This window comes from Dromiciops gliroides, chromosome 1, assembly GCF_019393635.1.
Source record: "Dromiciops gliroides isolate mDroGli1 chromosome 1, mDroGli1.pri, whole genome shotgun sequence".
NCBI lineage: Eukaryota > Metazoa > Chordata > Mammalia > Microbiotheria > Microbiotheriidae > Dromiciops > Dromiciops gliroides.
Genome location: NC_057861.1, coordinates 110,840,549 through 110,912,637, shown reverse-complemented (window position 1 = coordinate 110,912,637; position 72,089 = coordinate 110,840,549). Strand labels below are relative to the sequence as shown.

General features: G+C 40.4%; 1 protein-coding gene across 2 annotated transcripts; it reads right to left on the bottom strand.

Annotated features, from left to right (window-relative positions):
- Positions 1-21,348: 21,348 nt before the first annotated feature.
- Positions 21,349-56,547, bottom strand: DERL1 (derlin 1). 2 transcript variants are annotated; one of them, XM_043973703.1, is made up of 8 exons: positions 56,164-56,547; positions 37,791-37,902; positions 33,803-33,867; positions 32,646-32,672; positions 31,417-31,512; positions 30,259-30,311; positions 29,130-29,240; positions 21,349-23,084 (listed from the first exon to the last, which is right to left on the bottom strand). In XM_043973703.1, the coding sequence occupies exons 1-8, from the start codon at positions 56,314-56,316 to the stop codon at positions 22,943-22,945; spliced, it is 759 nt and encodes a 252-aa protein (XP_043829638.1). In that variant the 5' UTR covers positions 56,317-56,547; the 3' UTR covers positions 21,349-22,942. The 2 variants fall into 2 exon arrangements, with proteins under 2 accessions (XP_043829638.1, XP_043829647.1); XM_043973712.1 differs by lacking the exon at positions 56,164-56,547 and adding an exon at positions 55,878-55,897.
- Positions 56,548-72,089: the final 15,542 nt, after the last annotated feature.

Sequence of the window (72,089 nt, the reverse complement as noted above, 5' to 3'; positions counted from 1 at the left end):
TCAGATTTGAACTCGGGTCTTCCTAAATCCAGGGTCAGTGCTCTATCCACTATACTACCTGGCTGCCCCTAGTACCCATTTTACAGATGAGGATACTGAAGCTAAAAGAAGTTAAGTGACTTGACCAGGGTAAGCAGGGTATAAGCATGCAAATCAGGTTTTTTGTTTGTTTGGGTTTTTTTAGTGAGGCAATTGGGGTTAAGTGACTTGCCCAGGGTCACACAGCTAGTAAGTGTTAAGTATCTGAGGTCATATTTGAACTCAGGTACTCCTGACTCCAGGGCCTGTGCTCTATCCACTGCGCCACCTAGCTGCCCCCAAATCAGGTTTTTTAACTCAGAACTTCCTGACTCCAAGATCAGTATTCTATCCCCTATACCACCTAGTTGCCTACTATTATCCACATGTCTTTTTCTTTTTCTTTTTCCCTTGGTGGGGAGGGGGTTGGTTGGGCAATGAGGGTTAAGTGACTTGCCCAAGGTCACACAGCTAGTAAGTGTCAAGTGTCTGAGGCCAGATTTGAACTCAGGTCCTCCTGACTCCAGGGCTAGCACTCTATCCACTGTGCCACCTAGCTGCCCCCACATCTGTCTTTTTCAACAACTCCCTCTTTTCCTCTTCACAAAAGTTATTTCTCTTTGCATATTTGGAGTTTCATTCTTCATAGCTCCCATCCTCCTTTGGTTGACTTCCCCATGGGATTTCCTTCCATGGGATTTTATATACATATATAATAATATTATGATATATAATATCATGTATTATATATTGATTATAAATAATATAGAATAATTAATGTATGTGTATATTTGTGTGTATGTGTGTCCCCTCACTGAACACTCTAAAGTCTAATTTCCTCAGATCTAGGAAACAAGTAGACTGTGCCTGGTTTTCCTTGACCTGGGGGACTTAGCCCTCTGTGCTCTCATATTCCTACGCTGGTGCATGATCAGGCTGCCCTGAATGGTGTCACATGAATGTGTCACATGGTCCTCTCCATTTAGCCAGCCCCAAACACGCTTCCACATTCCACTGTGAGAAAATAATTCTTAGTGGTGGATTTCTAGGAGAAACCCAGAAGCTGCTCTCTCCCCTTCCGGGAAAACCAAACTTCGAAGAATGCAGATTGACCTTTCTGATTAGCTAGGGGAGGAAACACACCTTGACCACCCCCCAAGTCATGTCAATCAATGGAGCTGAATAATGATAACCAATTTGCTTAGATCCATGTGTGGTGACCCGCCTCTACCTAAAAGAAGATAAAAATCCCTGGGGACACGAGGGTCTCTCTCTCTTGCTCTCTTACACTCTTACCCTGGGCTAGCTCTCCCCCGCCCCCTTCCTGGGACTCTTCATGCTGGGTATGTAACTGTTCAGACTTGTAAGGCCTATAACTAGAGGGGAAGTCAGTCAGACACGCGGTCAATACTTTAGTAATATGTGATCTTAATTAATAATAAATGTTTACTGCCAAAACGGGTGCAGTAGCCTTTGATTTATAAGGAGCAATATTTTTAGAAACCCCAGCTAGTCCCACAATATTTTACATAACACACCACCCTGCCCATCTTCTTCCCTTTGATGCTGTCTGCCATTGTACCATCCAGATCACGGAATCTCCCCAGGCCTTGTCCTAGAGCACTTAACCCTCTCAGCTCTGGAACACATGCCCTGGGGCTCACAATACCTTAATGGGTAACTGTGTGATACGGCATGCTATCTTTATCCAGTCTCTCAGACTCTCTCTTCCCTTCCTCCTACTGTTTTTCAAACCAAAACACCAGAATTGGAAACTTTCTGAGGCTAAAGAGTACCTATTTCACTTTTATATATGGTATCCCCAGAATCTGGCCTGGTTCTTGGCCCAGAGTTATTATTTAATGTATTTTTTACTCACCCATTCAATTCTAAGAGGGAATGGTCACTACTCCTCCCCACAAATTCCCATTATTTTCACTCCTGCAACCAGCTCATCCTTGTGAGAATCCTATCCACAATGGAATTTTTCTCTTGTTGCTTTTTCCACCTTTAGAATAATGAAATTATCATTAAGGCAACTCAAGACATGTGTAGCTGTTCTGCTTTTGGCTGAGATAGAGCAAACTACATCAGATGTAGAAATCATCAAAGTCCCCCATCATTACTCTACTATCACTCTATCACAGCATTATGACCTACTTCCTGAACTCCTTTCTTTTTTTTCTAGGTGGTCTAACATGTTTGTGTTTCTAACTTCACTGAACTTCACCCAAATGTTTTTTTTGTTTTTGTTTTTGTTTTTCACCCAAATGTTTTTTACCCTGCCTTCCTACTCTAGTGCCTAAATTTCCTCTCATAAGTATATTTTCTTAATATACAATATGCTATTTTCTTTTTGTTTGTTTGTTTGGTTTTTTTTTGGGGGGGGGGTTGTAGGGCAATGAGGGTTAAGTGACTTGCCCACGGTCATACAGCTAGTAAGTGTCAAGTATCTGAGGTTGGATTTGAATCCAGGTCCTCCTGAATCCAGGGCCAGTGCTTTATCCACTCTGCCACCTCACTGCAACATACAATATGCTATTTTCTTCCCCTTCCCCTATTTTTTAAAGCTATACTTTTAAATAAAATGTATTTTTCCAAGACAAATTTCGGTCATGATTTCGTGTAAAGTCTGTTCCAGCTCTGAATCTATGATCATATGATCATAAGTCTCTGTGAAATCTGTGAGATTTACATCTTCCTTCTCTAATTCATGTTGCTTATTGTCTAAATAGTATGTATTTCTATATAGATATATAAAGCCTGGGGCTTTATTACTGGCACCTGTCTTGCAGTTCATATCCTGTGAATTTCTAGGTGTCTCTACTTCTGTTCTTCTTTCCTATGGGGTATCTAGCTTAGTGGATAGACACAGGCAGTTTTCTCTCTTCACCTTCCTTTCCAATTTCAAACCTTTTTATAAAATCAGATTTGCAAAATTTCAGATATATTCTTACCAGCCTTTGTTAGGAACACTCCATCCCTGACCAAGAGCCTGTCATCCATTCCTACATTTTAAGCCATGGCTAAGAAAGCTAAATCCCATTCTCAGGTACCATCTTCTTAACTGGATGTTAACTTTCCAAATCTACCTTTCTCTTCTGAATTCCTGACCTTCAGTCAGTAGGGATGAAAACACTACCTATGAGCCTAAGGTCTTCAATTTCTTAACAAAGACTTTATAATTTTGAGGTTCCTTTTGGCAATAGCATTTATGTTCGCATGAATCATCAGAACTGAGTAATAGTTATAGGGTTTGACAAATCTTGAGAGGTTTTCTTGTCACATCTTAGATATATGGGAAGATAGAAGACCTCTTAATTATTCCTATTAGCTTAACAAATAGCTGTCCTTGTACCCCATGGCAATGAATTATTATCATCAATTCTCTCTCTCTCTCTCTCTCTCTCTCTCTCTCTCTCTCTCTCTCTCTCTCTCTCTCTCTCTCTCTCTCTCCCCCCTATCCCCACCCTCCACCCCTCTCAGATCATGATTCCTTCAGTGTAGCTCCTAGCAAGGAAACCCCTTCTATCTGTGTAAATGAGCACCTTCTCAGCAAGTCATAGTTTTAACCAGTTGCCTGGGAGACAATGAAAAGTTAAGTGACCTACCCAGAGTTCCAGAGCCTCTGTATTTCAGAGACGGGACTTGAACCCACGTCTTTCCTATTTCACTGTTTCTCTAACCATTATGCCATGCTTCACTACTTAGTCCTTTTCCCCTTTAAACTTAAGAAATGATCTCTCACCTGACAGTCCTTTTGGATCCCACCACAGTATTTCTTGGAATATAATCAACTATTTCCTCTTCCAGACCCAGTTCCCTGCTCTTCACAAAGAGCAGCCGATCTATATCTCAGCGTTCAATTGTTCTTCCCCTTCTCCTTTGGCTGACATTCTTTTACTCGCCAACCATCTAAAATAGGTCAGTTTTCCCTTCTGCCACTTCAGACCCCTTTTTTCCTCCTTTGTTTTCATATGAAGATTTTCTTCTGTTATTTCAAGGAATACTTCATTCTCTTTGGAACCAAGAATAAAGAGGCGTTCCCTGAATCCCCTTACATTCCCTCTTCTAAGACCATCCCGTATCATGAACAAAGAAGTCCAACCACCAAGGGGAGTGCTGAATGAGCCCACGAGCTCTGTTGCCCTAGGCACTGACATCTTTTCAGCTAGACCTCACTAAAGCTGGACATGAGTGAGTGAAACCCTCTAATTCTGAGCAATAGTATACGTGTGAATTGTCACTCCCCAGTGGGAGAGGCTTTTCAGCAAAAGAGTCATACAGGAAGCCTGAACTACTTTATAATGTGTGTGTATGTGTATATGTACATGGGTGTGTATGTGTGTGTTCTTGGCTTGGGTTCATACCAAAAGAAAATAAAATAAGTTTGGGGTCTGAATTGGGACTGAAAGGCATTCTGGAAGGCTACGAAAACAACAGACATTCTCTCTTTCTTCAGTATTGGCCCCCTACACCACAGTTTTCTTGGAGGGGAAAAGCCTTCTATCCCTTTAAAAAATGGGATCCTATGGGCAGCTAGGTGGTGCAGTAGATAAAGCACCGGCCCTGGATTTAGGAAGACCTGAGTTCAAATTTGACCTTAGACACTTGATACTTACTAGCTGTGTGACTCTGATCAAGTCACTTAACCCTCATTGACCTGCAAAAAAAAAGAAATGGGATCCTGTAATGTGTGTGTGTGTGTGTGTGTGTGTGTGTGTGTGTGTGTGTGTGTGTGGTTGAACGTTTAGTAACCAGTCATTAGGAATGATGACCATCAAATTTTTATAATAATAGTTTAGAAAACACAAACAAGGGGCAGCTAGGTGGTGCAGTGGATAGAGCACAGGCCCTGGAGTCAGGAGTACCTGAGTTCAAATCCGGCCTCAGACACTTAACACTTACTAGCTGTGTGACCCTGGGCAAGTCACTTAACCCCAATTGCCTCACTGAAAAAAAAGAAAAAAAGAAAACACAAACATAAAAATGAATTAGGAAACCAAAACTCTAAAGAAAGAAAAGCAGAAGGAATGGAATTTATTAACAAATTGGGAAAACAGGACCTAGAAGTTACCATCTTGTTTCTCCTGGCTCATGCCTGGTCAGCAACTCAGGGCCAGACTCATCTTTAGCTCTTTATCCTGTTGCCTCCATTGTTCTGTTCCCAGCCATCATCACCATAGACGTCATGACTCTTTTTCGTGCTCAAGCAGCACGGAATGGAGTCCTGTGGTCACCCCACCCTGGCCCTTCATCAGCTCTACTCAGTATCTCCCCACAACACCTGCCCCATTGGCTTCTTCCCAGAAGTCTATTCAAGACCAAGAACAAAATGACAGGAACTTCAGGACCTCGGAGCAGTGTGCCTGCTCACCTGGATCACTGAGTTTCCATGGCAATGACTCTTTGGGTAAGACAAGCCTGTGTTATATAGAAAGAAAGAGGGAAGGAGTGAGGTAGGAGAGGAGCCAGGAGGAAATGAGGGAGGGAAGGAAGGAGGCTTCTGAATTAGTCTTTTAAAAATACATTTTATTGATGTTTTTGTCTTTACATCACCATCACTCCCCACCTAGCACCTTACCTCTTGATAAAAAAAACAATTAAGCAAAAATATCTGAGCGATGACCACAAATAACAAGGTAAAACAACATTCTGTGCTAGTAGTTCCCCACCTGTTAGACATAAGGAAGTAGATAAGTTTCATTATCTCTTCTCTAGACTTTCATTAGTTTCCTCAATGCTTCCTTTTAGAGTTCTGTTTATATACATTGTTGTTTTCATTATATATATTATTGTTTTCTTAGTTCTTCTGTTCATTTCACCCAATAGCATGCAAATCTTCCCATATCCCCCTGATTTCTAATCTCCTTTTCCATTTGGCTTTTCAAGCTGTTGACTGTTTTTCTCATGACTGCTGCATCTCTCTCATTTCTCTTTCCATTCTTTCCTCCCTCTCTCTACATCTTCCTTCTATCTCTCCTACCTTCTCTTCAAAGTCCCTTTTGAGAGCTTCCATGGCCTGAGACCAGTTCATATTTTTCTTGGAAGCTTTGGAAGTAGGGGCCCTTGGTTGATTTCCTCATCTGATGGTGCTCCTTGATCTTCCTTGTCGTTGAAGAGACTTTCTATAATTCTGAACTTTCTTTGCTTGCTCATCTTTTACTTGACTTTAAACTTTCCACTGGGGGGCCCTGTTTTTCGGTTCCACTACTGTTCCCAGCTTCAGAGGGTCCCAGGTGTTTTGGTTTGAGGGAGGGCAGGTTTTACTCTTGCCTGGCCTGTTCTCTGGTCCAAAGATAACCTCCATACCCCCCTGATTTCTTCATATTTGTCACTTCTTACTGCACAATAATATCTCATTATAAACATAGGCCACAGGTTTTATTTTTTTCAACCATTCCCCAATCTCTCAACACCCACTCTGTTTCTAATTCTTTGCTCCCCAAAGAATGCTGCTGTGAATTTTTTGGCATATATGGGACCTTTGTTGCTATCTTTGACTTCCTTAGCATATGTGCCCAGTAGCAAGATTGCTAGATCAAAGTCAGTTTAGACACCCTTCTTACATAATTCCAAACTGAAATCCAGAACCAATTCACAGCTCTACCAACAGAACATCTGTGTGCCTGTTTTCCTATAACCCCATACAATATTAACTATTCTCACTCTTTTGCATCTTTGTCAATTTGCATAGGGTTCAAGTGAAATTCCAGAGTTGTTTTAATTGGCATTTCTGTTAGATTTCTCTGTATTTGAAACAAGTTCTTACATGGTCATCTACAGTTTGCAATTCTTTTGAACACTACTTGTTTGTATTATTTTATCACTTATTTGTCAGGGAAGGCTCTAGGTATTTATGTATTGTATGTATATGAATACTTATCATATTATTACATTTATATTTTATATTCCTGTATGCTTTAGACATGACTTTTATTAATGATATTTGGTGTAAATATTTCTCTGCCTCTACCATATATCTCTTCTAATCTGGTTTCATAATTTGTTGGTCACACAACATGGTCATTGACTTAAAACTTAGAAAAGGTAGATGCAATATTATGCACCACTCCATTGGTGATTGCTTTATTTGGCCTCTCAGTTCTGGTTAAAGCAAATACCTTGGTTTGGGATTTCTAAAAAAAAAAAAACGGTACTCAGGAAATAAAATAATCTCGAGCTTGATTGTCATGCAAACAAAATATATTCATACACTATGGCAATATAAACAGACAAAGGTTTATCCCCACATGCAAGGAACTCACCCCAGTGTGAGGGTGAAGGAGACATGTTGGGAAGGGAACATAACTCAAAGTTGGGATTCAGATGGCAAGATTATATGTCCTAAAAATGGGCTTGGTTAAGAACAGGTAATCAGTGATGGATATAAAAGGGGGCATTAGGGGCAGCTAGGTGGCACAGTGGATAAAGCACTGGCTCTGGAGTCAGGAGGACCTGAGTTCAAATTTGGCCTCAGACACTTGACACTTACTAGCTGTGTGACCCTAGGCAAGTCACTTAACCCTCATTGCCCCTCTCAAAAAACAAACTATAAGAGGGGGCATTCACGTCAGCCTCAAATGTGGTAGAAAAGTCCTCAGGGTCTCTTATTGACATTGGCTTGAGTGAAGCTCAGGATAGGAGGAGTTTCCTTATTGGAACCAAAAACTGATGGGAAGGTCTAATGTTAACTAAGTCAGAATGACTCAAGGCCTCTTCAGTAGGTCAAGAATTTGTCACATTAAAAACTGCCCGTGTTATCCATTTGACACAGAGTTAACAGTGGAAAAGTACAACTTTCTGTTTTGCGTATGTTTCTATAGATTTTAGGATCACTTAGTCTAAGTGATTCCATATTGAAGTCCTATCATTATGACTATAATATCAAACAACAACAAACAATATAAAGTTTGCAATTATCCCAGTGACACAGTTTTCAGGTAATCATCTCTCTACCTCCAAATCTTTCTGGCTTTCTTTAAGTCCCGGCTAAAATCCTACCTTCTGAAAACAGAAAGCTGGGAAACAATTTTTACAGGCAGTATCTCTGATAAGGGTCTCATTTCTAAAAAATGTAGAGAACTAACCAAATTTATAAGAAAACAAATCATTCCCCAATTGAGAAATGGTCAAAGGATATGAGCAGAGTTTTCAGATGAATTCATAAGAAAAAATGCTGTAAATCACTATTGATTGGGGGCAGCTAGGTGGCACAGTGGATAATGCACTGGCCCTGAATTCAGGAGGACCTGAGTTCATATATCTGGCCTCAGACACTCGACACTTGCTAGCTGTGTGACCCTGGGCAAGTCACTTAACCCTCATTGCCCAGCAAAATAAAAAACAAAAACAAACAAACAAAAAATCACTGTTGATTAGAGAAATGCAAATTAAAACAACTCTGAGGTACCACCTCACACTTATCATATTGGCTAATATGACATAAAATTAAAATAATAAATGTTGGAGAAGATGTGGGAAAACTGGAACACTAATGCATTGTTGGTGGAGTTGTGAACTGATACAACCATTCTGGAGAGCAATCTGTAACTATGCCCAAAGGACTGTAAAACTGTGCATACCCTTTGACCCAGCAATATCACTACTAGGTCTGTATCCCAATGATATCATTAAAAAAAAGGGAAAAGGACCCACATGTACAAAAATATTTATAGCTGCTCTTTTTGTGGTGGCAAGGAACTGGAAATTGAGGGGATGCCCATCAATTGGAGAATGGCTGAACAAGTTGTGGTATATTAATGTAATGGAATACTAGTGTGCTGTAAGAAACGATGAGCAGGCAGATTTCAGAGAAACCTGGAAGGACTTGCATGAACTGATGCTGAGTGAGATGAGCAGAACCAGGAGAACATTGTACACAGTATCAACAACATTGTATGTTGATCAACTATGATAGACTTGACTCTTCTCAGCAATACAATGGTCTAAGATAGTTCCAAAGGACTCATGATGGAAAATGCTCTCCAAATCCAGAAAAAAAAAAAAGAACTATGGAATCTAGATGCAGGTTGAACCATACTATTTCTATTTTTGTTTTTGTTTTTTAAGGTTTTTCCTTTTTGCTCTGATTCTTCTTTCACAGCATGACTAATGCAGAAATATGTTTAATGTGATTGTACATATATAACCTATATCAGATTGCTTGCTATCTTGGGGAGGGGGGAGGGAGGGGAAGGAGGGAGAAAAATTTAAAACTAGAAATCTTATAAAAACAAATGTTGAAAACTATTTCTACATGTAGCTGGAAATAATAAAATACTTTTATGAAAAATAAATGTGTAAAAAATTTTTTTTATAAAAGAAATGATGAGCAGGCGGATCTTGGAAAATCCTGGAAAGACTTACATGAACATATATCTGCTTGCCATCTTGGGGAGGGGGGAGGGAAGGGAAGGAGGGGAAAAAAAATCTGGAACTCAAAATCTTACAGAAATGTATGTTGAAAACAATCTTTACATGTAATTGGAAAATAAAATAAAATGCTACCAAGATTCAAAAAATAATAAAATAAAATCGTACCTCCTAGAAGAAACCTTTCCTGATTCCCCTTAATGCTAGTGCCTTCCCTCTGCCGATCAGCTCCAATGTCCTGCATCTATCTTATTTGGACATAGCTGCTTATATACTCTATCCCCCATTCATTAGGCTCTGTATGCATTTTGGTTTTTGCCTGTCTTTATATCCCCTACGTAATCCAGTGTAGGCATTCTAATAGACCAAATGGCTAATATCCAGTTCAACGTCATCTACTTGGAGGGCTCCCTGATTCTGGGATCAATAATAGCTTTCCGGGGCAGCTAGGTGGCTCAGTGGATAGAGCACCAGCCCTGGATTCAGGAGTACCTGAGTTAAAATCCGGCCTCAGACACTTAACACTTAACCCAATTGCCTCCCTAAAAATTTTTTTTAAAAAATAGCTTTCCCTTAGAATCTCAGAGGTAGAAAGGACTTCAAAGTCCAACCTGTCTGAAGAAGAATCTCCTTTAAAATACCAGTAAGGACTATCTCCCAACATAGCCTATTCCACTTTGGGACAGCTCTAACTGTTAGGGTGCTTCTCCTGATACCAAGGCTAAATCAGCCTTTCCAGGAGGAACTGCATCCTGAAACTGAAATGATAGGAACCATGGAGGGAAATGAATGTTCCGATAAAGTATGTGAGGAAAGTCAGGGATCTGTTGCCTGGCATGCAATCTATATTTTTGGATTTCAAGGGGTTCAGAGAAAGGAGAGGTAGAATTTGAGAATCATACCTGGCCACCCTCTCTAGTATTTGACATTCCTCCTTCATTCATGCCACCCATCCCCACCATAAGGGGACAACAGAAGAAGTTGTTGGGCTTCTTGCTTCTTACTACCTCTTTCAGACTCTTACAATTACTCACTGACTTCTCCTTTGAGGTTCACACCATCTAGCTGTATCATCGTAACAGGGGATTGGGACTGGCCAATGATCTCAGTCCTTATCAATATATACAATGTTCTCTGCTAACTCAATTTACATATAGAGTTTGTTGGGCCACTGAGGAATACCTTCCCATTGGGAAATGGATGAGCATGGGGAGGTAAGCCTTTTGGTTGGCTGATGAACCAGAAATGAGTTCTTGCTTGCTTGGCTGCACTGAAGTAAAGAGTTAAGGACTTTGGAAGCCTTCCAAAGGGGAGAAAGGCCACTGTTATGTTGCTTGGCCCTGCTGTTGTTTCTGTCTCTGTTGTGTCTATTCTTTCCTACTCTTATGTGAAGGAGTATTAGTCTAGACAGTGACTTCATGAGCTTTAAAAGATCAAGAAAGCAAGCCACCAAGGGTCTGGAAGCCAGAGTTCAGGCCAGACTTTATGCTTTTTCCCCAAGGAACAATTGGGACACAGTCTAGTAGTAGAATGACCCTGCAGTCAAGATGTTAGTTTCTTTTGATAAACATTTTTATTTAAAGTTTTGAGTTCCACCTCCAAAGAAAGAACTGATATTGATTGAACAGACTGAAACATGCTATTTTTCACTTTCTTTCTTGTGTTTTCCCCCTTTTTATTCGAGTCTTCACTGGCATTTAACACTGGGCAGAAGACACGAGAATCATCAAGTGGATGGAATTAAAGAAGAATCACCCTTCAAGGGTTCCTTTAGCCTTGTTCTGAGCCATTTGATTCATCAATGTGTGAGTTGGGATAAGGATCCTGAGAGATTGCAAAGGCAATATCATCCTAGTCAGATTGTGGCGTCGCACTATCTGACCATAACCTCTTACCCATCTCTCCCTGCACCTCAGCTCCTCTTCCCCTTCATCAAATCTGTTCTCCATCATCTCCACAACCCCCAGTCACTCTACCCTTCCCTACTTTCCTAGTCCATTACCCTTGCTCTGGCCTTGTTCTAATCCCTTTAAAATCTTAACCCTATAGTTATCCAGCTCAAATTTACACTGTCCTCTACCCTTAAGTCCCTTGCCCCCTAACCCTTTCACATACATACCTCGCTAAACTTCCACCACCCAACTCCTTTGCTTCTACAGACTTGATGTTGAACTTTCACATACGAAATCATGCAACTGTGCTGAATAGGTCCACTGCAAATTTATCTGATCTCAACTGGGGTCTAGTTGCATATCAATCCTTTTTTTTTGTTTGTTTGCTTTTTGGTGAGGCAATTGGGGTTAAGTGACTTTCCCAGGGTCACACAGCTAGTCAGTGTCAAGTGTCTGAGGCTGTATTGGAACTCAGGTCCTCCTGACTCCAGGGTCAGTGCTCTATCCACTGTGTCACCTAGCTGCTCCAAGCATATCAATCCTTTTACTCTTCCCTAATAGGCATTCTATCCCACTCCCCTCAATTTCTATGGTGAAGTAAAAGTCAAGGTCTTCAGCTCAGAGGGGGAGCTGTGAGAACCTTGAGGAGAAACAAGATTTAGAATAACCACCATGGAGAATGAAATAATGCATAAATCAGAGAGGAAGAGAATAGGAGATAGTAGGTGATCAGTAAATGCTTATTTAATTATTGAATTGAAGTGAATTAAATCAGCTAAGCTTTGTGTCTTGCCTAGCACCTAGCAAAGTAATCTACACACAGTAGGCGCTTAAAATTTATTCAGTTGAACTGATACAAAAGTACCTTTCTCCTTCCTTATTTCTGCCTCCTGGCTTCAAGTCTCAGCTAAAATTCTACCTCCTACAGGAAGCCTTTCCTGATTCCCCCTTAATTCTAGTGCCTTCCCTCTGTTGGTCACCTCCAATTTAGGCTGAATATAGAGTGTTTGTATATAGGTGTTTGTACATTATCTCCCTCACTACACTATGAACTTCTTGACAGCACGGACTGTCTGTTGCCTTTCTCTGTATCCACAGAGCTTAGTGCAGTGCCTGGCATATACATAGTAGGGGCTTCATAAATGTGTATTGTCTAACTGAGAATTACAACCAGTTATGGATATTCTGTGTTTCAAGCAGATGGTCCCTCCCTGCACTCTTACCTGTTGGGAAATGCAGAATAGCACTTAATCTTGCATGCTGTCTCTCCCTTTCTAATTATTTCCTAAAGTAAGAATGTTAACCCATGAGCAAAAACTTTCCATGTGTCTTGAAAAAATAATTATCCAGCAACACAACCCAGTAGTACTGGTTTCTGAGGAAATCACCATGATAGAAAGTCACTGGCCTACTGAGCACAGGTGGATCATACACTACAAATATCTAGAGATAATGCTTTGGGGTGTAGACTCAATGACTCAACTTAAACACTTAGTAACTGCCCACTATATGCCAGGCACTATGCTAGGCAATGGGGGTGCCAAGACAAAGGTAAAAGTACCCACCCACCCTTGAATTTACATTCTGCTGGGAAGATAACCAATTCCACAGGGCAATCTGAGGAGGAAGAGGGCATTGCCAATGAGAGGGGAAAGGGAAATCAGGAGAAACTTAAAGGAGGTAGGAGGAGGTAACTGAACAGACACTTAAAGAAAGCCACAGAGCTAAGAAGGGAGTGGATTCTAGGCACGGTGGATAGATTGTACAAAAAAATGGGAGCTGAAAGCTTGAATTCAGGGAATGATTTTTAAAATAAATCTGTAAAGTTGAAGGCAGATTATGGAAGGCTTTAAATGCCTGGTGAAGAGTTCAATTTCTGTACTGGAAGCAATAGGGAACCACCAAAGATCTTTGAAAATGGGAGTAACTCAGACCTGTGCTTAAAAAAAATTATCCTGGTAGCTGTGCAGAGAATGCATTGGGAAAAGCAGAGACCTAAAAAGGGAGTACAATGAGGCTGTTGTAGTTCAGACAGTAAGTGACAAGGGCCTGGATTAGGGTAGGGCCCATATTAAATGGAAAGAAAGATTTGAACAATGAAAATGGAAGAAGTAGAATTGGTAAGACTCAGCAACTAATTTTGATATGAAGAATGAAAAACAAGAAAGAATCCAGAATGACCCATAGGTTGGGAACCTGAGTGACCAGAAGAGTGGTGCCATTCACAGAAATAGGGAAATGGGGCTGCTAGGTGGCGCAGTGGATAGAGCACTGGCCCTGGATTCAGAAGGCCCTGAGTTCAAATCCGGCCTCAGACCCTTGACACTTACTAGCTGTGTGACCCCAGGCAAGTCACTTAACCCTCACTGCCCAGCAAAAAAAGCAAACAAAAAAAACGCTCTCCCCATCCAATCCACCTTTCACAAAGCTGTCAGATCGGACCAAATCCCTTTTCAGTATATTCCAGTGGTTCCTTATTATCTCTAGAATCACAGATAACCTATTCTTTAAGACATTTAATGTTCTTTGCCTCTGAGGTACCACCTTACACCTATCAGATTGGCTAATATGACAGTAAAGGAAAATGATAAATGTTGGAGGGTTTGTGGGGAAATTGGAATGCTAATGAAGTCTCGATGGAGTTGTGAAGTGATCCGACCATTCTGGAGAGTAATTTGGAACTAGGCCCAAAGGGCTATAAAACTGTGCATACCCAGAAACAGTACTACTAAATCTGTATGCCAGAGATTTTTTAAAAAGGAAAAAGAGAAACACACAAATATTTATAGCAGCTCTTTTAGTGGTGGCAAAGAACTGAACATCAAGGAGATGTCCATCAATTAGGGAATGGCTGAACAAGTTGTGGTATATGATTGTGATGGAGTACTATTGTGCTATAAGAAATGTCGAACAAGATACTCTCAGAAAAGCCCGGAAAGATTTACATGAATTGATGCAGTGAAGTGAGCAGAACCAGAACACTAGAAACAGTAACAACACTATATGATGATCAACTATAAATGATTTAGCTATTTTCAGCAATACAATAATCCAACACAACTCCCAAAGGACTTATGATGAAAAATGTTTTCCACCTCCAGATAAAGAACTATAGGAGTCTGAACACAGATCAAAGCATACTATTTTTCACTTTATTTTTTCATGGGCTCCCCCCCGCCACCACCTTTTTGGTCTTTTTTCACAATATGACTAATATAGAAACATGTTTTGCATGATTGCCCATGTATAAACTATATCAAACTGCTTACCAACGTTGTGGTGCATGAGGAGAATTTGGAATTCAAAATTTAAAAAAAAAATGAATGTTCAAAATCGTCTTTACATGTAGTTGGGGGGAAATTATTTTTAAAACTATTTTTTTAAAAAGGAAAAGAAAAAGGTCTATACAAGCTGGTCCTACATTACCTGATACATTACTCCCCTCCTATGTCCCAGATATATTGGCCTTCTTGCAGTTTCTCACACGTGATGCTCCATTTCTTCGGCTTTGTAATGAACTTCTCAGAATTCCTAGCTTTGTTCAAGACTCAACTCAAATACCACTTTGGGTCTTTCCTGGTCTACCAAGCTGTTGGTTCTTCCCCTTTCGAGGTCACCCAATATCTGCTCTGTATATATCAATGAGTTGTCAGTCAACAAGCATACATTAAGCACTTACTGTGTGCCAGGTACCTTACTATACATTAGGGATACAAAGAAAGGCAAAAACATGGTAACTTCCATTAGAATGTAGGTTCCTTGAAGGCAGGCACTCTTAGTACCTGGAACATAGTAGGTGCTTGAGAAATACTTGATTGTAAAATGGGGGACAGATAAGATATATAAAGCACTTTGTAAACTATAAAGTATTATATTATTTTTTTCAGGTGTTAATAGCAAACCACGTTCCTACCTTTTTTTTCCCCAAAGCTTCTTCAGACACATCCAGGAAGGCTTCCTACACTGACTTATCCCAAATCCTTATTGGTATAAGTGATTTCAGCAGTGCACCTTAGAAATAAGTTGATAGTATATATATACACACACATACATATACATATACAGGCTAACAAACATACATACTATTAAGGGCTAAAATTCTAGCTAGTCTGTCTAAAATATCTAATGAATGGTCACCAATAAATTATAAGCTTTAGCAAGAGTTAGACTTTTAAGCATTTATTAAGGAGAATAAGAATTTGGTAAAGAGAGAGAGAAAGGCCTAGATTCCTATCTATTAAAGGGAGAGCGCATTTCTAGCTCCCTTCTCCACCAGAGTCCTCAGGAAAGAGAGCGAGACAGAGCGCCAGTCTCTTCCTTCTTCCTCCCACTAGCCAACGTCACTTCTTGACGCCAAAGAAAAGACTCTTGGTCTTGCCCTCAAAGACCTTCACTTCATGGGCAGAACTCTTCTACAGTGTCTCCAGCAGGTGGCGTCATTCCAATCGTTACAATACATATACACACATACCTTCTGTTTTTGTAAATGTTACATTTTTAGGGCAAATTCCTACAAGGCAGGGATTTATTTTATCTATGGAGATGCTTGACATGGAATCACACATTACAGCAGGAAGGAAAATGATCAAAGGATCACAAATGTAGAGCCAAAAGGGGCCTTTGAGGCCACTGACTCCTACTTCCTCATTTTACATTTAGTCAGGCCCAGAAAATTTAAGTGACTTGCCTATGGTCACATAGCTCGTTAAGGGGGTGGGGTGCAAAGAGGGTTGAGATTCCAAGTCCAGTACTGTCTCTACTATACCAAGACCATATAACCCAATCCCTTCATTTTCTTTTCTTTCTTTCTTTCTTTTTTTTTTGGTGTGAGGCAATTGGGGTTAAGTGACTTGCCCAGGGTCACATAGCTAGTAAGTGTCAAGTGTGTGAGGTCGGATTTGAACTCAGGTCCTCCTGAATCCAGGGCCGGTGCTCTATCCACTGCGCCACCTAGCTGTCCCCAATCTCTTCATTTTATAAATGAGTTCTAATGAAGTTAAGTAATCTGCCCATGGTCACATGGATACTGATAGAACTGAAACCAGAACCCATGCCAAAACTAGAACCCGTGCTTCAACTCCTTGTCCAATATACTTTCCCCTGAACTACAGGTGCTATCGAACTCCAAACCAAAAAGATATACTTACTTGGATGCTAAAAACTAAGTTCTCAGCAAACGTCTCTCTGTTTTAATGTTAATTTCAAAATTGCCTGTTGGAAAATTAAACAGTTATTAACAATTGACTGACCCTTGATTCTTTGGGAACATGCAGGGCTCTGGTACCAAAGCTAACGCCAGCAGATACATTTTCTTAAAATAAGCAGAGTCCAATGTTGTATTTGAAATGACAAGTTAAGAAAGCCAGTAATCCCACTGTTAATAACCTCCTTGCACTGAGGCTATTCTCCGTAGGTCTGTCATGTGGAATCAGATCAGATTTTAAAAGGCAATCAAGTGTAAGCCACACTTGACTCTTCTGAGAAATCCAGTTTCACTAGAAAAGAGGATATTTGGGGAAAATGTGCATGGAACTTCAATTGTAATGAAGGCAACTAATACTACAGTTGCAGAGCCAAAACTAGTCATTTTGGATCCTGGGAGAAAGTGGGGATTTGAGGGGTGGAGGGCAAAGGAGATACTGCTCCATGGTGGGGAGGAAAAGGAATCAACACACTTTAAATTTCAGCATCCTTAGACAAAGTCAATTGCCTATCACTGTTGTTTTTGTTTTGTTTTTTGTTTTTTTGGTGAAGCAATTGGGGTTAAGTGACTTGCCCAGGGTCACACAGCTAGTAAGTGTTAAGTGTCTGAGGTTGAATTTGAACTCAGGTCCTCCTGAATCCAAGGCCGGTATTCTATCCACTGCGCCACGTAGCTGCCCTGACTATTGCTGTTGAATAGAATGGGAACTTCTAGACCACACGTACTTGGTTTTTTTTTTTGTTTTGTTTTGTTTAGTGAGGCAATTGGGGTTAAGTGACTTGCCCAGGGTCACACAGCTAGTAAGTGTTAAGTGTCTGAGGCTGGATTTGAACTCAGGTACTCCTGACTCCAGGGCCGGTGCTTTATCCACTGTGCCACCTAGCTGCCCCTACACGTACTTGTTTTTACCAGCCTATCTTCAGCAGTATCAATGAATAATGGCATTCATGCCAGACTCCTGGGTATTATTTGCAAAATGGCAGCATAAGATCATGGAAAGAGATCTGGGTTCAGCTCCAGATTTGCCAGTCATTAGTTTTGTAAGCTTGAACATCATTTTCCATCTCTGGATGTTTACTTCTTTGTAAAAATGTCGGGAGGGTTCCCCTCTGTATGGATGGTTAGGAAGACCAAATTCTTTTGAAAGATTATGCTTCTGGGGGCAGCTAGGTGGCACAATGGATAAAGCACCAGCCTGGATTCAGGAGGACCTGAGTTCAAATCTAGGACTCAGACACTTGACACTTACTAGCTGTGTGATGCTGGGCAAGTCACTTAACCCTCATTGCCCTGCACGCCTGCATGCATGCGCACACACACACACAAACAAGACCAAATAGGCATGTTATTATATAAAATTTGTTTTAAAAGAACAAAAGATTGTTTCTGATTTATGAAGTTCAGAATATCATTAACAAAGAGCTGTGTGTAACAGTGTATATGTTCATAGATATGTATGACCAGAAAGGAAGGCAAGCCAGTCATGTAGTATAAATGAGGCACCACTAATGGTCAGCCTATGTAGTCCATCTGTACTATCCCAACGAAGACCCAAAAAATGCCCCGACATGTTCAGTTGACGTACTGTAGATACTATAATACACGAAAGAACACAAAGGTATATGGATGAAAAGGTATAATCTACACCACTGGAGGGAGTACCCATATGGATGATATTACAGAAACAAAATGGTAGAACAGGGGTATTGGCCTACATGATTTTTGAGGTCCCCTCTAGCTCTCATATGATAGAAGTGAACAGCTTTTCTTCAAGGGTAGCAAAAGGTCTAATTTGTCAAGTGACTTGAAAATTATCCTGTTTGGCCTTGGTTTTATCCTGACAGAATCACAGAACTTTCCAACTCCTGTTAAAACTTTTGTGCAAAACTTGCTGAGCGGTTATTTTCCATTGCCATTTATTCTGACTGCCCCCAAAATCGCAGCTGACATTATTTTTGCTGCTCTGATTAAAACACATCTTGGCCTTACCTACAGGGAACAGCAAACTAAATCTCTTCAATAGCAGACTAAAAGTATTTAAAGCAATGCAGATAACAAGGCAATTAACAAGTGTCAGGGATTCTAAATATTTGTATTCATTTGGCTATTAACTATTATCAAATCAGAGCAAAGGAGGGACAGTAATCACAAAATCTGAGGTGAAAAAACCAAAGAGATCATTCAGTTCAGCTTTATGGCATGGGATCATCAACCTAGATCGAAGGCCAGGAGGAATCTTAGTGGTTCAGCTGATCCAGCCTCCTCATTTGATAGGTGAGGCAAAACCGAGGCCAAGAGAGGTTAAGGCACTTTCCTGCGGTCACCCAAGCAGTAAGTGGCAAGCCTAGGATTTGAACCCAATTCCTCTGGCTCCAAATTCAATGTTCTTTCTTGACATGGAAATCTCTCTGCAGAGCCTGCTACTGCTGAAGTGATTTTAAGTCTCACTTCATGGGTTTTTAATTACTATTATTGTGCTGCTTCAATGGATCTTCCTAATACTAGACTCTCGAGAGTCTCTGATACTTGAAAGTTAGCTCACATTTTTAGGGAATATTACAATTGCCAAAAAGCTTTCCTCACAAGCCCACAAAGGAGGGAGCATTATTATGAGTCCCAGAGACATTACACATAAATGGTTAAGTATAAAAGACGGGTATTGAAGTCAAATCTTTGGGCCAAGAGTCAAGTGCTCTTGGACTATGCTTAATCGGCAGGTCCAACAAGCATCTCTCAGGCCCTCCTCCTGAATAAATCCTTTCTTTTCCATAATTCAACAGATCTCATACCCTAAACAAAAACCAAGTTTCCAAGGACCTCTCACTGGTACAGAGGGACAAACCCCTGAGGAAGATGGGAACTTGTTTCATCCTAAAAAAAGACACATTTAGGGGCAGTTAGGTGGCACAGTGGATAGAGCACCGGCCCTGGAGTCAGGAGTACCTGAGTTCAAATCCGGCCTCAGACACTTAACACTTACTAGCTGTGTGACCCTGGGCAAGTCACTTAACCCCAATTGCCTCACTAAAAAAAAAATAATAATAATAAAAAGAGACACATTCCACACAATAACCTCAGTTAATATCACACTGTGGTCTTTCACTAACACCAAGAGTCTGGCTGCCATTAGGTCAGTGAAAAATTCTGGGGAGAATTAGAATTCCAGTTCTGCTTACCTTTTTTTTTTTTTTATGGTGAGGTAATTGGGGTTAAGTGACTTGCCCAGGGTGACACAGCTAGTGTCAAGGGTCTGAGGCCAGATTTGAACTCAAGTCCTCCTGAATCCAGGGCTGGTGCTTTATCCACTGCGCCACCTAGCTGCCCCTCTGCTTACCTTTTTAACACTCCACTCTCCACTGATGCCATAAGCATACACAAGTACACAGGCTTTAGTCAATATACTCTCCTGTATATTGGGGTCTATAGTAGGACACCTGCGGCTTGACTTATGTGTATACTTGCATTTCTGAAATGCATGCATTTAATTCTCACATGCCACAGAGATCCCTACCTGCTCCCAATCTCTGCCTATCAAAAAGCTGCTTATCTTAAAATACCTAGTTGTAACAGCCCCTCTCCTCCCCAACACCTTCTGATTCCCCAGGTTACAAATGACCTCAGCCTCTTCTGAAATACAAGGTATCCACTTCTACAGGATATCCCTGCTGCCCTGTTTTATTGGTTATTTGTGTGCCTATCTTAATCTTCTATATGGCCATGAGGACCTTGCTGGAAAGAAGCATGTCTCCCACACACTGGGGCTCAACAGTCATTAAGTAGGTACCACATTTATGAAGTAGACATGCCCCCAGGTTCATGCTGAAAAAATATTTCATTTTCCCATGAATTCTGGTGGATTTTGTCACGGCAAACAGAAAAGGTTGGAAGGGGAGGTGCTGCTCTTTCACGAGTCTACAAATTAAACACGCCCAAGAACCACTGCTATATAAAGTATGTAAATTGAAGACTGTATGTAACACCTTGTGATAAAGGAAAACACTATATTTCAAGTACCAGTCTTCACTGTCCTCAAAAACTAAAACACGCATAGGAAGACAGCTGCTTTAGTCAGTCAGTCAACATTTATTAAGCCTTAGACATTTATTATTGCTTAAGGCATTGCCACTTAACTGTTTTGGATATACTACTGAGCATGTGCTGTCAAAGGCAGTCATTCATCAACATAAGTGAGGCTGTTGCTTTCCTGTCAGTAAAATGTTTGGGAATGGGTGGCTGTGAATTACCCATAAGCCCTTACTGGACCCCCTCGCAAATGGCTGAGGCTAGGAGTACAGTCTGAAATAATAGGGTGTACAGGGTATGAGGTTAATAATAAGCCCAGGAGACTCAAACCCATGACCGCAGTTTCACGAGCCCCATCCTAGAAGATGGTACTATGAAAGTCACAGTACAAAAGATTTAAGGAAACTTACGATGACATAGAGATGACCTTCAAGTTGTAAAATTGAATTGATCATCTTTATGCCAACAAAATGATTACCCAAAAAGATATCCTCTATACAAAAGCAAAGAGATTCCACTGTCATCATAGGTTTTAGTGAGCTGAACATGTGTAAGGAGCACTTTTAGTTAAGATCATTCCAGCTTCAAGCATAACAAGGGACCCTGACAAGCTCAATCAACTGTATCTTCTTAGAAGTGTTTAAGAGAGAATGTTATGATGAACACAGTACAGGTCACTTGTGAAGTCTTAGAAACCGCTGCCGTTGATCTTTAAACAGCTGGCACTAAGCTCACTATCAGGCCCCAGTTTAAAAAGGAAGTATCGAACCAGTATCAAAGACTACTCCAGGGATGCCCAAGACCAGTGGTAGGAAAGATAAAACATAATAGGAATAATGGCTTCTAAAACTGTATAGGTAAACTTTATTTATGGCCAACAGCAGAAAATTATGACAACAAATTTCAGGTGCTCTCTGCCTAACTTCTTAAGAAATGTAAATAAAATCAGAGCGGGGAGGCAGGTGTTAAGAAAGCAGTTGTAAATTTGGTGTTGAAAATAAGCAACTATTTTTCCACCAACAAAGCCCTAACAACACACATACCCATCCCTGATCCTTGTATATGCCTGTGTATGGAAAAACCAAATGCCACACTAGGACCCAGAATGGTGACAGAGAGCTTTCAAAGCCAGTTCATCCTGGCTCAAATCTGTGGAACTACGAAGTACATCTTGGCAAAGTCAGCTGACTTGAGACTAAAAACATATGCTGAAAAAAGAAACATTTAGTTGTGTGAAACACTGTAGGCTTCAAAAGCTTTATTTGGTGACAAACCTTGCCCTGATGGGAAAAAAAAAAATAACCCACTTAGAAAAAAGGAGATCTCCATATTGTTTTGATTCACAGAAGTTATACATTCATGTCTCAGAATAACAAAAACAGAAACAAGTCTAAATACTCCTGATAACCCAAAGTGTGTTTGCAATCCATTTGGACCTTCTTGTGTTCACTTTAAAAATATTTAACTTTTAATGTGTAATGCAGTTTGGGATCAATTCACATGTTTTGTTTTGTTTTTCAAAAAAGGGGGAGGGCGGGATCTGGCAAGCAACACTCTTCCCATTCCTAGTCCACGATGGACAAGGTTGCTAATCCTAATACAAGTCTGCATGGCTCCATGACTCAATAAAATGGCAAATGAAACATAAAAATATCTGGAGAAGTGTGGCAAATGGTCACAGGTGAGGTCTGGCTGCAGCTCTGCAAGAGCACCTGCAGAGAGGTCAGCGTCTGGCCTCTTCCAACACCCGACATGCTGAGTCAGGCCAAAGCCAGCTTCTGTCCTTCTCTCTTCTTCCATTCTCGGCCAATCTTCTCCCATCTTCTTTCTCAAGTTCTGATGCCCTCTCCTCCTTTCTGCCATCAAAGGCAAGGAAAACTGTTCTTCCACAATAGCTCCTGGCACCCAAACGGACCCCAAGAGTCAACATCAGAATGTAACAGAGCTCACCATAAAGGCAGCATCACTAAATGTATGACCGTCTCTAAATTTCGAAAGGTGATGGCATTTGGGGGGGGGGGGGAAGAGGAGTGGGGGGGGTTCCCTCATAATCAGTCTTTTGACAACATTTTAGTTACACAGCCACAGAAACAAAAATCTACAGAGATATTCAGACTTGGACCAGAGTACCCGCTGTTCAGAAAAGGGGGAGGGGGAAGAGAAGACACAGAAACAGCAGCTGGTTTTGAAAGATGCAGAGTGGATGTTTCTTTCTTCAGAGTAGTAAAGAGTAAAGTGTGATCACTAATTTGGAGGGAAATTTAACATTTCTCTTCGGGACTTTTAACAATTTTTCTCGTACCCCAAAAATGACATTCTGCATGGGCCAGGTCCACCAGCATTAGATAGAACACAGGTCTTAAGCACAACCCCCACCAGGAAGAATCCTTAACTGCACAGTATCCCTGTTTGCTGAACACTGCTGAGCTTTTCACTGATCTCCTAGTCGGAAGCCCTGGCCCCAGTTGTGTCGACCACCTCCGCCAAGCTGATGTTCTGCAGCTCGCCTCATGCTCGCAGGCGGAACACCGAATCCGGACACGTTTCCTCTCCTACTGGGAAGCCAGCGGTACCTGGGACAGAGAAGGAATGGAGAGGGAAGGAGAGGAGGGAGGAAGGGAAAAAAGATATGTGAACTTCCACATAACTGAAGCCTTCAATTCACACCATCAAAAGAGAAATTCTTACTGAGGGAGCATTCCTCAGTTTCAGAATATAACAATAACAACTCATACTTATGCAGCAGTTTCCTCACAAACACTTCCAAGGCAACCTATTTCCCACGAAGTATTAGGAAGTATATTACTACTGCATTTAGGGAAGGGTTTTTTATAAACTTCAATTACATCATTGCAGCTGTTGTTCCCCGACAAAAAGAATGTTTTTTGTTTCTCTTCATAATATAGTCTTCAGTCCTTGTATTTTAGAGATGCACAAAAATCTGCCAGTGCTTCTTCATGCCTACTGGGTGGAGTTCCAATGCACCTGCCTGCCACCCAGAGCCCTCCACAAATGGGCAGACCTCACAGGGCCTTTCCAGCTGGAGGCCAATACTCCTGAAGAGGTGCACCTAGCACAGGACTCTGTACTTTTAGGCACTAATTAAATGTTTACCATGTGTACAAAATAAAACAGAAACCAAGAGAGTAAATGATGAGATTTAAATCATTCCTGAGCATCAATTTCAGAAGAGGTCTGCTACTTCCCAGCTGAGATGTCGCTGTACTAGAAGGCCATTTCTTATGTTTTCCAGTCCGGCATAGTGAGGAAACAGCTGTATACGTGTGCTTAGATTTGAGCTATTATGTTCAAAATATTTTTTCAAGGTCTGGAGGGAGAAACAGAGCAGAGAGCTGAGGCCGCTTCAAGCTATAGGAACGTTACTTAATAAAAAAGCTATTAAATATATAGAGCCATATCCTGAGTGGAATCTAGCTCATCCATGGTATAGGAAAGGGTACGGCCCCCAGGAGCCCTCTCCTCTTTACACTGCCAAATTCTCCCCATCCTTTGAGGCCTTGCTCCAAAGCCAACCCCTCCATGACAAAGCTTTCACCAATTACTCCAGCCCACGTTGAGCATTCCCTTCTCTCTGAACTCCTATTCCCTTTATTGTTGTCTGGCACCAGACAACCTGGCTGTTTTATTACCTGCTGATCCTATGTACTCCTGTGCGTTCATATGTGTTTTGTTCCCCCCCCCCCCCCGCCCCAAATCATAGGTTCCTTGAAGACCCTGACCCCTACTTTTTTAATCCAATTTGGTCACTTAATCAGTACTCAATAAATAATTCCTGATTTGACCACAGCACAATGGTTGAAAAGTACCAAAATAGTACATGTATGGAGTGGCTGACCAATCACGCTCTTCTCATGGACAATTTGATGAAGTGGAGGAGTTAAATCACGATATGGTGAATTCAGGTGGCATAACTGAAGCCAAAGAGTAGCCATTTTTTAAGGGGTGATGTTGACTTGTTCAGAAGTCTCAAGCATAGTGCCCAGGGGCACAACATGTGCTGGACCCCATGCTATTTAGCACTTTGATCATTCAAATGGCATCCATATCAAACCTGCAGGTGACACAAAAGGGGGAAGGATATCTAACATCATCGTTAACTGTCAAAAACAGAGGTCTCCACAAACCAAGACTGTTGGGCTCAATCTAAGCTGAAAATGTCAATAGTGATATACTATTATTATTAATATTAACAACAGACTACACTTAGGCTCAAAAATACCAAGTTAGTTCATAAGTAAAGACCAGGGAGATATCACTAAACAGTGGCTTCTCTGAAGAATACCTGGGGGTTTTAGTGGACTGCAAATTCAAAATAAGTCAATAGTGCGATATGCCAGCCAAAAAAGCCAATGTGATTCCAGGAAGCACTGAGAAAGGGGCATAGCATCCATAATAGGAGGAGGTGATAGGACAGATACAGTTAATTACTTTATGTATTGGTCTGCCCACATCTAGAATACCACAGTCAGACATCTTGACAAGTTAGAGAATACCAATTGGGGATGTTCAGCCTGGAAAAGGTAAGACTTGGTGCAGAGAGTGGTTATGAGAACTGTCTTCATGTGGTCAAAGGGCTCTCATGTGGAATAAGGTTTAGACTTATTTTATGGAGACTCAGAAGGAAGAACCAGGAGCAATGCATGAGACAGGAAGAACTTCCTTACAATTACAACTGTCCAAAAGTAGCCCAAGGAGGTGTGTGGCTGCCCCTTCACTTGAGGTTTTCAAATGCAGGGTAAATGACCACTGGTCAGAAATGTCATAGAGGTACAAGTTGGACTAGACAGCCACTGGAACCCCTTCCAACTCTCTTGATGCTGGTAAAACCATGCTCGGTCTTCTCAATGAAATGTATGATGTTATTTCCCCTGACATGAATATCCTCTCTTGCTGCACTGTTTTCTTTCTTGAGAAGCACAATGAACCACTCTTCATCGGAGAAAAAAGTAACTAAAGGAGCATATCTAACATTACTCCCTCTGGGATTCCACTTGAAAAGGGAATGCCAAAAACACTGCCACATCTTAGCATTTGAACACTGGCATTTCCCCCCTTTAAACAAATAAATGTTGAATATTAAATTAAAGTACATTTTCAATGCCTGTTATTCAACATTATGATGACTGGTTCTAACATAACAATATTCATACCAAAAAAAAAGACACCACACTAAGGGCAATTTTGCTTTGCTCCTGTAAGACAATACTTAAGCTGTTTCCATGGCTCAAACATATTACGGGGAAATTAAATGCAAGTAATTAGTATAAAAAGACACCCAATTATACATAATCAACAAAAATTTATGGTAATTTTGAAGCATTTATTGCTTTTGCAGGGAACATATTTTAAGTTACATTTTGTAATCTGATCGTCTTACACAATTTAGCAAAAAGGCTTCTACCAGCCAAGAAGCTCCAAGAGAAAACTGGGGCTGGGGTGCTATTAGAAATCACAGAACTGTCTACCCTGTGGTGTACTACAAATCACACGACCTAATGCACACTCTTCCATTTGGCGCCCCAGGATCTATGACAGCTGGGGGGGGGGGGGGGAAGGTCGGAAATGGGTAGAAGAAGCTATAATCTGCTTGAAGACAAACCAAACTGTAGCTGATTTTGTTAACAGAATGATCTTGCACAAGCAGAGATGTGAACCAGAGATGAAAATCTGTTATTCAGCTGGTGTGTCCTATGATCTTTTAAAAAGCAGGTTTGTCATTTGTGTTCATAGACTAGAAGCAACAGAGTTCAAAGGAGAACTAGGTCCCTTTTGTGCCTCTATACCCCCCTCCCCCCCATCTCCTGACCACAAACCCCCTACGCACAAATAACACAGCCAAGGCTTTTCCTAACCTGTCAGGGCTCTTCCTCACTTGTCACTTATGGGAATCAGGACAGCAAATCAGCCAAATGGACAGGATGAGAACATGGGTTAAAAAGTAAAAAGCACAATCTAGAGACAAGTCATCAGGATTTCAAAACGTTTTTGTGTTTCGGACGTGAGATCAGACACGACTGCCTGCCAGGCTTGGGCATCAGATGGTTCTGTGGCTGACCCATTCTTAATGGGCTTTTGCTCCTTTCAGCAGATACTCAGAGGAAATCACTGAATTAGCCTTCTGAACCACTGAGCCCAGCCCCCTCATTTTACAAACTAGGGAATTTAGGCACAGAGAGGTTAAAGGTGTGGGAGTCAAATTGGATATACGGAGCATTAATCTCCCCCCTTTAACTTTCATATATATATATATATATATATATATATATATATATATATATATATATATATATATATATCACAGTTTAATAAGAAAAGGGAGCCACTGAGCTTTAATCTGTGATGGATCAGTTTTTTTATTATTGCTTGGGAATTAATTAGACAACAAGAGCTGAAACCAATTAGGGAAATAAGGAAGGAGAAATACAAGTGAATAATCTTAGATCTAAGCTTAGTCTATTCCTTTATAAAACTCACCGACTCCCAAACTGTCCACCAGGCCGAGAACCAGCACACCCAAAGCTGAACACCAACCACATATTTCCCAACTCCTCTCACCCGAGTGGCCGCCACGGATAAATTTAGCAGCCAGAGAGCCCCAACTTCTGTTCCCACCCTCACTTTTTAAGTTCGTGTCCTGGAAGTTCCTTGAGTTCGAGTTTTCCTTTCAAAAGGGGCGGTCCTTCAAAAGCTGCTTCAGTAGCATGCGCAATCTCTCAAATGATTCAGCTAAAATTTCTGATATTAATCTTTACCACAAATAATATTTACCACAAAGGGAATCACCTAACAGAAGAGCAGAGTCAAGAGCAGAGAACCCTCTGACTCCTTCCCCATTCTTATGCCTGAATTTATGATAAAATTTTCTTTTTGTCTCCTTTCTAGTCAACAAGGATCACACCAGAGCTCACAGGACCAAAACCTGAGAGCTGGAACAGAACTTAAACAGTCCCCCTCAATCCACGCCCTTCAAATGAGGAAACAGACTCAGAAGTGACGTGACTTACCCAAGATTATACAGGTTGATTAAGTACCATGCTCTTCCCCTGAGCACGAACTGGGGCTTTCCCAAACTCAAGGGCTACAGATATGTATGCCTAGGGCTTAGCATAGTTCCTGGCACATAAGCCCTTATAAATGCTTACGGATCAACTGACTGTCAGGATTTTGGAGCAGGAAGAAGATGTACACAATGATGCTATCAGCATGTTTCCACCCCTATGGGGGCCACAACATCCCAGCAGCCTAGCTGGACCTTTCGGAGCCTCTTCGGACTAACTAATGCTGCTGTTATTATGTGTTTCTGCTAACCAGGAGAGAATTGGGGCAGACAGATGACACACCGCTGAGGAGCTTGAGCTAGTAAGATTTGGGGGTAGAGATTAAAAGCATGAAATAATTCCCTTGACACACTCTTTCTCACTTCCCTTTAATCTGGATTTTCACCTTTGGGTTTCTGACTTCTACTTCTCCCCTCCAAGTCTGAAGGGAGCTACTGCTCCTTGTATTTAGTATCTCTTTAGATCTCTGAGAAAGAGAAAAAGTCTTCCTGGGGTCACACTGCCTCCTCCAGTATGGCCTGACCACCAGAATTACCTGACAATATTCCCATTCAAGGATTCACAACAGAGGCAACCCCTTACAAACAGGATGAATGGTAAAAGTTCATTCATCAGATGGCATTTAGAAAATAAAATACATTTTTCAACAGGAATGATATTAAGGAAATAGTGATTAGTTTAAATTCAAACAGGTTCCACAGACTTCCAAATCACAATAAGCCTAAATCCAGTCAAGAACCGTCTCAATCCCAGCCTCACCTCTGGCTCTAATGTGATTTCCATAGTATAAGTCAGGTATGATATCATGGAGAGAGAAAGGTGTTAGGGATGTGCTTCTGGACACTCTCTACAGCTACTCAAGGTACTGGGCCAATCACTCCCTCAGGTGTTCAGAAATCGAGGTAAAAAGCCAAGTTGGAAGCCGGTGGCCTGAAGAAATTTCCATGTTAATAGCAGCCCTCCCAGATCTCCAAATGGCAGGTATTCCATAGATTTAGAGGGGACACAATGTTGGAATGCTAATCAAACAGCCATCTTTGTGAACTATTAGCCCTGTGACCTCGGGCAAATTGCTCAAACTCTTTTAGTTTCCTTATTCATAAACTGAGGAGATAGGGCTAGAGGCTTGCTTTCCAGTTGTGGAGGTTGATGACTCTGTGGTATTATGTAAATATGGAATAAGACATAGATAATGCCAACCCTCTTTCTAGGGGAGCTGTCCCTAAATTCAGTCACTTTCTTAGACAGGAGGTATTTTCCCCCAACTTCTTTGGGAATAGGGTTTTATGGGTCAATGGTCTAGCCATTTACAAACCTAGAGAAGGATCAGAAGAGTAGCCCAGGAATTCAGAGACCTGTCCTTAATCACGCTTGGCTTTCCCGCTAATCCTGCAGGCCTTCTCAAGTCATTTACTGTCTACACCTCAGATTTCTCCCTGCGGAAGTTAATTCCTATCCTATTAGCTCACAGAGAGGTTGGCAGGATTGGTGAAAGATAGGTGGTGACAATTAAAATGGTAAAAAAAAAAAAACACTCACAGACACTGAGGTGTACTCAGAAAAGTTCTTCCTCCCAAATCCATTGGGTATTTGAACATTAAGAAGTAGTATAGATGTCCAACGAGATTTCCTATCAGCTCATTGATAACCCTGCAAAATAAAAGCCACATTATTCTACAGGAATTTTGAAAACAATGAGAAACTTTGATTCTTTACAAACAATGATAAAGAGGACAATAACAAGGCTACTAGCATTTTACATATGTCATCTTGTTTGATCCTCACAACAACCCTGTGATGCAAAGTATTATTATTATTACTCCCATTCTACAGAAAAGGAAATCGAGGCTGGGGGAGGTTGTGACCTGCCCAGGATCACAGAGCTAGCCAAGTGTTTGAAGCAGGACCTAAATGCAGGACTTCTGACTCCAAGGCCAGCAGTGCTCTATCAACTATGCTCCCTTGGGGTATCAGCAATAATGTCCTACCCTGTGACCCATGAAATGACCAAGCTCTGGGGACCACATAAGAATTCCATGGAGTCTATTCTCTTATAAGGAAATTCAGTGAGGGGCAAGGAGAATGTAACCCTGCAGAAGCCTGTTATTTGAAACTCTTCCAAGGCCATTAGTCACAACTATTCACTTTGGTTCAAACTCTGTGTCCAATATTTTTCTGGCCTAAGGGGAAACAGACCCTGACTTCAAGAAGTTTACACTCGATTATGAGGAATAGTACTGCACACAGATGAGAAAGTACAAAATACCGAAAAAGAAGATAAAAGGCAACTTCAGCGGGGAGTGTCCTGACAACTGGCTGGGTGGGGAAGTAGGTAAGAATGGCTTTGTGGAGAAGGTGACACCTGAGCAAAGCCTTGAAAAGCACCTAAGAGGCAGAGAATTCCAGGCATGGGGTACGCCCTCTGCAAAGGCACAAAGAGGAGATGGAGTATTGTGTAAAGGGAACATCAAAAGTAGTCCCATTTGGCTAGACCACTGGGGGGAGAGGGGGGAGAGGAAGGAGAGAGGGGGGGAGGAGGAGGGGAAAGGAATGGCAGAACATTCCAAGCTAGTGTTCTCTATTTTAATATTTATAAAGACTAAAGGGAGAGTAAAGGAGAGAAAAGGTCACTAAGTCCCCAAAGAAACAAACAAAATATAATACTTACGATCCTCCAATAATATAGTTGAATACAAGAATGACCCAAGGCAAGTAACAGGCCTAGGAATAAATATATGCAAAGAGATGAGTTACAAAGCCCTTTGTGAGCACAACAATCAATTCTAAACTTTTCACATAATGGAAACTAAGACCATATACTGGCAAGATCATCTATGTGCATGATCTTGACACAGGCTCATATATATACGTACATGACTTTTAAACCTCATGTTTGTTGTTGTTGTTGTTGTTGTTGTTGTTAATTGGGGAGAAAGGGAGCGAAAGAAAGTGCAAAAAGCACCTTTCATTTGTTCATTATAAGCACCCTGTGAAGCAGCGGCCTGGGACAGGCATTATTTGAGACCTAGCGTCAGAATGGTGAAGTGACTCATCCTGTCCCAGAATATCAGAGGCCAGAAAAGCTGGCACCAGAGCGCCAGTTTCTGACACTTTACTGGCCCATACTGTCTCCGTCTTGGAAGGCCCCCTTCATCTCTTGGCTTGTAGGTGTTGTTTACGGTACGCCTTGTACTTTTCAATGGAGATGTTGTTCACTGGCCTAAAACAAACCATTTCTACCATGAACTAGCTGGAAGTCACTTAGCAACTCTGGGTCCTCAGTTTCTTTGACTGTAGAATTCAAGCCCCATTGTTGGGGCTTGAATGGTTCTATCACATAGCTGGAGAGAAACGAAGTCTACCCATTCTAATCATTCATTCATTCATTCATTCATTCCATGTTAGGCCTGAAACTCACACAACTATACTCAGATGAAATGAGAACAGGAGATGGGAAAAGCTCAAAAATAGGATTTTAAATAATGAAGCATTTCCTCCTACTTGACTTCAATCCAAAAAAACCCAAAAAACAGACCTCTACTTTCAGACAAATTGACCTTTTTGTGAGGTAAAGCACCCACCACCTTTTGTTCCAACAGGTGTTACCCATATTAAAATAGCACAGGAGTTCAGACAAGGTTAGTCTTTTTAAGTAGACTAAATAAATAAAAACTCAGCCCCTGGAGCTGCCTGTAGTATATTGCTCTGCAGTGACCTCTTCTGGAGGAGCCAGAAACTGGATCTCAGAGCTGATAAAAAGAAGGCTGAGAAGAGCCCTCCACCCAGAGGGGTGAAGGAAGATGAATTCCTACTTTGGAGAATGTACCTTAAATCGTGTTCCAAACCAAAATGATACAATCATTTCTCTGTTCAGCTGGGCCCAGACATAGAGTACTGACATGATCAAAGGAATCATCAGCAACTGCAAAAGAAATCAGACATGTAAGGCCAAAGGAACAAAGACCCACAAAGAAATCTGGCTGGTTCTTGACTTTTTCTAGAACTTAACCTGATGAGATATCCAAGCATCTCAAATGCAGCACTATTTCTGGTGAATGTAAAAGAAAAATGAGGGAATATTTGCCCCGAAGCTGGAATGGAAGGGAAAAAACAAACATGATCCAAATCTAGAGGTTTTAATATTTAGGCTATAAAAGCCATAATCTAATTTTTTAAAAAGTTTATAAATAAGCACCTGGTTATCAGTCAGTCAATCAGTTAAGCATTTATTATGCATCTACTATGTGCCAGGCACTGTGCCAAAGGCTGAGAATACAAAGAAAGGGAGAAGGAAAAAAACAGTCCCTGTTCTCAGTGAATTCCCAGTCTAATGAGGGAGACATGAAAACTATGTACAAGGAAAATATAATACAGGACAAATTGGAGATAATCAAACAGCTATATGCCAGATCAAAAGGGAAAAATGAAAAGATTAGTAACTAAAAGCACAGTATAGCCACTATTACTACTGTGGGAGGAAAAAGTGAAATCTTGAAATGAATGGATCAATTCCACCATGCAAGAAAAGGTCAGATGCAATACAACCTACCTACTTTCAAATGGATTGGGCAATACACATAAATCAGTCCAATATATATTTTACTGGAAAAGAACTCACGGGGAGTCATAGCAAAAGGGGTAGGAGGCTGAAACTCACAGGTGGTAAAATCTAAGAAACCTCCAAGTAACATGTTAAGATATAGAAGAAAATGCATAATGATGATTTTGCTAGCAAGCAGGACAAATGATTTTTCCAAAATCTATCCCTCCCCACCGCCCCCCCCCATTTGAAAGGCATTTAAGAAGCATCATGCCCATTATCTTAAGAGGCAGCTAAAGATAACACAATGCAAAAGACAGGCAAATAAACCTCCGAAGCACTAGTTTAAATATCACTGATTTTCTCATGCAAAAAAGCTTATTCTGAATAAAATGCTAATGTTTGAAAATACCATACATAGCACATACATGTAACACACAAGCAATTCTTCCAATAAAGCAGTTAATGTTAAAAATCTTTGCAAACAAATATCTCCTTTTACCGGAGGTGCTTACCTGCATGTCCATTATTAAACCAGTAATCTTAGTTTGCACAGTTAAAGAAAATTCAACAGGAAATAATGTGCAGAATCAAATCCGATTTGGTTATTGGTTTTGGGTGGGGGTGGTGTTTTTTCAATGGAAGGGTTTTCCTTCACAGAATCTGGGTTGGAGGGGTTTATTCCTTTGAAGCATGAGAATACAATTAAGAATTTCCATAGTTCAGTTTGCTTAAAATGTCCAAGCACATACTACATGATGCCCTAGTCTGTGGTGACTCTTCACATTTTAAAACAGATGCCATCAAGAAGCATACAACAGTAGAAATTAATTGCTTTTATGGACAAAACTCTAATCTGCCTAGCCTTTGCCCTCTATCTCAGGCGGACAAGGCAAGTGCTCATCCCTCTGGAACAGGGACTGCCAATACACTTGGGGCTGAGCTTATTATTGGACTTCAAAGTGTGGCTACAGTCAGAAAACAACTTCCCCCCAAAAAGGGAGAAAAGACCCAACAGGGCCCTATTTACTGGCTCTCTTCAAAGCTGAAAATGGAAGTTTAAAAGCCCAAAGGCAATTTTTCTTGCTGCCAGCCTCACCAACTCTGAACTACCAAGTTCCTTCCTTCTGCCGTTCTCACCGTCTGTCAGAAGGACTCAGAACACAGAGGGCTCGGCTTGCTGACAATTCTGTTGATGCAAAGAGCAAATCTGACTCCATGCAGTCCTTTTGTGGAGTCAGGGTCTTTACTGGGGGGAGGGGGGGTGATGCTGAATTACCACTGAGTACCTGAAGCTAAGGGAAAAAATGTAGTGACAAAAGGGTACTGATTTCAGACTAAATTTCCAGGATAACCTCAGTTTTCAAAGCTCCCTTAAGGTACTGCATCTCTTTTTTCCGTAGTCAATGAGCTGTCACACGTGAGAACACAAAGAACAGGAAGCAAGAAGAGTAATGAAACCCACACAAAAATGTGAAAAGTCTCACAAAGGAAATAGTGAGGAAAAGCATCATAGTTCTCCTTAACCCTGGGGCAGCTTTTAAGAAGAGGCTGGATTAGCTAGCAAGCAAAGAGACCAATGTGCAGGGTTTGATGAAATCCTGTTTGGATTTTCAAAACACAAAAAGGAGGGGCTAATTCACCCAGAAAGTAATGACGAGCAAAAGGATACAACGATGCAAACCCAGTTAAAAAGGAGCATGAACATATAGTCGGCTGGCCTTCCATCAAAAGCCCCTGAAAACAAAAATAAACAAGTTCAGATTTCCTGATCAAGACGTGCCCTGCACCTAAATGAATGAATAAGTAAATAAAATAGCGCATTTCCAGAATGGGGAACAAAAAAGAATGCTGAAAAACCACAAGAAGAAAGTCAATTTCATGAAGGGCAGAGCTTGAGAGAGCTTGCTAAATAAAATGATAAAGAGCTAACTTAAAACAAGCTTTCCTGATATTTTAAATGGTGCTAATATATAAAAATCCCAAACTAAAGTCACTCAAGTGAAGTCAGCTCTGGTTTCCCCATCTGAATTCCACTGTGCTTTTTTGATGCACTGTCCTGCGATCAAATACAAAGGGCTCTAAGGATAATCATACTCTAAATGTCTCCAAGGAGGATTATAGAGATTCACAAGAAGTAACAGCAAGCCCCAGCCAGCAGGAGGCAGCACAGAAGATGCCCTGGACAAAGAAAGCCCAGGAGGGCTGGGTTCTTATCATTAATTATCATGTGACCTTAGGCAAGTCACTTGACTACTTTGCACCTTAAAAAGGTCATCTGTTATTTCTTTTTTTGTTGTTTTTGTTTTTGTTGAGGCAATTGGGGTTAAGTGACTTGCCCAGGGTCACATAGCTAGTAAGTGTTAAGTGTCTGAGGCCGGATTTGAACTCAGGTACTCCTGACTCCAGGGCCGGTGCTCTATCCACTGCGCCACCTAGCTGCCCCTAAACTGTTTCTTAAACAAAACAAAAAAAATCTATGAATTTAGGACCCTCCAACTTTCAACTCCAGAAAATCACTCACTGACTCTTCAAAATCTGCATAATAGGCAAATTCTGTTATTTGCAAAGGTTTCCCTAATAAAAAGAATCATTTTAATGAAAACATGTAATGGGGAACTGCTATGTTCCAGATGTCAATCACCTTTTCAACTACCCACAGTCATAGCTACAGTACTTTGCATTTTGAAAATTCATAAAGTTCTCAAAAATCTCTCTAATGTAGGGAAGGGAGGTGTCACCCCCATTTTACAAAAGAAGAATAAAGAACCAAAAAAATGAAGAGACTCACCCAAAGTCACAACCCAAGTTAATGTCAGAAACAAGACATGGCCTGTGACCCTCTGATTTCTAAGCTTGGGTTTATTACATGTCTTTGGAGCACACACCCAGGTGTACAACTCCTCCTCCCACATCAAAGATGAAGGTCAAGGCCCAACAGAACAAATAAAGAAGTAGCACTTGGTCCTCCTTGACCTTCCTTTCACAGGGAGGTATTTCTACTCAAAAAGATGACTAGGTCCCATCAGCCAATCATATGAAAAGGAACAGTGGTTAATACAGGGCTTAATATATAGCAAAAATATGTGAGTTGAACTGAATTTTAGTAGCCATAGTAGTAATAATGGCATTTATGTTTTTGTGGGGGGGTTTTGTGAGGCAATTGGGGTTAAGTGACTTGCCCAGGGTCACACAGCTAGTAAGTGTCAAATGTCTGAGGCCAGATTTGAACTCAGGTCCTCATGAATCCAGAGCCAGTGCATTATCCACTGTGCCACCTAGCTGCCCCAATAATGGCATTTATATGGTACTTTAATTTTTCCAAAGCTCCCCCTATATGTTATCACATTTGATTTTAATAACACCTCTGTAAGGGTGGGTGCTGCTATTAGCAACCATTTTGTAGGTGAAGAAACTGAGGCTCAGCATAGTTAAATGATTTCCCCAGGGTCACACAACTAGGAAATGTCTGAGCCAGGAATCAAACTAGAGTATTCTTGGTTACAAGGAGTCTTTAAGGAGGCTGATAAGAAAACCAGAAAGAAATCTATACTGCCCACAGAACATAGTTCAATCTAGGAAGAAGTGCATGAACGACAAGCATCAGTCTCCTCCAAGTGCATTTGTTATACACACACACACACACACACACACACACACACACACACACACACACACACACACACACTGCAGCTTTCACTATTCTGACCATAACACTGAGAAAAGCTTAATGTTAAGGTCTCAAAGTAATGAATCCAAGTGAAATTCGATTTCTGAATGAAGGCTTTTACGCCTTCAAGATGGCTTTCAGTCTTATACTTTTTTCAAAGACAACTTTGGATTCTGAGTCCTTAAGACATTGTAATCACACGGACTGAATAAACTGACATTTTCTACTTGAGTGAATTAAAACTTGCAAATTAACAGGTCTCAAATTGCCATTTCCCATTCAAATCAGAAGCCTCATGAATAAGCAAGCACCCACACATACTGAGCACCTTACAAATTTGGTCAGGCTGGTAAATATGCAGGCAGCAACACCTGGGGCTGTAAAAACTGCATTAAGTCCAATTTACTGAGTCTAAATAGTTTGATGGATAGAGCACTGAGCTGGAAGACAGTCCTAACTGTCCTAAGAAAGCTGTGTGGCCTTGGATAAGCCACTTGAATTTGCTAGATTTCATCTCAAAAATGCAGAGTGAACAAAATTATCTCTAAGCTCTTCTAACCCAAATTTCTTATGTGATTTGGTGGGAATTCATGTTTGCTCAGTTACATTTGTGGATAATCAAGTTTTCAATTATCCACAAAAATAAGGGGTACAACTGCAAAAAACAACAACAACCACCAAAAAAAAAACTATCAAAAACACGTTTGGCTTGAAATGCCTAGATTTATCTAATTATGTAGAGTTTTGATTAATATTAAAAAGCAGTTTGCATTTCCTGAGCAAATCCTGGCTGGCTAAGCCAAGCTCGGTGTTGAAATAAACCATGCACACTAGGGAAAGCCAGCCTGGAATTAAAACTGGCTACCTAGATGATATATAAGTACTAATATCAAGAGTACAGGTTTAGAGTCAGAAAAGCCCTTATTAGTCATCCAGAAAGACCATTTCATTAAGGGAAACAATATGCTCAGAAACTGAAAGCCAGAGGGCTGGGTTGCCATATGACTGTTGTCTCTTGGTCAACAGTGACATTCAGGATACCTTCTGCCATCAAACAGCTGTGCAACCTTGGGTAAATTACCTAGCCTCTCCTTTAAATTTCCTCACACATAAAATAAGAATCTGGATGCTTCACTTTTCTGAAGGTAAAATCTATGACGGAATCTACTTATATGTAGAATAAGATGCTTGTATTTTCTATCTACATTTTTGTAATAGCTTTTTATTGAGAATTTCAGTTTAAGAAAAGTGCAACATAAATTTTTTCTTCAAGTTTAAAATGTTAAATAAGCCTCATATTTGCCTAACAATAAAGATGTTAACTCCCATTTTCCAGTGGCGTAAGTTCTTGATTTTTAAGTTTTGATTAGAATCGTGGGCAGTTCAGGACCCTTAATCTATATCCTGAACTAATAGCCAGTAAATTTATTTCACGAATATAAAGACTCTAAAAGTCAGTCAACCTTTTCAAAACCGTTTAAATTTAACAGCCAAATTATTTTCACATTTTTATCACAGTAGTATCGATTTACCATCTCTTAATATAAGTAGCAATTCACAAGAGCACACAAGAGTATTGCAGGGAATAAATTACAATTTAGTGAACAGAAAATTTTAGCTGAAAGTTGTTCCACTGTACCTAGAATTCAAACCATAAATCTGGAAACCTATCATAAGATTATAGCCCAAATATGTAGCTAAACTGAGCTAAGTTTCTCTTCAAATGATATTCAAGTGACTTCCACTTAAGACTATTATCTGGCCTTAATTACCCAAGATGTTTTACCTCACCCCCAACCAAAAAAAAATGTAAAAGTGAATGTACCCAATTACAAATGAAAGCCCCAAATGAAAGGCAGACTTTGGGCTTCTCTTCTCCTAATAGCCCTCAATATCCCATCAAACAAGAAAGCATTTGGACAGATGTAGTAGGCAAAGGCCACCCTGAAAGCCCACACCCATATGGAAATCATTGGAAAGAAAAACATACCTGTTTCTAGTCGTGTAGAATACTGATATAAGAAATATAAATTCACCAAGTAGAGAAATCCAGTCCCCGGGCCAACTGGGAAAAAAAAGGTTGCAGTGACTGGCCTCCAGATCTGTCCAAATCAAAACAAAGATTCAGAAACATTAATAAGTTAAGCTCATTCTGACACAAAATAAAGCCACAATAGACCTTAGCAAAGCATTCTCCCTTAATGGCAACAAAAGCAAAAAATATCTCAAGAGCTGAAAGAAATCATTAACTAAGTCAGCTCTGCGGCAAAGTGACTAAGACACTGACGGGACTTGAGGTCAGAAAGACTCAAGTAAATGCAGTAGCTATTTGTGTGACCCTAGGCAAGTCACTTAAGGTTTCAGCCTCAGCAAAATGGGGATAATACTAACAAGGCTGTGGTGAAGAGCAAATAAAAATAACGTTTTTAAAGTACCTTTACAACCTTTAAAGTGCTATATAAGTCCTCTTACCGACATCCAGGTTTTTCTGGGATCCTATAAGCCCAAGCTCCAAACCTTACGGGAGTAGGAAAAGGAACTCCCACTACTTCCTAGGCAGCCTTTCTCCAGGTGGTTTAACAATAATGAGGAGGAGGAAGAAGAAGAGGAAGAGGAAGAGGAAGAGGAAGAGAAGCATTTACATAGGGCTTTCTCCTCACAACAAAGTTGTAAGAGAGGATAGTGTTATTACCCAGATTTACAAATAAAGAAACGGGGGCAGCCAGATGGCACAGTGGATAAAGCACCAGCCCTGGATTCAGGAGCACCTGAGTTCAAATCCGGCCTCAGACCCTTGATGCTTTCTAGCTGTGTGACCCTGGGCAAGTCACTTAACCCTCATTGGCCCACCAAAAAATAAAAATAAAATAAAAAACTACAAATAAAGAAACTAAGAGCTGAAAAAGGTTAGGTGACTTGGCCAGGACTGCACAGCTACCAAGTATCTGAGACAGGATTTGAACTTGCATATTGTGGACTCCAAAGATAGCATACTATCTACTATGGCACCTAAGTGCCCCCAGCTACTCCATGTCTCCACTCAGAAAACACTAGGGGAGCAAAGAAGGGAGAGAAACCCTTAAAGGGAAGACAAGCATTTATTTCAATGCCTAGTGAGTCAGGAGCTAGCCTCTGGAAAAGGCCATCTAGAATAGATGCCTTCGCTTTCTCTCTTCTTAACCTCTTACAATATGGTTTTCAACTTTATCATTCCATAGAGACTGCTCTCTCTAAAGTGACTAATGATCTCTGGTTGCCTTTGCTAAGGTGGACAAACAACAGTAACCAACTTAGTTGGCATCCTTCAATACCAATTAACCTTGGGAAACTGGAGGACCAATCAGCACAGTGAGGCTGACCCAATTTTGCTTCCACCACATTAGAGTGAGGGGACTCCAGTATGGGTTGGGGGTGGGGATGGGGGAGTGAGGATGGAGAATAGTAAGTACCTTTCTAGCAACTAACACTCCTTCCAGCCTCTCTAGATTGCCAGGTTCATACTACGTGGAGAGCTCCCAACATCCTCTCTCCACAGAGCCTACAAGGGGGAAGGGGCCTCAGTAAGAAAATAATACAGTCAATCTGTTTGTCAACAAGAATTCCCTCTCAACATAGCCAACAGGGAGTCTTTGTCTGAAGACCCTCCAGTGAGAAGGAACCCATTTCCTCTAGAGGTAGCCCATTCTACTGCCTTAGAGCTCTATCTGTAAGGAAAAACTTCCTAATAATCAAGCCTAAATCTGCTTCTCTGAGGTTGTAGTCTATCTTTTTTTTGGGGGGGGGGGGGCAGGGCAATGAGGGTTAAGTGACTTGCCCAGGGTTACACAGCTAGGAAGTGTCAAGTGTCTGAGGCCGGATTTGAACTCAGGTCCTCCTGAATGAAAGGCCAGTGCTTTATCCACTGCGCCACCTAGCCGCCCCCGGTTGTAATCTATCAATAAACATTTATTAAGCACCTACTAAATACCAGGCACTGTGTGAGGAGGTGCTAGGAATCCAAAGGGAAAAATGAAATATCCTCAAGGAGTTTCTAGGCTTTCAGAGTTCATATATGAAACATATTCAAAGAAACCTTGGGGGGGGGGGCAGCTAGGTGGCGCAGTGGATAAAGCACCAGCCCTGGATTCAGGAGGACCTGAGTTCAAATCTGGACTCAGACACTTGACACTTACTAGCTGTGTGACCCTGGGCAAGTCACTTAACCCTCACTGCCCAGCAAAAAAAAAAAGAAAAAAGAAAAGAAACCTTGGAGTCAGAGAAGAGACCAGAAAAAGCCTCATACAGAAGGAGCTAAGTCTTGAAGGACTCCAGGCATTCAAAGAGATCGAGGTGAGGAGGGAGGACACTCCAGGCACAGTTCCACTCTGCCAAGGTGACACTGAGGTAGGAGATTCATTGTTATTATCTCTTTTGGTATGCTATATCGTCCATCATTACTTAGCTCGCAAAGTGAATCTCCCAACACCAATATCTTCCAGGCATTGATAAAAAAAAAAAAACAATAAAAATAACAAGGAGTAAGAAGACTGGAAAGGTAGTTATGAAGGGCTTTAAAGTCATTTGATCCTGGAGGTTAACAGCGATCCACTGGAATTTGAGAGAAAAGAAACTAGGGTAACAACCTATTTGTTTTAGATTCCCAGTTTTGTTTTGAACATTCAAAACAGTCTGTGGATGATAATAACTCAAAACAGGAGTCCTACTGTTTCTCTTCCATATTGTTTTCTGGGTTATTGTTCATGTTAGAAAACAAAGTCAAGAGGTAGAAGTCTGACTAGGTTGCAGCTCTTTTGGGAATCTCACAACACTAGATTATTATAATGACACACTGTCTGAAGTTATCCTTACAATATCTCTACATTTCCTTTTCTCAACTGAACGAAACAGAATTTAAAGGCTAAAAGTGGGTTTCCAGTCCAGCTCAGTCACTGTACAGACGAGGGACCTAAGGCTCAATGCTTAAAATCCAAAGCCATAGTACTGCCTTCCTAGTCCATTGTTCTTTCCCCTACATCACCACTTATCTTTTTTTTTTTTTGGTGGGTCAATGAGGGTTAAGTGATTTGCCCAGGGTCACACAGGTGGTAAGTATCAAGTGCCAGAGGCCAGATTTGAACTCAGGTCCTCCTGAATCCAGGGCTGGTGCTTTATCCCCTGTGCCACCTAGCTGCCCCTCCACTTATCTTAAGAAACTATCTAGAGCCTGACTTTGGAAAAGAAATGAGTGGAAATGGCATTAAAGAGGACGCATCACCACCCCTGTCCCTTGCAGCCAAAATCCTCCATGTGTGTTATTATTAAAATGGGAGCTCCTTGAGACAAATTCCTTGTCTTACTTTTCTATTTGGCTCTCCAGTTCTCTGCACATAGTAAGCATTTAGTAAAAGCTTTATTCATTCAAGAAACTACTATAATTCCTTCTGACTTGAGTTTTACAAATGTTAATAGATACCACAGTACTGTTTTTAGCAACAATATACACCGGCTCTTTAGAACTCATGGCTGTTGACATTAAAAAAAAAAACAACCCACAAACAAACCCTTTCCCATTAATTAAATTTACCCAAGAAGTTGGCTTTTGTAAGTGCCAAAATTTGATATACGGAGCGTTATTTGGGTGACTCATCTTAATATTAGGGTCCTGGAAATATGATGGACTCTTTTAGGTTTAATCTCCCCTTTGAACTTTCCTTTTTATATATTCCTCCCAGGCCAATAAGAAAAGTAGCCTCTGAGCTTTAGGTTCATAAAGGATCAGGTTTTATTACTTGGGAATTAATTAAACCACAAAGGTGAAACCAATTAAGGAAATAAGGAAGTAGAAATATAGATAGATAGTCTTAACTCTAAGCTTAGCCTATGCGATCTCAGAACGTTCCCAATTAAACTAATTCAAAGGAATTTAGGGTTAAACTCACCAACCCTGTTCAATCTACAGTTACTCATTAGAACAGCAGTCGCCTGAAACAGAGCAAAACACATGCCACTGCCAGGTTCAGGACACCACCAGACTGCTTGCCGGGCCAACTTTTTGAACATACCCCACCTACCGGAAGTTACCTCCCTTCCAGTGGCGTTCAGTTTTTCCTCCCCTAAAAGGGGAAGTCCTTCTCAGTAGCATATGTAATCTCAGGGTGGGCCAGGTGTGGCCCCTCCCAAATGATTCAGCTAAAACTTTCGATATTAATCTTTACCACAAATAATTTTTACCACACTTTTATTGGCATCTAAGTGACTTCAGGTCAGCTAGGTGATGAAGTGCTGGTACTGAAGTCAGGAAGACTTCTCTTCCTAAGTTCAAATCTAGCCTCTGACACTTACAGCTATGTGACCCTGTTTGCCTCAGTTGCTCCATATGTAAATGAGCTGGAGGAAGAAATGAGAAACCACTCCAGTATCTTTGCCAAATGGGGTCTCAAAGAGTCAAACATGACTGAAAACAACTGGACTCAAAAAGTGACTTCAACCACACATTAACTTCTTTTTAAAAAAACAAAAATTAACATTTGTATTTAAAGTTTTGAGTTCCAAATTCTATCCCACCTTCCCTCCCCACCCTCCTCCCTGAGGGAATGAGTAATCAGTTATACCTGTGCAATTATGTAAAACACCACCACACATATTAACTCTTTTTTTTTGCTTTGTTTTTGGTGTTTTGGTGAGGCAATTGGGGTTAAGTGACTTGCCCAGGGTCACACAGCTTCAGAAATGTCAAGTGTCTGAGGCCGCATTTGAACTCAGGTCCTACTGACTCCAGGGCCAGTGCTCTATCCACTGTGCCACCTAGCTGCCCCCATATTAACTCTTCATGTGAAACATTAAACTATCACAAGTATTGAGTGTCCTGGCAAGATAAGATACTATAAAAGTATGATATTTCTACAGAAAATACAGCTAAATCTCTCCTCTTGCTTTTCAATCTGACAGCTTCTATTTTATATGATCACCTACTCAAATACTGATGCTGAAGTTTTCATTTTATCTCCAGAATTTTGAGGGAAGGGAATATTACCTACACACACACTGGCAGATTACAAATGTTAATCTGTGTATATTAGTTTGGAACCAAATCAACTGAATAGAAGCAAAATGATCTAAGAAGAATATCATCTATAACTCTAAAATCCTATGACTTTGTTGTTGTTTAGTTGTTTTTCAGTCATGTCCAACTCTCCATGATGCCATTTGGAGCTTTCTTGGCAAAGATACTAGGGTGGTTTGCCATTTCCCTCTCCAGCTCATTTTACAGATGAAGAAACTGAGGCAAACAGGACTAAGTGACTTGCCCGGGATCACAGTTAGTAAGTGTCTGAGGCCAGATTTGAACTCAGGGAGTCTTCCAGACTCCAGGCATGACACTCTATCATAACTGTGAGCTACCTAATAATCTTAGACACATAACTTATGCTTTAATTTTCTTATTTATCAACTGAGGATAATAATTCTTTACCACATAGTTGTAAAGCTATAATGAAACAAGGCATGAAAAATTGAAAGCTTATACAAACATAAAACATAATTATTCACCTTCTGGGTGGGCCATATGGAGTTTTGCTCTAAATTGAAGCAAAGAGTACAAATAAGAATGGGATGTCACAGAATCCTGGGGTTAGAAGGGCCCTCAGGGGTGATCTAGTACAACATGCATCAGAATGAGAATCACCTCAATATTTCACCTCGAAACCAAGCAGAATGAACAAGACAACAGAACAAAATGGTAGATGTTGGAGGGGTTATGGGAAGAGAAACACTTGAATGAACTGTTTGGGGAACTGTCAACGAATTCAACCATTCTAGAAAATGGTCAATGATCTCTATGTACGTGCATTTGATCCATGAATACCACTCCTGAGGCAAATATCCCAAGCAGGTCAGAGACAGAAATACAAAAATATTCCTAATATCACTTTCTGCAATAGCAAAGAATGGGGGGGAGGGGAAGGCAGGGAAGAATGTGGTTGTCCACTGATTGAGGAAGAGATGAACAAACCCAACTATAAATGTAATCATGCCACATGAAAAAATGAATATGAAGATTTGGAGGAAACTTGAGAAAACTTGTATGAATCAATACAGAACAAAACAAGCAGAACCTGGAGAACAATTTAAACAATGACCACAATAATATAAAGGAAAGGTATACTGAAAATCATTAGAAAAAGGGCAAAAACCTCCTTAATGAAACATTTTTTAAATGACCCAAGAAAGAGCAGAAAGATGTTTAGACAAGCAGGGTAGTTCTGTTACTGTGTAAAATTTAACTTGTTTTAACTTAACTACACATAACAGAAGTTCACTTTCATGAATAATTCTCTTTTCTGTTCTTTATGTAGTGAAATGTTCATGTTTGTGAAGTTCATAATAAAAAAAAGATAATTTATACAAAAAGGAAAAAACCCAGACCTCTTATCATTACAATGACTTAATCGTAACTTCAGAAGTAAATCTCCCTTCCTCTTGGCACAGGGATGGAGGACTAGAGGTATGCAATAAGTTGTCCAATATGTCAATCTGTTTTGTTTAAATGTACATCACTGTCACTAGAGGAGGTTCTAGGGGTGGGAAAGTGCCAGTGATATTAAAAAATGATCATCAATATAACCTTTAAAAACAAATCTCTACAATATTCTACTTATTTGGAGAAAGACTAAATGTATTTTCTCGTAGACCTAACTTAAAACTTTCAGCATTTTCCCCCTTTCATTCAGCCCTTCTTGAAACGTTTCAGAAGCCAGGCTTCTATAGAAGAAAAGCAAAGCAGTATTAACTCAACACTTTGCACCCTCAAGTTAAGAGAAGGGGATGTCAACTGAGCTGTCTGTAGGCAGCTACAGAAATAATCACTAAGTAACTGCTCCATATGACAGGCTGCCAGGGAAGGGGAGCAGGGGAATATCTGAAATCAAGACCCAGCAACTGAAAAAAGGAAAGTGTCACTACTTACAAAAAGTTAGGAGAGACCAGTTTTCTTGCTAAATGTCAATCCTGCAATTGGATAATAAGCAAATACAGCTCACAGAATGCTGGAACACCAAAATCATCTTGAGATTTAATAATAATAATATTTACATAGTACCCACGTGGCAGTGTGGTGCTACGTGCTTTACAAATATCTCATTTGTTCCTCTCAACAATCCTGGAAGGTAGGTCTATTATTATCCCCATTTTCAGTTGAAGAAACTGAGGCAAATTTGTAACCACTGCCTCTATTTTTTAAATTGTCCTAACCATAGTAACTATTGCCGACATGCATGTAGATTCTACCATAGCCCAGAGTTATGTGATCTGCTTCTCTTCTATTATCATCTAGCCCAACCCTTTCATTTTACAGAAAAGGGGTTGGACTCGATCAGGACTTAACCTTTTATTTGTGTCCTAGACCCCTTTAACAGTCTGGAGAAGCCTATAGACTTCTCAGAATAGTGTTTCCAAAAATGGAGACAGCTAGATGGCATCGTGGATAGGCCACAGGACTTGAAATCAGTCTTAGACACTTATTAGCTGTGTGATCCTATGCAAGGAATTTAACCTCTATTTGCTTCATTTTTCTCAACCTTCGAAATAAAGATAACAACAACACCTACCTACCAGGGTGGTTGTGAGGATAAAAGGATATAACACCGTAAAGCACTTAGCTCAGTGCCAGGAACATGGGAGGTACTTAATAAATGCATGTTTAAAAATTACACTTTTCAAAACTGCATAAAATACATAGACTTACAAAGAAACCCAAAGGCTAGTGAAAATTAAAATGTAATTTTTTTCCCCATCCGACTTTACAAACTGATCAGAAATCTGCCTCAGGTTAAGAGCTCTGGACTCCATGATCTCCTAGGCCCCTGCCAACTCAGATTCTGTGACTGTGTGACTTGCTGAACACAAGGCAGAGTAGAGTCATGCCCATAGAGCAAGGGTTCAAGTCCAGTGCTCTTCCCATTATGCAAATGTTAAGGGCTAAAATTCTAGCTAAACTGTCTAAAATATCTAATGAGTGGTCGCCAATAAATTATAAGCTTTAGCAAGAGTTAGACTTTTAAGCGTTTATTAAGGAGAATAAGAATTTGGTAAAGAGAGAGAGAAAGACCTAGATTCCTATCTATTAAAGGGAGAGCACATTTCTAGCTCTGCTCTCCACCAGAGTCCAAAGGAAAGAGCCCCAGAGTCAGCGCCAGTCTCTTCCTTCCTCCTCCCACTAGTCCGCGTCACTTCCTCCCGCCAAAGAAAAGACTCCTGGTCTTGCCCTCAAAGACCTTCGCTTCATGGGCAGAACTCTTCTACAGTAAGTATCCAGCAGGTGGCGTCATTCCAATCGTTACACAAAACATAGCCTATCTCTAATAAAAGGCAGAAAATGGGGATGTTTCATAAGAAATACAAAGTGTCAGTCAACAAACATTTATTAAACGCTTTCTCTGTGCCAGGCACTGTGCTATGGTATTCTGAAGTAGGGTGTGACTGCAACTTGTTACAAGGATCAAGTAAGATTTCATGATAAAACTGACATTTGAGCAAAGCTTTGATGAGTATGACTTAACAAGTAGAGATGATGAAAAGGCATCAAGAGGGGTAGAAGAGTATAAATAAATAAAACTCTAGGGGGCAGCTAGGTGGTGTAGTGGATAAAGCACTGGCCCTGGATTCAGGAGGACCTGAGTTCAAATCCAGTCCCAGAAACTTGATACTAGCTGTGTGACCCTGGGCAAGTCACAACACTCACTGCCCCCCACCACTCAAATAAATAAAACAAACCCTGGGGAGGGGGGGGGGAATACAAGGACACAAAGATTGTGCAGGCAATAGTATGAAATGAGGCTGGAAAGGTAGATTAGAGGCAGTTTGTGGGGTTCCTTGACTAGCAGGCAGAATTTGAACTTTATTCAATGGGAAATGGGGGCAGCTAAGTGGTACAGTGGATTGAGTGCTGGGCCTAAAGTCAGGAAGACATCTTCCCTAATTCAAATCTGGGTTTATGGGGCAGCTAGGTGGCGTAGTGGATAGAGCACCGGCCCTGGATTCAGGAAGCCCTGAGTTCAAATGTGGCCTCAGACACTTAATACTTACTAGCTGTGTGACCCTGGGCAAGTCACTTAACCCCAATTGCCTCAGCAAAAAAAAACAAAACAAATCTAGCTTTCCTCATCTGTAAAATGGGATTAATAATAGCACTTCCCTCCCAAGGTTGTATAGGGCAGCCAGGTGGTGCTTGATAGAGTGCCAGGCCTAGAGTCAACAAGATGCCTCTTCCCATGTTCACATCTGGCTTCAGATACTTACTAGCTGTGTGACCCTAGGCAAGTCACTTCACCCTGTTTGCCTCAATTTCCTCATCTGTAAAATGAGGTGAATAAGGAAGTGGAAAACCACTCCAGTATCTTTGCCAGGAAAAGCCCAAATGGGGTTTGAGACAACTGAAGAGCAATAGGGAAATGGGGAGCAATCGAAAGCTTTTGAATAAGACAGTGACAGACATGATCAAAGTTTGCTTTAGGAAAGCATGGCAAGAAGAGTGCATCGTAGACTGGGAAAAGGATGACTGGAGCAGTTAAGAACTACTGGGAGACTTTAATAGTCCAGATGAGAGTAACAAAGATCTGAAACAGCATGGTTTATGGAAAGGAAGGTACAGATGCAAATGAATGGGAATTGGTGACTGTATGTAGGAACAACATGAAAAAGTCAAAGATAATTCCAACGTTCTGAACCTGAATTATAACAAGAATTTTGGTGATGTTCATATAAATAGAGATGTTACAGGTACTGATAGGGGCAGGGGGAGGGGGTGGGTGGGAATACAGTACAGAAAATGTACTGTAGGAGGTGGAGGGTTGGGCTGAGGAGTTTAGCTTTGGGTATGTTGATTTTGATGTATAAGCAGAATGTGCCAAAGGCAGAAGGCAGGTGAAAATGGGGACTGAAGCTAAGGAAGAAGGTCAAGACTAGAGCTACATACATGCTGCTCCTTCTCAAGTCTCCTTTGTTGGATCCTCCTCCAGATCATGCCCTCCACAACAGGGGTCCCACAGGGTTCTGTCCTGAGTCCTCTTCTCTTCTCCCTTCATAGTACTCCACTTCGTGATCTCATCAGCTCCATGGATTTAATTACCATCTCTAGGCTGACAATTTTCAAATCTACCTTTCCTGCTCCAATCTCTCTGCTGACCTCCAACCTCTTATTTCCAACTGCTTTTCAGACATCTCTGATATCTTGAAGATGTCCAGTAGACATCTGCTACTCAACATGTCCAAAACTGAACTCATTTTCTTTCCCACTAAAGTTCCTACCTTCCCAGTTACCATAAGGGACAACACCATCCTCCTATTCCCTTAAGAATGACAACCTAGGGGATCATCTTTGACTCCTCAATATCTCTCACCAACCCCCCCCCCACCCAATCTGTTGCCATAGTCACTCAGTTTCACCGTGGCAACATTTCTTTCTTTTTTTTGGGGGGGGGGGCAGGGCAATGAGGATTAAGTGACTTGACCAGGGTCACACAGTTAGTGTCAAGTGTCTGAGGTCACATTTGAACTCAGGTCCTCCTGAATCCAGGGCCAGTGCTTTATCCACCGTGCCACCTAGCTACCCCTGCAACATTTCTTGAATACATGCCAGCCTGCTGGGGGGAGGGGGGGGGCGTCTATGGGCCTGAAACCTCTCCCCACTCCAAACAATCCTCCATTTAGCCACCAAAGTTATTTTCCAAATGCACAGGTCAGACCACCTCACCCCTCTACCTTTCCAGTCTTCTTACACCTTTGGTTCCACCACATCCCTTTGATCCTAGGCTGCAAGCATTTTCTCTGGCTATTCCCCATGTCTGGAATGCTCTCCCTCTCATCTCTGCCTATCACTGCATATAGCTGGTTTGTACATCTCTGTTTGCTTGCTGTCTCCCCTATTAGGACTGTGAGCTCCTGGAGGACAAGGACTGTCTTTTGCCTCCTTTTATATCCCCAGCACTGAGCACAGGGCTTGCCACAGAGTAGGCATTTAATAAATGTTTACCAGTTGACTGACATGACAGCCATCTATAGAGGTGACAGCTGAAACCAAGGAAACAAATTATATCACCAAGGGAAAGAATGTCATGATAGAAGAAAATAAAAAATAAAACCCTGAAAAACAACCAAAGATACTGGGTCTCCCTACAGATTTCGATTGAGTGGTTAGGTTTTTTTCTTATGTTCTGAAATAAGTCTATAAAATTTGAAGATCAATTCTCTCCCATTTCAGTGTGAAGTATTTTTTTTTAAATGAAAACTAACAATAAACCAAGAAAGCATCACTCAAGAACATTTCAACTAACACTAGAACTGTATTTAATTATGGTATAAATGCAGAAGGGTAGAGGAGAAAATTAATTTGTCATGGAGACGATCATCAAAATACCTTTATTAAACACTAGGTATATACTTTGCTAGGTACCATACAAAAGAATTAAGTAAGACAATCAGCACTAATATGAGCTGATATCACAGAATAAATACACAAATTTTCAAATAGCAAATGCCATTATTCCCTGCTTTATCAATCCAAGGCTTTAGAAATCAGTATTTAATTACATATCTTCAATCTGAGAGTCAGAAGTAATTTAAGGCCAGACTTAACACACATTGGAAGTGACCTCATGCTCACTGAAGTATTTTTTAAAAGGCAAAGAAGGGAACAGAAGGAAGTTCCAAAGGAAACAGGCAAGCAGGACTGCTTTGAAAGTAATATGTTAATACTGTGCTGTAAGAAATGATGAGCAGGCAGATTTCAGAAAAACCTGGAAAGACTAACACGAACTGATGCTGAGTGAAGTGAGCAGAAGCAGAACATTGTACACAGTATCAACAACATTGTGTGATGACCAGCTGTGATAGACTCAGCTCTTCTCAGCAATACAATGATCGAAGATAATTACAAAAGACTCATGATGGAAAACGCTCTCCACATCCAGAAAAAAAACTATGGAGTCTGAATGAAGATTAAAGCATGCTATTTTCACCTTTTGGGGTTGTTTTGTTTGTTTCTTCTTTCTTGCGGTTTTCCCCTTTTGTTCTGATTCTTCTCTCACAACATGACTAATGTGGACATATATTCAACACGATTATAGTGTATAACCTATGTTCGATTGGTTGTTGTCTTGGGGAGGGATGAGCAAAGAGAGAGAGAAAAATTTGGAACTCAAAACCTTACAAAAATGAATGCTGAAAACTATCTTTACACATAATTGGAAAAAATGAAATAAAACACTATTTTAAAAAGATTAAAAAAAGATTAAAAAAGAAAGTCATTTGTTATATACTTTTTAAAAAGCAAGCTGAACATAAAGAATGCATAGTTGCACATGATTTCCTTTTTCTATTCTACTTTGAATATACAAGTGTTTATTTTTCATTAAGTTCAGAATTAAATAATTTTTTACAAGTAATCTCACGATTATAATGTGAAGTTAAACTAGTTTGTAACGATGGCTAACAGAGAAATGTTTTGCATGACTTCACATATATAATTGATATAAAATTGCTTTCTCAAGGAGGGGGCTAGGACAGGAAAGAGGATAAAATTTAAAATTCAAAAAATATTTAAATGAATGTTAAAAAATTTTATGGGTAATTGGGAAATATTTAGCAAAATAAATGAAAACATTTTAAAAAATAGTTTGTAATGTATTAACTAAGTAGAATGAGCTTAGAAGGAAAATCTTCCCCACAAATAAGATTCTGAAGTTCATAAGAAATGTTACATTCCTTTTATGAATGTAAAATATGAAAGGTAATTTTGAAAAATAGAGCAATTAGAAAATCCTTGTTAAAATAATCAGAGTTAAAGAGGCAATGATGAAAATGAAAATCTGAAATTGCCTCTTTATCACAGACAAACCTAGAAGCTGAATCATTTTTTTCTGTTAAGGTCAAAACTATAATTTCAGTTTCTATTTCTGTAAGTTGAGAAAACAGGTGGAAAGCAAACAGTTTCAGAACATTTTAGGAAATGATAAGTAAATTTGTTATAAGTTCAATTTAGGGACAGATTTACATGTATATTTTTATCACTAACCCAAGTTATCTTAACAATTATGGAGTAACAGAAAGAATACTGATCTCAATCTAGCCAAAAGGAATTTCCAGTTCTAATTTGCCAGAAGTGTGACTCGATATATCACTTAACCTTTCTGTGCCTCAGTTTCTTCAACTGTAAAATGGTAGTATCATTTAACAGCAATTGACATTCATATCGAACTTAAATTGATATTCAAAGCACTTTAGACACATTATTTCATTTAAACCTCATCTGAGGTGGGATGAGATAAGTCCAGTCTCAAAGAAGTTAAGTGACTTGCCCATGCCCTCAAAGCTAGTAACTGTCGAGCAGGATTTGATCCCAGGTAGTCCTGATTTCAAATGGACTACACTATCCATGATAATGCTTACAATTAAGAGTCTCATGGAAAATAATAAAATATTTATATGGAAAAAATAGTCTCAATTTCCTTGCACATAAAATAGGAGATTGAGCAAAATGAGCTCTAAGGTCCTTTCCAGCTCTATTCTCTAATTTTCTGACCTTTAACTCATAGGATTATTAGGAAGCCAGTGCTTTGTTAATCCTTTAGTTGGGTCCCTGGTCTATGATTTCACTGGTACAGAGGAAGTCTCAGTATAAAAAAATTCCATCCACTGATATAAATTTGTAACTTTTTTTTTTCAGGGCAATGAGGGTTAAGTGACTCACCCAGCATCACACAACTAGTTAAGTGTCAAGTGTCTGAGGCTGGATTTGAACTCAGGTCCTTCTGAATCCAAGGCCAGTGTTTTATCCACTGAGCCACCTAGCTGCCCCAAATCTGTAACTCTTAAAGAGTCACTTAGGTTAACTGACAAGGAAAGTGATATGCCAAGGACCACAAAGTTAATATGTTTCAGAGGCAAGGATACATATACTCTGTTACCTCTCACTTAAAGGACTAAATAAATGAATGCCTAATTAATAACAATGATAATAATTCCATATTCTCTCCTTGCCCAATCTGACAACAAAATTTTCACTGTGTGTCTGGAAAACAAATGAGGTATACAAAGTGAAACAAGAGACTTAACTTTTTCTCAGTGAAGTCTTCAAAAAGAAAATGGAATTGCATCCCCATTAAGAGCCATGTTACTGATAACTGGGAGAAGTGAAAGGCTAGAAACATGAGGATGATACAGGAGAAAAAAGAAATTCCAGCCATTATATGCTGCAAGCCTGAGAACAGAGAGCAAATTACAAAAAGTACCAAGCTTACTGGTCTAGCACCCGTGACAAATATATGTATGTTGTACCAAACAAAGTAAAAAGAATTTACTTTTACCTGAAGTTCCAAACCAATAAGCTACAAAGAGAACTGTAATTAAAAAGCTAAGCAATCGATTTTAAGTTACAAATGGGAATGCAGTAGGTGTCAAAACACACAGCCCACAACAATCCTCAACCAGATTAAAATGTAACAGGAAAAATTTCACAAAACAAATAAAAATACAACAGAACATAAAGAATAGTAACATGTAGCTTTCCTAGTCAATATGCTGCCTAGAGAGACTCTTATGTACTTGGTCCCTGTTTCTATTTGAGTCTGACGCCAGTTGTCTAGAGGATATCTGAGATCTCTTCCATCTCTAAAACAGTTGCAGGAGGGCGTAGAGGAAGAATACAAAACAGGATGAAGCAGAAATAGCCATAGACAGGAAACTGCAACTGAGTGGCCTTAATCACTTTTTGGGGCCTCAGTTTCCTCATCTGTCCAATGAGCAGACTCAATAAAATCTTTCTAAAATCCCATGGGATTTTATATAGATATGGATAGAAACACATGTCTACATATTTGGGTTTTGTTTTCAACAGTCTAATGAAGATATGCTTTGTACCTTGACGAGATTTGAAAATCTAGATAATTCTCTACACACATACACACACACACCTATATTCGTTTTCATTCTCTCTCTCTCTCTCTCTCTCTCCCCCTCTCCACCTTCTAGGGGGCACTCCGACAGATCCTATTTGGCTTTCAAAGCCCTGTGTAACTTGGTCCCTTCCGACCTTTCAAGTGTTTTTATACCTTCCTCCCCTGCACATACTCTATGATCCAGTGACACTGGCCTCCTGGCTATTCCTCACATAGGACACCCCATCACCCTTCTACAAGCATCTTCACTGGCTGTTCCAAGGCTGGACCCCGCCTCCCTTCCCATCTCCACCTCCTGGCTTCCCTGACTTCCTTAAATCTCAGTCCCACTTCCTACAAGAATCCTTTCCCAGAACTCCTTAATCTTAGTACCTTCCTTCTGAAATGACCCCCAGTTTATCCTGTCTATATCAAGTATGTACATCATTCGTTACATGTTGTCTCCATCATCAGACTGTGAGGTCTCTGAGAGCAAGGACCATTTTTTTGCCTTTTTTTGTAACAATAGTAGTACACAGTAGGTCCATAATAAATGTTCACTCACTTGCTAGATCCCTGACTGACTTTTCTTCCAGGAGGGGGGAAAATATACAGACAGATAGATGGATCTTACCAGGATCTTCTTGATATTCTGCATGGCTTGCTCCATGCTTCAAAAATTTCTGAGTGAAGGGCACAACCAGTAAATGGAGAAGAAACAAGATGGAGTACTGTGTACTAGGAGTCATACATCTGAGAGTTAGTGGCATGCTGTGGCTCAGACCCATTGGATTATATAAAAAATGAACTTTGGTTGTGCCAACTCAATTCTGAACCAAATGCTTGGTAAGGAAAACTACAGGGAGGAGAGAGGAGTCAAGGGAACCCTTAGAGAAGGTGCTTATATTTGACACTCAAGTCTCTTCTCCACCTCATTCCTAATCCTAACCCCTAATTGAGTCCATATTGCCACTTTCCCCCCTAAAAGCACAAAATGAGCAAAATTAGGTCTTCAAGTCAATCAGTTTCAGTTGTTTTGGGCTTTGGCGAGTGAAGAAGGGAGTCAGAGGTGCATAAGATCTAAGTTTTCAACAACTTATAAATTTAAGTAAGGGCCATTAAGGGTCAGTGGTAAGACCTGGAGATACAAAGAGAAACATGAATCACTTCCTGCCCTCAAAGAGCTTACATTCTAATGGGGAAGACAACATTACTATACCTATGTACACATATGAAATATATACAAAATAAAATAAATACAAAATCATTTTAGGAGAAAGTACATTAGCTGCAAAGGGGATCAAGAAAGGCTTTGTGAAGAAATACAAGGTGGGGCCAAAAGTCACGAAGGAGTCTGATGTTTTCATAAAACTTTAAAAAAATTTTTGTTATTTTTTGCCATTTACTAGACTTGATTTTTTACACATAGTATAAATTCATTTCCTATATATACTGTATGTGATGCTATGGTATTGTAAATTAAAAACAAAAAATAAAGGAGTTATTAAATATTCATGACTTTTGGCCCATCCTGTAAATAGTGGCCATTCACTATTTGCTGATTAGTAGAATACAAACAGAAAAGAAACAAATTTGGTCATTAATTGACAATGACAAGGATAACACTAAGTAAATAGAGAGGAATGCCTTCACAACATCGACAGTGAGGAAATAGACTGAACTGAACATAGCAATGTTATTTTAGATCTTTACTATTGAGAAATATCATTGTGTAATTTCAGGTGGAGAGGTTGAGGGGTGGATCAAACTCATGGCCTGGGGTCTGCAAAACTCCCCAGTGTGGCCTGAACCAAAATAAAATGCAATTGGAAAACATTGAACAAAATAAAAATACAATACAACATAGATGTTAATTGTGGTTTTCTAACTCAATATGCTGCTGACAGGGATCCCTATCTGAGTTTGACACCACTAGAGTAAGAGGACTCAGCTTCAAATGCCAGTTATGCCACTGACTAGCTGTGTGATCATGAGCAAGTTACTTAACCTCCTTCATCTATAAAATGGGGACAAATATTTGTAGTATGTAATCTAACAGAGTTATGAGCAATGTGAGTTACCATTATATCAGAGACATTACATCATGTGAGTTACCATTATATCAGAGAATGTGATTTGACTAGCAATAAATCTGAATCTGTAAAATAAAATATTCTACTCTATTTCTGGGCAGCTAGGTGGCACAGTGGAGGGAGTGAGCCAGGACTGGAGTCAGGAAGACTCATCTTCCTGAGTTCAAATCTGGCCTCAGACACTTACTAGCTGGTTGACTCTGGGCAAGTCACTGAACCCAGTTTGCCTCAGTTTCCGAATCTGTAAAATGACCTGGAGAAGGAAATGGCAAACCACTCCAGTATGTGCCAAGAAAACCCCAAATGGAGTCTCTTAAGAGTAGGACACAACTGAATACCACCACATTAGTACATAAATTTCTGAACATCTTAAAGTAGATGAATTTCTTCAATTATGCTGATAGCTACATCAAAATCTGACTTGTGTTTCCCACATGATGTGACCACATCCACTTTGAAAATCAGTGGTACTTCTCAAAGACTTCTTCCAGTAGAACCTCAAGTCCAATCTTTAGAAACTTCACTCACAAGAAAAGATAAAATGACAAAGTGCCACCCCCACATTTACCAAAGTGAGGACACAGGACCCCAAATAAGCCCAAAGCCTACACTTCCTCTCCTCCTTCCATCTGGTAACTATGACACTTTAGGCATCTGGGAACCAATCCCTTGGGAATTGTCACCATCTCTTAATTTCCTGTTCTGTGTCTATGGGACTGGAAGGAGAGAAGGAGGAAAGGAAGGAAAGGAGGAGGAGAACACCGTAGTTCATAAAACTACCCGGTCTTCATTCTTTAATGCCTTACTCTGAATCCTGTGAATATAACCCAATCTAGGAACATCCTAGACTAAAAGGGTGCTTCTGTGTTTGGAAGATCTGATTAGTCATCACGTGGACAAGATTTGGGTCTGTAAGGGTCTCCAATCCAACCTCCGCATCTCACTGATAAGGAAACTGAAGCACAGGGTTAATTAGATTGACCAAGGTCGCCCAGATTCAAAATCAGGTGTTTCGATCCTAAATTCCAGGTCTTTACACCACCCTTGCCTCTCTGGATTATTATCCATTTTGATTACCTGGGCCTTTTTTACTGAACAGAGGAAAATGAAATGAGTTGAATCCTAGAGGAACAGAAAACCAGACCAGCCTTTGACCTCTCCACCCAATTCCCTAGGACTTGACCCCACCCTACGCTCTGAAGCCTACGCTCGCACACATGGGACTACAAAACCCGTGATTCAAAGTGAGCCCAGACCAGGACCCGCCTGGGCTCTAACCGCCGCAAAGTCAACTGGGATTTGTAGTTCGCGCCTCCCCACCCCCTCGTCCTCTCCTTTCCCCAGTCCCGCCGTGGGCCGATACCTGGAAGTGGTAGAGGAAAGCGTCCGGCCAGAGTAAGAAGTAGCTTGCGTTGATGAGGCCGAGTTTGCCGACGAAGGGCACCACGATGGCGCCGGCGAACCAGTACCGCGTGATGACCGGGATGCTCCTGAACCAGTCCCCAAGATCCGACATCTTCGCAGCTCCGGCCAACGGGACCAGCAGCTTCGCCGACTCCCCGCCCCCCCGCCCGCCCCCTGAATACGCGGCTGGCCCCGGCTCCGGCTCCGCGAGGCTGTGGAGGCGGAAGCCGCGGCAGGAGGGGGAGACAGGTACAGGAGGCGGAGACCAGAGGGTGCAGCCCCCTAGACGTGGCGGGGCCGAATTCGGGAGTAGAGAGCGGCGGGCGGGGTGTTCCGGAAAGGAAACTTCCCGTTCCAACTCCCGGGGCAACGAGACCGGAAGTCCAACCTCTTAAAGGGGAAGCGCAGCCTTAAGGCTTGGAAGGGCTACAGGGAATGGGAAGGAGAGAAAGAAGGGGCGGGGAACAGAGGTTGTCCGGAGCAACAACGACAGATGCGTCAGCCAATGGCAGGGCCGGATTCTTTTCTCCTCCCCCTTACTCCCCCTTCCCCTAATCTCCGGAATGAACCTACTTGGGTTAGAGTTGTTTATGAAAATGTGTTGTAGTGAGGAAAGGTCTGGATTTAGACTCCAGAGAACCTTGCTGTGGGTACCTCAGTTTCTTCGTCTGTTCAGGGAAGAAATTGGACCAAATAGTCTGTAGTCCTACTTGGTGGTGGTGTAGTGGATAAAATGTTATTCTTGAAGTTCAGGACACCTGAGTTCAGATGCTCCAACAGACACTGGCGAGATGTGTGACCCTGGACAAGTCTCTTAACCTCAACCTCAGTTTCCTCATCTGTAAATAATGATAACACCTGGGGGCAGCTAGGTGGTGCAGTGGATAAAGCACCGACCCTGGATTCAGGAGTACCTGAGTTCACATCCGGCCTCAAACACTTACTAGCTGTGTGGCCCTGGGCAAGTCACTTAACCCCCATTGCCCTGCAAAAAAAAATTTTTTTTTAAAATAATGATAACACCTCCTAGTGTCATCAGTGAGGATCAAATGATAATATGCATGAACAAACATAATTATATATATGTAAAACTATATCTATACGCTCTCTATATAATTATATCTATGACATATTTGTATTGTATCTGTAACTTATTTACACACATATATAACTATATAGCTATGTATGCCATATATAAATATATATACATATCTCTATATACACACAGATAGATGGATGGAGGGATGGCAGCTAGGTAATGCAGTGGTTAGAGGTCTGGGCCTAGAGTCCAAAGACCTTTCAAATCTAGCCTTAGACACTAGGGGTAGCTAGGCGGTGAAGTAGATGAAAGCACTGGCCCTTGAGTCAGAAGGACCTAAGTTCAAATCTCACCTCAAAGGCTTACAAGCTGTGAAGCCCTGGGCAATTCACTTAACCCCAATGGCCTTAAAATATCTGGTCCTGATGTATATATTTCCACTGGTGTATATGTTGCCACTTGACCCAGATAACTCTGGAGGAGAGAGTGAAGTTGGTGACCCTGCACAGCCCTCCCTCATTTGAATCAGTACAAGTCATGACATCAAGGCATCATGGTCCTCCTCAAAAACAAGGGGCAAACAACAACAATAGACAATAGACACTAGCTGGTGAGCCTGGACAAGTCACCTAACCCTGTTTGCTCAGTTCCTCATCTGTAAGATGAACTGGAGAAGGAAATGGCAAACCACTCTAATGTCTTTGCCAAGAAAATCCCAAATGGGGTAGTGGGATACAACTGAACAGCAACAATATATAGGTTTGCACACACACACACACACACACACACACACACACACACACACACACAGAGCTAGTTGGAAATATATATAGTTATAAGTAACTATATATATAAAGCTAATTGTAAACATGTGACTATAACTGTATGAACTTCTCTATAAAACTAATTGCAATCATATCTATAAATACATAATTATAACTACATATAAAGTTAGTTGTAAACATACATAACTGTATGTATATGTAATGATATGTAGTTCTCTATATAAAGCTAGTTGCAAACATTAAAAGCACTATATAAATGGGAGATATTATCTAAGGCCTTTCTAAATCGTGTAAAATACAGGATTTCAAGGAATGATTTTCCCATCCATTCATTTCACAGCCTGACATTAATCAGAAAGAAGAGTCAGAGGTAAAAAAAAAGGGTAAGAAAAGATTATATGTAGAGAAACGAAAGGATCTTCATCAACAACATGGTGAATTCTAGTGAACTACAGAAGAATTTCCTCCTTCCATAAACAGTCTTTAACTTTTCATGAATTTCTTCTGATACATTCCTTGAGGTCAAGGATCATATATACCTGTCCCCTAGGTTGACAGAATAATAAATACTAGCTCTAAAGCTAGAAGGAACCTCAGCGTCCATCTAGACCAACCCCCTCATTTTACAGATGAGGAAATCGAGGCCCAGGAAGGATAAGTGACTTACTCAGGTGTTAGGACTCAGAGATATGGTCTGAACCTGGATCCTGAGAATCCAGAGTATTCTATAAATAATTGTTAAATAAAAATATTTAAAAACAAGACAAAATCTCACCTCCCTCTAGTCCTGTCCACTAGAATTAGATGGTACCTTCATAATCCTTGTCTGTCCCATGTTTCTGTGAAAACCAACCTGATTGTCTCACTGTAATCGTGAACAGCTGCCACTGTATCTTTATTGTTAGCTATCCAGAAAAGGAAATTCTCCAGTCTTTTAGAGTAGCTTGTTCTGGAATTTAACAGCCTTTTTTTTTTCCCCCTTTTGGTGGGCAATGAGGGTTAAGTGACTTGCCCAGGGTCACACAGCTAGTAAGTGTCAAATGTTTGAGGCTGCATTTGAACTCAGGTCCTCCTGAATCCAGGGCCAGTGCTTTATCCACTGCGCCATCTAGCTGCCCCCAACAGCACTTTCTTGTAAGAGAATTCGTATATCCTTGTCATCATCAGAAGTATTTATTCAGGTGCTACCTGCTATCATTCAGTTATTCAGTGGTAAAAATAATATTTAAAAGTTGAAAGGAGAACAGATAGTGATAAACCTTCAATGTCAAACGCTTAAAAGACAATTTCTACTGGATGATGGAGACTTATTTGCTTCCAATTGAAATATTTCCTATTATCCCTTTGATAAGCAGCTTGAAGGAGGTGAATCAAGGAAGTCTCTGATCAAATTAAAGAATTAAAACAAATAACTAGATAATGAAGTATTAAGGAGTTACCTAAATCAGAGTTTCTTAAACTTTTTCCAGTCGTGACCCCCTTTTGCCTGAGAAATTTTTATGTAACCCCAGGTATATAGGTGTAAAAAATAGGTATATATAACCTTTTACTGTTGCCAATTTTTTCAAGACCCCTATATTCAGTTACTCAACCCCTTATGGAGTCAAATCCCACAGTTTTAAGAAGCTTTGACCTAAATAACCTAGTAGACAGCTAGGTGGCACAATAGAGTTCTAGACCTGAAATCAGGAAGACTCTCCTTCCTGAGTTCAGATCTGGCCTTGGACACTTACTAGCTGTGTGACCATATTTCTTACACCTGTGCCTCATTACTATTATGGTCTAAGTTTAAGGCTACTCCTCCCATGGAAGGAGCGATCCTCTTCTCCTCATTTTCCCCCATCTTTGGTTTCAATTCTTTCCTAGCCCTTAGTCATTGAATGGGTGTTGCCTTAGACAAACTGAGACCTGGAAAAGACTTTAATTTAGAAAGGCCAAGGTCAACCACTGCATCCTGTGCCATCTTTTCCTTTGTCTTGCCACTAGACTCTAATGACTCTGGAGGAGAGAGCAAGGCTGATAACTTTGCACAGCTCTGTTTCACGCAAATTCAACTCACCCACAAATCAAGATATCATGCTCATGATGTCACTGGTCCTGGTGTGACCCTGAGCAAGTCAATTAACCCTCTTTGCCCTGCAAAAAAGAAAAAGAAAACCCCCAGATGTAGTCATAAAGAGTAGGACAATACTGAACAACAGCAAAATAAAGACTGGTGTTCTTTAAAAAGCAAACCTGCCAGCTGTGGAATCACTAAGTACTAAGTAAGGAATTTATTCTTCACTTTTCCCCTGCTATCTCTTCGGAGGGATGGGTTTCTCCCCCAGGGAGAGGAATTCTCTGTTCTCACCACTGGCTATGGCATCCTTTCGTAGAAGCACATGGCTGTAGAAGGTGTGCTTGCATACCTCCTGAGAAGACATTGCTTCATGAACCCCAACTTCCCATATGACAAGAGGTTTTAAAGAAATAGAGCCTGATACCTGAAATTTTGCTGCTAGGACACATTACACCTCACAGCTAAGATTCCAGGCAAATAGAAGTGGGAGGGCATTCTGCTGATTCCAGGAAAAGGGTCTGGTTCTTTCTGAAAGAACCTAGTAGTCCTAGGTGGCGCAAGGGGACTGAAGTCAGGAGAACCTGAGTTCAAATCTTATTTCAGACACTTACTAGCTATGTGACCCTGGGCAAGTCACTTAACCCCAATTGCCTTCAAACATCTGGGGCCATCTCTAGCTATTATTCAATTATATATATATATATACTATATCAGGAGAGAGAGAGATAATCAATCCATCTTGTCACTAGACCCAGATGGTTCTGGAGGAGAGTGAGGTTGGTGACTTTGCACAGCCCTCCGTCATGTAAATCCAATTCAGTGCAAGTCATGACATCACCCTGATGTCATGGTTCTCTTTGAGAATAAGGACAAACAACAACAATAGTCCTGTAGGCATGGATTTCGGTTTTTCCAAAAGTTGAAGGCATTGGCAACCAAAGCTAACTAGCAGAGCAAGAAGCTTAGGCAAGATATCTCACCCATTGCAGAGCAGCTTGGGGACATCCCAAGAGGGATATCAAGGGCCTTGAGGCATGAAGAGTGTGAGTTCCCTCTCCTTACACATTCTTTGACAACACATCCCTCCTGGTGTGCATCAGTGTCATGCATGTTTCCCATGTTTGACTTTGATTTATGTCCCTTCTCCCCAGTGATCTTAGGTGTATTTAGTTGTCATTGTTTCCCCCATTACTTTCCTTCACCCACAGCTGCACCTACCACCCAACTCCCACAAAGAGATAAAAGCCCTGCCTTGTGACAGATAACCATAGTAAACCAAAGTAAATCCACATGTTGCCCCCATATGAAAATGCATGTCTCATTCCTTATCTCCAATCCATCACTTCTCTGTCAAGAGTATGATTTATCATCATGAGTGTGAGAATCAGGGTGCCACCCCCTACTGAGAAAGACATTGTGAGAACCAGGGCAGCGCCACCCTGAGGAGAAAGCATGTGACTAGAGTCCAGAAGTTACATCATGTCAATCAATGCTACCAGCTAATTAGCTTGAAGCTGTATATGGGGACTGTGCCTGGGCGGTCCCACAGGGAGCTTCCACTCAAGGAGAACGGGGATCCTTCTTTCAGTTGGAGGTCTCAGCAAAAGAAGCAGGCCAGGGGGTAGCTAGGCTTTTCTTTCTGAACTCTGCATGTTCTTTCTCTTTCTTTTGCTAATTTCTCATATTCTTTAATAAATGCTTAATGCCCAAAGACTGGTGCTATAACCTTCTAATTTAAGGTGACCACACACTAGATTTTTAATCATAACAATTAGATTTTTTTTTTAAGTGGGGCAATTGGGGTTAAGTAACTTGCTCAGAGTCACACAGCTAGTAAGTGTTAAGTGTCTGAGGTCAGATTTGAACTCAGGTCCTCCTGACTCCAGGGCCGGTGCTCTATCCACTGCGCCACCTAGCTGCCCCATAACAATTAGATTTTAAACAACATATTCTGGAATTGTAAATCATCATCCCATTGACTTGCTTTTTACAAGAATAATTATGATCTAGTGGAAAGAGCAGTCTCTGAGGGTAGAGAACTGCATTTCAAATCCAGCCTTTGCCACATACTGTTTGTGTGACCCTAGGCAAGTAACAAGCTCTAAGTAACTTGTTTTTCTCATCTGTAAAATGAGTGTTGGACTAGAGGATCTCTTAGGTCTCTTGTTGATCTAGGAGAAAGGGGAGAAGAGAATAATTATTTACATAGCACCTACTATTTGCCATGATCTAACTATGAGCAATTAATACTTCTCTACTTAATTTTCTATTTCTGTAAAAACTGTTTTGTAATCATAATATCACTTCTGTTTGTCTTAGTGGTGAACTCGCAAATAATTTATGCATTCTGTAATTATTTTGAATGAAATTTATTTTTCCATCTCTTCCTGTAGTGTTTTGTCCATAATATGCAGAAAGGTTAATGATTTTTGTGAGTTCATTTTATATTCTACTACTTTTCTGAAGTTGTTAATTCTCAGTTAATTTTTAGTTTTAATTTTTAGGTTTCTCTAAATAAACCATTGTATCTTCTGCAAAAACCAATAATTGAGGATTCTTAAATTATTTCTCCTGTTTTCCTGGTTAGTTGGGGGGGGGCGGTTTGGTAGTAGCTTATATTTTCTTCTATTTTTTCTAACTTTTTATTTTATGCTAATACTTATTTTCCCATGCAGCTCTTGAGTTCTAATTGATCCATTCTATTTTTCAGGTAGTCTGTTACTTCAGTAAAGTTTTTCACCTTCTTTTCTAAACTATTTATTCCTTTTCAAATTTTTTTCCTCCAGAACTCGTATGTCAATTCTAATTTCATTTTTTATCCCTTGTTTTATTTCTTCCATATATTCTTAGAGCCCTTGTAGCCAAGACATTCTTTTCTCTGAAGCACTACTTGAACTCATTGTGAATTACTCTCTTTTTGGGGGTTTGCTTCTTGAGCTTCTCTCAATCAATAGAATTTTTTTCAAATTGTGTTTGGTATTTTCTTCTTTTAACTCATTTCTTTGGCCTCTGGTTCTCAATTGTACTTGGGCCAGACCCTTTTCCCTCCTACACTCTGAGATAGAATGGTAAGACTTTGCTTGGTCCTATCCCCCATGTAGTCTGGATGATACTTTCTCTGCCATGCTGGACATTGTGGCTTAGGACACCTTCTTTACTTCCCCTTACAGTAATCTACAGTTGCTGGCTCAATCTCCTAGTGGCCTCAGCCCAGTCTTGGTTTCCTTCTCATTGCACAGGACCTTACCAGAAGTTGGCTCCATCCCTTGCTGTGGCCCTGACAGGCCCCAACCAGTTGTTTCTGATTTCACTGGTAGCAGGCTTCCTGCAAGATGACAGGTATTTCACCATCCCTGTCTCTGGCTGACTCTTGCACAGGCTGTTTGTGCACTTTACTGTCTCATTGCTATATTTCCCTATCTCTTTCTGTGGCTCTGAACTGGGCTGCCCAGGCACAATGGCTCCCACCTCCCCTAGGTTGTCTCCATTAGATCAGTAGTTATTTGTGTTCTTCAATCACCTTTTTTTCTGTAATAATCAAGTGCAAAATTTTTTCCACCTCATTGGTATCTTTGTGTCTCGGATAGACTATGTAAAGCAATCCTCTAGTGTCTTCATTACTATTTTGCCTCCAGCACATATCCTCTCTATATATACTTGGTCTAATCCAGCTCCATTTCCTATCTTTATTTTCTCTTTATTTCTACTTCCTATATAAGCACACACAGGGCTTTGATGTCAGAATCCAAGTGTAATGACTTTACTGTTCTTGATGGCAAAACACAGACACATATCAAAATCTTTGCAAACCGGGGGCAGCTAGATGGCGCAGTGGTAAAGCACCAGCCTTGGATTCAGGAGTACCTGAGTTCAAATCTGGCCTTGGACACTTGACACTTACTAGCTGTGTGACCCTGGGCAAGTCACTTAACCCCCATTGCCCCGCAAAAAAAAAAATCTTTGCAAACCTTTTCCTTTTTTTCTTGCGATCCTTCCATTTTTAGCCTTCAGCATCCCTGAGATGACTTTGCTTAATAGGTTTCTCACCAAACTTTCTTTAAACTGGTTTTACCCTTCACTGAATCTCTGTACTAAGGTAGTTTTAATCATAATCTTCCTTAATCCTACTCCATATGATTTTACAAACAAGTTTATATTCTAATATGGTATTGCCACATTTCTTTATTTGACCAGTACTAGTCAGGTGTTGACTAAAGCACTTTTTATACTCTTTTGGTCACCTTATTAGGGTAACTGATTTATATTGGCTAAACTTTTGTGTATTTATTGTAGTCTCTGTCTGGGTCCTTTCTTTGGTCTATATCCCACTTTTTCCATCATCAATAACTTGTTTAAATCAGTAAGGATGTAGTTGTTTTAGATGGGCATCCTATCTCCTCATTTTTTTAGACTTTCTTCTTACAAATTTGGTTTTTGTTACAGCAAGTCCTTGAGCTGAGGGTCTTCAGAAAACCGAAACAGGAACACTCTCACATCTGTAACAAATCATTTCTCTTCTGTTAACACAGAATCAATTGTTTTTGTGATGTTTTCTTGTACTCACTAAATAAAGTAGGCATGATATAGGTGTGAGGCTTCTTGTATAATGTTGAAGTTTATGGCCTTTCTCATTCCTTATTCCTGACCTATATTTTCCAATAAAACTTTACAATTCTTGCTGTCCTTACCTATTTCTACCTTCCAAGCTTGCCTGGCTTTCATCAGCTAATCTCAGCTAAAATCTTACCTTCTACAGGAAGGCCTTTTCATTCCCTCTTTTCTTTTTCTTTTTTTTTTTTTAAGTGAGGCAATTGGGGTCAAGTGACTTGCCCAGGGTCACGTGACTTGCCCAGGGTCACACAGCTAGTAAGTGTCAAGGGTCTGAGGTCAGATTTGAACTCAGGTCCTCCTGAATCCAGGGCCAGTGCTCTATCCACTGTGCCACCTAGCTGCCCCCTTTTAATTCCCTCTTAATCTGAGTGTCTTCCCTCTGTTGATGATTTCCTGTTTGTCCTGTGTAAAGTTTTTTGGGTTTTTTTACCTGTTTGTTTCAATGTTGTCTTTACCCCTCCCCACCCACCCAATAGATTGTGAGCTCCTTGAGGATAAGGGCTGTCTTTTCTCTTTCTTTGTATCCTCAACACTTAGCATTGTCCCAGGAACATAGGAGATGCTTAATAAAATGTTGACTAATTGACTGACTGACTTTGCTTTGAAATCACCAAGAATCAAGTTATGTTTGATTTAATTTAGAAGGTATTCATATAACAGCTTGATTTGAACAAAGAGCAAATTCAGAATGAGATATCCTTTATTAACATGCAACCTGAGTCTTATTGGCTAGCCTCCATTTGTACCAAAAGACCCATAGTGATCCCTGACAGTGTCTTTTATATCTACGTGTGTCTTTCTGCTGATTGGCCTAACAGTATATCACATGGACTGTCCCTGGCACATATAATTGACAGACATTTTAATGAGAAGGTGGGCTAAGAGTTCTCAGCTCCTCCCTATGGCTTCATTGTTGAGGGAGCTGGGGGGGGGAGCATACAGGTTAGGAAAAGCAAGGACAAAGGGACATACCCCTTGGGAAGGACCAAGCTTAGGCTGGCTTCTGTTCACTGGGTAAATAAAAACAAGGTCTCTGCCCAGACAGATGCCTTGAGGACTGGGGGTAATTACATTCCTCAGTCAGTCTGGGAGAGGTCTGTTTTGAGCTAGGCTAAAAGTTTGGGGGTTTTTTGACAGAAAGGGGTATATTACACATTAATATTAACTATCAAATGATACAGCATATTAATTTTTACCATTATCGTGTTCTAATGAAATGTTTATCTCTTCATCATCTACAACATGTGCTGCTACATAAGTTGCAATTATTTCATTGTGGCCTTTTCCCAAAAATATTTAGCATGAACACTACAATATAAGATGACCGTATATCCCTTGAAATAATGTTTCTGGTTACTTTGTGGTATGCAATAAAACCAACTCAATAGTCTCCCCTTCAAAGAGATCTGAGGATCATTCTTTCATTTAACTGCCACTTCCTTCTTTCTCATAGTGTCATTCATAGTGTCATTCATAGTAAAAATGTCAAGATTGATAGAATTCCTGGGAAAGATGAAGGGACCTCATTCCTTTTCTCTAGGTCACTGGACAAGGATCTCACATCTAGAGCACCAACAACAAAGTTAAATTTATAGATGTTCCCTAAACAATGTGATTCTTAGCACCCTCTCCCCATTTTTCCTCCACTCTGTCATCATTATCAAGTAGAAGGGGGTGCACAGGCCCAAGGATTATTTAGTATTATTATTGTGGTTACCAGGACCAAAGATTTCATCATCAGTGGGCCAGCCTACTGGTGATGAGCCTCTCCATACTTAGCTAGATGGCTCCTCATGGGTCTAACCTGTTGGGATCATTCTGGTCCCTGACTCTGAGAGCCAACATAGTGGCGATCATTTTCAACTATGTGTTATCTGCAAGTTTAATTGATTCCTCAGAATTTATCCTGCCGCAAATCACACATAAAACAGCACCCTTGTGGTGTTAACTTTCTAACAATGTGGCATTTTTTAAAAGTCCAAAGCACTTCCCAGACCTATAATTAATTAAGCCTTTGAGTCAGCTAAGTAGGTAGGCAGCTTTTTCATCTCCATTTTACAGATGGAGACACTGAGACGAGGTTGCTAAAGTGCCAGAGTCAGAGCTAAAAACAGAGCAGAGCTAACCCAGTGACTACCAGAGCCACCCTGTGAGACTAGAACTATTCAGGTTGTGACTCTAGGTTCTGGGGGAGAGGGGGAATCTATAAATAACAGGTACAGAAGTTTATAATAGTTTATTTTGTTGTTTTATCTTTCAATATTGACTAATTCTTCTAGTAAAGCATGGAATCAGGAGCCTTAGTGTTCAAATTGTTGGGGGCACTGGGTGGTGCAGTCGATAGAGCACTGGTGCTGGAGTCAGAAGAACTTGAGTTCAAATATCACCTCAGACACTTACTAGCTATTTGACTCTGGGCAAATCACTTAATCCCAATTGCTTTAAACTTCCCAGTCCTCCTGGTATACCTTGCCACTTGGACCCAGTTGATTCTGGAGGAGAAAGTGAGGTTAGTGACCTTGCCCACCCCTCCTCACTTAAATCCAATTCAGTGCAAGAGAGGACATTGAGAAAGAAGGACAAACAACAACAATTCAAACTTGTATTGAGTATAATGGAGAGTGAACGAATGAATGAAAAGGCATTTATCAGTTATTTACTATTTGCAAAGGACTGTTTTAAGCACTAGGGATACAAATGGAATAGCAAGCTAAACCCTACTCTCTAATAGGAGAGGCAACCCAGATAGGAGATTTCAGCTTCAAGTCAAATGGAAAACCCCAGTGACCCACAGGGTATAACAGCAAAGCAGATGGTAATGAATCGTCTCTAGTGTCATTTCCACTGATAAAACTATTACCTGTCTTTGAACCATTTAACAGTACCAAGGATTTTAGGGTTGAGAACTTTCCCTTCCAGGTTTTCAGTGGCTGCTGAGGGTCAATTATACCTCTACTGTGCCTACAGAGATAGTTAGCAGGTCAAATTTCTATAAGGGTTACTTAAATAGACAATAGCTGTAGGGGCCAAGATGGAAACAGGGCATGTGGATTGTGGGCTCTTGGGTTTGCCTACTAGTGGGTGGCAATTGGATTGATAATTGGTAATAGTGGCAGGGGCCAAAGGCCCTTTCTCCACAGGGGTTACTCCCTTCTATGATGACTCAGGGTTGAAAAGCAGGACCTCTAATCTTGGTGGGGGAGGTGGGGAACCAGGAGGGAAGACATTTCTACTCCCCAGGCCCCTGGACTCAATGTGCTGGACTATTTCAACCAGGCCCAAGGTATAAAGGAGGTGATAGTCAAGGCAGTGGCAACAATTTAACTTTATGGCCATATTCCTTCCTGTCTCTTCCTCAGGATGCTTTGACCATTGAATTAATAGACGCTGGTGATGGAGAGGAAGAGCCTCTTCTCCACAAGTATTGCTCCCCTCTGTGATGGGGAAATAGTTGCTTACTTTAGATGATGTTTCTTGAAATGGAAAGGTAAACTGATCAATCTCTCCTATCCACATACTCATATACCTTATGTAAAGAGTCATAGTACAGTATCTGGAAAATAATAGATCCTGAATTGTTTTTTCAGTTTATTTCATTCATTTATTTATAGCAGCCACATACCAAATAATATGGAATGGCATGAAGCAAACGTAGTTTAGCAGGCCTAGTCACAAATAGGAGCTATCTAGTAAACACGTTTACTAAATAAACCAGTACTTTTTCCCCCATCATAAACATGTATAGTCAATTAAAGCAAATTTCCAACTTGGCCATGTCCTAAAAAGATTTGGTTTGGGGGCAGCTAGGTGGTGCAGTGGATAAAGCACTGGCTATGGATTCAGGAGTACCTGAGTTCAAATCCATCCTCAGACACTTGACACTAACTAGCTGTGTGACCCTGGGCAAGTCACTTAACCCCCATTGCCCTGCAAAAAAAAAAAAAAAGATTTGGTTCATTCTTCATTCTGAGGCCTTCTCTTCTCTATCAGGAGGTAGGTAGTATGTTTCATCATTAATCCTCTGGAAATTCTGGTGAGTTATACTGATAAAGAGTTCAGCACAATACTATTACAGAGTAGACGCATGTATCATCTCATCATATTTGAATGTAGGCACAATAGTATTTATTTTTATATACCATAACCATTCCCCAATTTATGGGCACCCCCTCAGATTTACATTGTTTGCTCTCTCAAAAAGAGCTTTTTGTATATCCTTAAAGTTTGTTTTGCTTAGGCTAATACTTCCTTTAATTGGTACCCTCTTTTTAATGCCCCCTTTCTCTCCTATTTCCCTGTTGAATGAAATGTATTTCTGTACCTAATTATGTGTGTATATTCTTTCTTCTTCCAACCAGTTCTGATGAGATTGAGGTTCAAATGTCAGCTGCTCCCTTTCCCCCAATCCCTCCTCATTGTTTGTTTAGATGTCTACTTGTCTATCCTGAATATGTGAAATAGTGTGCTTTAACTTTACTTTCCCTTCCCAATCCCCCAGTATATTCCTCTTCTCCTCTTTCCATTCTTTTCTTAAAATCATCAAGATATAACACAACCAGGGCAGCTAGGTGATGCAGTAGATAGAGTACCGGCCCTGGATTCAGGAGTACCTGAGTTCAAATCTGGCCTCAGACACTTAACACTTACTAGCTGTGTGACCTTGGGCAAGTCACTTAACCCAAATTGCCCCACCAAACAAACAAACAAACAAAAAAGATATAACACAACCACTAACGGGTCTTGTCTAATTGGATTCCCTTTATGAACCCTGTTGATAGGAATCAAAGAAGACAAATATATAATCTCCCCATATCTGTATGAAGGCAATTTATTCTTGCTTAGTCCTTTATCATTGTTTGTTTATATTTACCTTTTTATACTTCTCTTCATTCCTGTGTTTGAACTTCAAGTTTTTTCTACAGATCTGGTCTTTTCATCAGAAATGCTTAGAAGGCCCCTATTTCATTAAAAATCAATTTATTTCCCTGTAGCATTATAATCAATTTTTCTGGGTAAGTTATTCTTGGCCTTAAACCCATATCCTTTATTCCAAGTTCTCGATTACTTCATTATGATGGCTGCTAAATCATGTGTGATTCAGACTGTGGCTCCTTACTATGTGAATTCTTTCTTTCTGGCTGCTTGCAGTATTTTTTTTTTAACATATAAAGTATTTTATTTTTTCCATTACATGTAAAGATAGCTCTCAACTTTTGTTTATACAAGCTTTACAATTTCAGATTTTTCTCCCTCCCCCCTCCCCTAGACAGCCCGTAATCTGATATAGGTTATATCTATATATCTATATACATATACATAGATATAGATATATACACACACACACATATATATATATACACATAATAACATTAATCCTATTTCTGCTTGCAGTATTTTTTCTTAAAAAAAAAAAAAAGAGGGGGGCAGCTAGGTGGTGCAGTGGATACAGCACCGGCCCTGGATTCAGGAGGACCTGAGTTCAAATGCGGCCTCAGACACTTGACACTTACTAGCTGTGTGACCCTGGGCAAGTCACTTAACTCTCATTGCCCCACACACACAAAATTTTTTAATTAAAAAATTTTAAATTAAATTTTAAAAAAAGGAAACTGAAATTTTGGCAAAAATGTTTCTGGAAGTTTTCATATTAGGGTTTCTTTCAGGAGATAGCCAGTAAATTCTTTCTATTTCCACTTTGCCCTTTGGTTCTAAGAGATTTGGACAAGTTTTTTTTTGTTTGTTTTGTTTTAAGATTTCTTGAAATAGGTAGAATAGATTTTTTTGTTCATGGTGTTCAGATAGTCCAAGGATTCTTATTTTTTTCCTCCTTGATCTATTTTTCAGGTCTTTTTATTTTACCTTACATTTTCTTCTACTACCCTTATTGCCACATGGCCACAGTGGTGGAAGAATCCCTGGATCCCAGTTTACATTTTATCATTTTCTTCTATGACTCCATCTCTTCTTGCCATTTACCAACCATGTAACAGTAAATAAGACATTTGACCTATTTTAGCCTCCTCTCTAAAATGAGAATAATAATCTTTATACCACCATACGTCTAGCAGGCCTTCCATCTCTCACTGACTCTGGGACCCCTAGTTACCTCTAGATATAGAGTATTAGGCATTTCTAGTAATGTGAACTACATGTAAATATGATTTTTTACAATTATGTAAAACATTACCATATTTGTCATTTTGTACAAGAAAACTTAAAAGAAAAAACATGAAAGAATGTAAAAATAGAATCCTTCAGTCTGTGGTCCATTAATATCTGTTCTTTCTTTGGAGGTGGATAGTATGTTTCATCAGTAGTCCTGTGGGATTGTCTTGGATCTTTGTATTGTTGAAAATAGTTGTCATTCTCAGTTCTTCATCAAACAATATTGCTGTCTGTGCACAATGTTCTCTTGGTTCTGCTCACTTTATTATACATCAGTTCATACAAGTCTTTCCAGGCCTGTCTGAAATCATCCTACTTGTCATTTCTTATAGCACAATAATATTCCATCACCATAATGTACCACAGCTTGTTTAGCCATTCCCCAATTTATGGGCATTCCTTTGATTTCCACTTCTTAGCCACCACAAAAAGAGCTGCTATAAGTATTTTTGTACAAATAGATCTTGTAAATATGATTTGAACCCCCAGTTCCAGTATATGATTCACATATCCTACAAGATTACAAATGAAATAACAAAGTAATTAATACAGAATAGACTAGACATGGTTGCATGTGCCTATAATTCTTCCTCTTAGAGGAAACCGAATCTGAGGAATCCCTCTAGGAATTCTGAGTTAAAGCAGTAGGGCTAAAGACCATGGAGTTCAGCCACAAGGTGGTAAGCCACCAGGATGATTAAGAAGGAACAAACCAGTCTAAGTCATAAATGGATCAGGTCAGAGCTCCAGTGCTGACCAGCAACTGGATCAGGTGTGTGAGTGACTACTACATTTCCATCCTGAGTAAGATAGAGAGACTCAATCTCCAAAAAGTGAGAAAGAAAAAGATAGAATAGGAAAGATGATGATGATGATAACAGCTAACAATATAATGCATTGAAGCACTTTACATCTATTATCTCATTAAAAGTCTATGGGGAGGGGCAGCTAGGTGGTGCAGTGGATAGAGCACCAGCCCTGGAGTCAGGAGTACCTGAGTTCAAATCTGGCCTCAGACACTTAACATTTACTAGCTGTGTGACCCTGGGCATGTCACTTAACCCCAATTGCCTCACTTAAAAAAAAAAGTCTATGGGGAGGGGCAGCTAGGTGGTGCAGTGGATAAAGCACCAGCCCTGGATTCAGGAGGACCTGAGTTCAAATCCAGCCTCAGACACTTGACACTTACTAGCTGTGTGACCCTGGGCAAGCCACTTAAACCTCAT

What these genes read in the sequence shown, in the direction of transcription:
- DERL1 (XM_043973703.1), bottom strand. Translation starts at nt 56,316, where the DNA reads ATGTCGGATCTTGGGGACTGGTTCAGGAGCATCCCGGTCATCACGCGG. An exon ending in TTCTACACGACTAGAAACAG is followed by an intron (nt 33,868 to 37,790) that starts GTATGTTTTTCT and finishes TTTTGTTTTCAG; the next exon opens with GGGCTTTTGATGGAAGGCCA. An exon ending in GTTTAATAATGGACATGCAG is followed by an intron (nt 31,513 to 32,645) that starts GTAAGCACCTCC and finishes TTTCTTTTGCAG; the next exon opens with TTGCTGATGATTCCTTTGAT.